Source organism: Vicia villosa, linkage group LG1 (genome assembly GCF_029867415.1).
Source record: "Vicia villosa cultivar HV-30 ecotype Madison, WI linkage group LG1, Vvil1.0, whole genome shotgun sequence".
NCBI lineage: Eukaryota > Viridiplantae > Streptophyta > Magnoliopsida > Fabales > Fabaceae > Vicia > Vicia villosa.
This window is the reverse complement of record NC_081180.1, coordinates 187,521,960-187,594,048: the sequence shown is the minus strand read 5'-3', so window position 1 is coordinate 187,594,048 and position 72,089 is coordinate 187,521,960. Positions and strand designations below refer to the sequence as shown.

The following is a 72,089-nucleotide window of genomic DNA, read 5'->3' as shown; positions in this document are numbered from 1 at the left end:
GTTTTAATATAAAAAAATCAAGAATTCAACAAAGGCAACCAAAGGCTTCTTGGCTTCAATTCTAAGCACAACATAGCTTATAAATAGCTTAGAGTACTTCACAAATGAAAAAACCACGAATTCAAAAGAGAATCTATGCTTGTAACCATACTTGTAATCACTTAAATTTTTCAAAGAAATTCCAAATTCGAATTTTGAATTCAATTCAGTTTCAATACAAACTAAACATTCAAACACCTTCCTCAAGTATCACTGAAACTATTCCAATCATTTCCCAGCCTTGAAACCCACTGAACTAAGCACTACAGGTCACGATTTATTCAAAATAAAACCAACTCGTATCTGATCATTCAGGCATCTTTAACAAGATGTAGACATATATTTGAACTTAGCTTAATGTCCTGATCATTTCTGGACATTTAATTAAGGGTTAAATAAGTTTTTGATCCCTATAAATATTGCAGTTTCATTTTTAGTCCCTCTTGGGTTTTGGCAACGGTTTTAGCTGGTTTTGGCAACGGTTTTTTTGTAAAAACCGTTGTCTAAACGCATGGAGGGACTAAAAATGAAAACTGCAATATTTATAGGGACCAAAAACTTATTTAACCCTTTAATTAAAGTTTGGGAGCCTGTACACGAAACTACCATTTTAGGGTTTCTTAGTTCAAATTTAGGGTTTTTCGTTAGAACCAAAAATAGGACAAATTAAGGGCATGGTTGAATTCAGTAGATTGAGACGAATCGAATGGGCATGTCGCGCCAAATTTATATTCATGTTTGACCCTATTCGCTATTTTGCAGGTTTAGAAGGTATCTATTACAACGCTTTTATTACAAAAACGTTATTAAAGATGCTGGCTGGAGGTTGAAGACGATGAGGTGTCCTCACCTCATTGGATAGAACGCGCGCGCCAGTGTTTTTGAATCCTGGGTTCCCATGTGCGCTTTACATCATCTTTCCATGTGACCTCAATATCTAGGCCGTCTGATCTCATTAAACTCTCAATCCAATGCATCAAAACACTCATCCTTACCATGGTCCTCATTTAAATACCGCACCTGATCATTCATCTTTTTATTTTCTATTTTATTTTAATTTCTTTGTTAAATTAATTAAAAATAGTTTTAAAAATCCAAAAAATACACAAAAAATATTTTTAGGCTTCTAAAATAATATTTTATTTTCTGATATAAAAATATTTTATTTTTCTTCATAATCTAAATATTTTGCATAATTAATTAGTTTATATTTATATATTTGCTTTTTAATTATTTCAACCAATCAAAAAATCATAAAAACTTTTGTTCTTTATATTAAATATAGTTTATATATTATAGGCTAATTTTGTACATATTTAGAATAATTTTCTCTTCAAGTTTTAATTATTTGTGTAATTATTTATATAATTATGTATTAATTAACTTAATAGATTTCAAATCAAATTTCAAAAAAAACAAAAAAAAATTAGTTTTGTTTTAAATTTAATTAACAAGCATTTTTGAACATATTTTGAACTTAATATTTAGGTTTGAAATTTATTTTCATCTTTTTTCCTCATTTTAATTTAATTAATCATGCATTAATTATAATTAAAATCAATCATAAAAATCCAAAAACATTTCTTTTATATTTCTTGCAATTTAAATTCCTAGATAAATGTATAGGTTGTCAAATTCATGTAAATAGCGTAGTTTACATTTCCCGCACAATCGATGTAATAGCGTAGATTTACTTTCCGCATTTTACATTTCCGCATTTTAAATTCCAGCACATATAAACTACGTACATGCCAAAGATAAAATTGAATCGTTAGATCACTTACTTCAAAGATAAAATATCTGAATCCAAACACAATCACACTTGCACCTCTTAGGGTAATCCCTTTCTCATTCTTTTCAAAATCAAAATCAAATTCTATTATTTCAAACGCAAAATCGAACTTTTGTTTATATCCGGTGAAAGGATAGATTTTTAAAGGAAATAGGATAAAGACCTTATAACTCAGGGTAGACCTCCTAATTTGCTTGCTCAAATCAAAACAAACAAATCTCTCATATATCATTGTTTTTTTTCAAAAATAAAACTTTCAAAAAGACAATACTTTGTATATATCCAAACAAGGATCATTATGAAGTTAACGCTCTTTTTTCCAAAGCATCTTTTGAAAAATAAAAACACTTTGTATACATCCGCACAAGGATCATTACAAATTCAATTTACAAAGGTATTTGAAACCACATACGAGCATTTAAAAGCAATTGAAAACAAGTGAGCTAAGCAAATTAAAGAGCCCATGGATAACCATGGCTACAAAGGGTGCTAACACCTTCCCTTTGTATAACCTACCCCCTTACCCAAAATTTCTTAAAGGTCTTTTTTCTGTTTCTTTTATAAACCTTTCCTTAATTGGATAAAATAAAAGGTCGGTGGCGACTCTCTGATTTTCAAACACAAAAGCAGAAACAAAAGAGTCAGTTCGCGTATCTCTCCGCGAGAGGTATGGCAAAAAACCGAGCGCGCGACAGAACTGGCGACTCTGCTGGGGATACTTTCTAAAAACAAAATGTTTTCAAAAGGGGTTACCTTTAGAGAATAGATCATTCCGATGTTTTCAATTGTTTGACTTGATTGCTCTATTTTTCAAAAGGTTGTTTGGGTATTTTGCTTGTGTGAAAGATTCTAACCCGAATCTCGAGATACCTTAAGTATGTGACAATAGACCAAGGAAACTGTACGGCATGTACCGATACGGTTGATCTGGTAGTCACCGTTAGTGCGATACTTTGGTTTATACTGATGTCCCTTGAAAACGATCAAGGAGTATATTAGGCTTCCGAAATGTCATTAAACACTAATTTGTCTTAGAACCTTTTAGTTGAACTTGACTTGTGGCCTATTAAGTGGCTAGCTTTGAAGTTGATCGAAGTTAGTTGTCCTCGAGGAATATTTTGATCGGCCGTCCGAGCGCCGTATTGAGATGTTACCTCCAAGGATCATAGAACCCGAATACTATTCTAGGACAGGTTTTAACCAACTCAACTTCAGTGGGGAGGGTATCACCCATGGACTTCATGCAAGCCTTTAAACTTAAGGCTATTGTTTGATTTGTTTTTGTGTGCCACATGTTTGACATCATAACATCATAAGCATCATAAGCATATCATTTTCTCACTAATCATTTCAAGGATCAAAGAGTTTACCTTTGTTTTGTTATTGCAGGTAATGGCTCCCGCCACCAGAGATTACATCCGAATCAACATCTCAACGGTGCCATCTGAACTGAAAAACTTAGTATCAGAATTCCCCAGGAATGTTCAATTCACCGAAAAGCACGGTCACCTTCTCCATTTGGTTACCTCAAAATTTGAAGAAGACATGATATGGGTCCTGTTCCAGTTCTTTGATCCCGAACATCATTGCTTCACCTTTTCTGATTACCAGTTAGTACCCACTTTGGAAGAGTTCTCTGAACTAATTGGATTACCTGTTCGAAATCAATTACCTTTCACTGGTTTAGAAAGGATTCCAAAACCTGAAACCATTGCTGCTGCTTTACATTTGCGAAAGTCAGAAATTGAGTCCAATTAGGAAACAAAGAGTGGAGTTAAGGGTTTGCTTGCTAAGTTCTTAATGGAAAAGGCTCGATTACTACTAGAAAACAAAAGTTACCCAGCTTTTGAGGAGGTTGTGGCTCTTTTGATCTATGGGTTGGTTTTATTCCCTAATCCCGACCAATTCATAAGTGTGCACGTCATCAACCTTTTCCTAACCCGTAACCCGGTACCAACATTGCTGGGAGACATTCTACATTCTCTACACACTCGTACCATGAAGAAACGAGGAATTCTTATGTGCTGTATACCACTACTGGCTAGGTGGTTTACATTTCATCTTCCTCGATCAGTGTTGAGAAATGAACAAAGAATGCAATGGTCTCGCAGGATTATGTCTTTGTCTCATTCAGATATCCGGTGGAACAACTTCTTTCAAAGAGACATTACTATCATTGATCATTGTGGAGAGTACCCTAATGTGCCACTACTTGGCATCAAAGGGGGCATCACTTACAATCCCTCTTTATCTTTACGCCAATTCGGATATGCACGGAGCAACGGTCCTCATGACATGATTATCCGTGGCATTGTGTTTGATTACGAGGATGATTCCCACAGACATCGACGAAGGTTCATACATGCGTGGGGAAGTGTCTATACAATAGAAAGCAAAACTTTGGGACAATGGAATTCTATTCCTATGGAACCTTACCTCAGATGGGTTTGGGCTCATGCTCAGAAACTCATCATGCCCTATCCCGCTATTCTACCTATGACTATTGAGCCAGAAGTCGAAGGAGACGAACCTCAAGTTATTCTACATCCGGATATGCCAACTGACCTGGAAGAGTTGCAAAAATCTTGGGTTCAATTAAAAGAGGAAAGAGATACCTTCAAAGCACACTGTCAAGATTATGAGAGAAGATTATTGGAGCTCACCGGACAACTCCAAGAAGAGCAGTAGATCAACACATTCCTGGGTGCAAAGAGAAAGCGTCCATGGGAGACCTGAGGGATCCTTCATTTTCTTTATTTATTTCTGTTTTGTAAGCCCGAATGAGGCAAAAAAGCAAAAAAGAAGAAAAAATAATAATAAATTGTTTGACTAACAAATGTTTGTTTTTCTTTTGTTTTAACAAATCTAAACTCTAAGATCCTTGAAAACATTGCATATACATTTCATTCATTGCATATACATTTCATTCATATACATTGCATAACAGGTTCACATGACGGATTTCTCATCTCCTTGCTGTTTATTTCAGTCAGAAGAGATGGAATCTGAAACAAGCATCAAGAATCTCGAAGCACAGAACGCCCAAGTTCAAGTGGCAATTCTGGAACTGGCAAAGGGGCAACAAGAACTGAAAGCCCTGATGATCAAGAAGAAAAAGAAGCCCAAAGGATCTGTAGGCTTGAGCCAACTGAAAAGAAAGATCAAAATCCCAGCCAAAAAGTTCAAAAAGCCACCGATCCCTGAAATAGTCGGTGATGGTGAACAAGGAGACAATCACAGCAACCAGGGTTCTGCCAAACCCTCTCTCTCTTCTAATGAAGAAGATTATCATTCTGGAGACGAACAGGATGATGACAAGTATCAGCAGTTGGAAGAACGCATGAAAGCTATGGAGATACAAAAAATACCTGGCTTAGATTTCAATGATCTGGGACTCATCTCAGATGTCGTTATCCCTCCAAAGTTCAAAGTTCCTATCTTTGCGAAATATGATGGAGTTTCTTGCCCAAAACTACATCTGAGGTCCTATGTAAGGAAGATACAACCTCATACAACAGATAACAAATTGTGGATTCACTTCTTCCAAGAAAGTCTGTCGGGTACACAACTCGAATGGTACTACTAGCTGGAAAGTACCAAAGTTCATACCTGGGAAGATTTAGCTGCTACTTTTTACAAACAGTATCAATACAATGCTGATCTTGCACCAACCCGTACTCAACTAAGGGGCATGTCCATGGCACCAAAAGAAAGTTTCAAAGGATATGCACAAAAATGGAGAGATATGGCTGGAAGGGTTCAACCACCCTTATCTGATCGCGAGCTGGTCGACATGTTCATGGGCACTTTAACTGGCCCTTTCTATAGTCATTTGTTGGGAAGCTCATCATCAGGTTTCACTGACCTGATATTAACTGGGGAACGTGTCGAAAGCGGCATTCAAAATGGAAAATTCAAATAGGCTCTTCCTCTGGTACTACAAAAAGGCCCATCAGTGGGAGAAATGAGGTCAACACAATGCACAGTCTGAAAGGTCGCAAAAGTGAGCAGCACCAATCTGTGGGGGCAGTTCTGATCTCCGCATCTGCACCTCAAAAAGATCAACAGCCAAAATATATGCGTCGACCAGATGCGCCAAGAAGAAATTTCACCAGAATCAATATGCCAATCTCTCAGGCATTGCAGCATTTGCTAAAAGCAGATCTGATCACATTAAAAGATCCTCCAAAGAATGTCAACACTTCCTCTCCGAGTTATCGCCCCGATGCAACGTGTGCGTATCACTCAAACTGTCCAGGACATGACGCAAATCACTGTTGGGCCCTGAAAAATAAAATACAAGACATGATAGATGTTGGGGAAATTGAGTTCGATCCTCCAGAAACTCCAAATGTCATCACGGCACCCATGCCGAAGCATGACAAAACTGTCAACGCTATCCTAGACACTGTTTACATCTATGATGTGACCGAATTGTCAACTCCACTCCTCGGAGTCAAAGGAAAGCTAATCCAAGCTGGTTACTTTCCAAGTTGTGACCCTGATTGCTTTTATTGCTCATACCTGCCCAATGGTTGTGAAAATCTGAGAATGGGAATTCAAAAATGGATGGATCGCCGTATCATTATGTTTGAGAGGCTCCCTTCTATGGACGTTTTATGCGAAATCTTTGCAAACGGGATGAGAATAGAGGATGTCTCAGTGATCTCCAGCTTACCATTCAAAATCTCTGCCAAGGCTCCTTTCAAAATTTCCGCTACACTCAAGGTGGCATCAGTAATCATTGCTAGTCCAACTCCATTTCCATACTCCTCAGACAAAGTTGTCCCGTGGGGTTACGACACTAATGTTTATGTCCATGGAGTTAAACAGGATACCTTGACCAAAGAGGCCCTGAATTTTACTGCTCCAACTGTGGATAATATTGTGGGTACCAGCAAGATCACGAGAAGTGGAAGGATCTTTTCACCAGAAATTTCTCCAAATGTTGCTACTGGTCCAGTCCAGGTCCCAGTTCCTAATCAAGATATCGACGCTCGAGGAAAAGAGCCACAAGTTGAGCCAGTTCAAATACCGGTGGAGGTCACTGTTGAAGATCCATCGAAACAAGAAATGGAGGAAATATTGAAAATCATCTGCAAGAGTGATTACAATATTGTCGAACAACTGGGGCACACTGCTTCAAAAATCTCAATGCTGTCTCTGTTAAAGTATTCAGAAGCTCATGCCAAAGCTCTGATGAAGTTCCTGAAAGCTGCGCATGTGCCTCAAGAGATTTCAGTCGATCAATTTGAAAATTGTGTTGCCAATCTAACAGTGACCAATGGCCTCAGTTTCTCTGATGTTGATCTAACCCCTGCTGGAAAGAATCACAATAAAGCCCTACATATCTCCATTGAATGTAATGGCACCACTCTATCTCATGTGCTGGTAGATAACGGTTCTTCTTTGAACGTGTTACCAAAAACAGTACTGGAAAAGCTTGACTTCGAAGGAGTTGTGTTACAACCAAGCGATGTTGTGGTAAGAGCCTTCGATGGGTCAACAAGAACAGTGTACGGAAAGGTGAATCTCCCAATCAGAGTGGGCTCTCAGATCTTTGATTCTACCTTTTACGTAATGGAAATTCACCCAACATATTCCTGTTTACTGGGACGCCCTTGGATACATGGGGCAAATGCTGTAACTTCTACCCTGCATCAGAAGTTGAAATATCCAATAAAAGGAAAGATTGTCACAGTTTATGGCGAAGAGGAATATGTGGTTAGTCACCTGAGCAATTCCAAGTATGTTGAGTTGGATGACGAATTCATCGAAACTCCCTGCCAATCTTTTGAGGTGGTCTCTCCAGATGTCTCTACTACCAAGCATATTTCTGCTACTCCAACTACAACTATGGCTTCTCTCAAAGATGCCAAAGCTGTGATCGAAAAAGGTGATTGCACAGTATGGGGACAGCTCCTTGATATACCTTATAAGTCTGACAAGCTAGGCCTGGGCTATGATAGTGGAAATCAAAAGAATGATCAAAGTCCTTGTTCTGGAGGATTAATGTCACATTTCATCAGCCAAGGAGTAAACGCCATTGAAGACGATGGAGTGTTCTTGAACCATATCATTCAGCCATATCCAGATGAAATTCCACCCATTTCCATGGGAATGTGGGATACTTTGGGAGATCCAAGCGGCGGATATAATTATCAATATACCGCACCTCAGAATTCTTTTATTGCTATGGAAGATATTACCCCAACTGGATGGGGTGATCAATTTGAAAATGACAAAAGTCTCACAAGTCCCAGCACTCAGCAATATCAAAATCCACCTAAAGAAGTTTGGGATACGCTAGGAGAGCCAAGTGGCAAATATGACTTTATGGTGAAATGTTCCGCTCCTCCGAGCTCACAAATCGCCATGGAAGACATTGTCCCAACTGGATGGGATGAACATTATGATGACAATTTTACTCCTGAAAACACCAGGGAAACACCAAATAACGAGGGTTACTTTCTGTCACAGTACACTACTCAGCAGACTGCACAGGTCTCCCTCAAAGACATCATCCCGACTGGATGGGACGGCCTTATCGAGTATCTCGCTCAGCCAACAGAGGTACCTCAACCTGGATCCTCATATCCAACAGATCATCCTACTTATCCTGAAAGATCACTGACTCATTTCCCCACCAATGAAATCAATGCTGTGGGAGATGAAGAAGACAACTGCAACTGGAACAGCTGGATACTCCCTGCTCACAACAATGGATTGAACAATTGGAAAACTGAGGATGTGATCTCCTTCGATCAGGAGTAAATGCAATTTCCTGTTTTCTTTGTGTATATTGTGCAAAGATAAAAATGGTTCCTGTACTATCGAACCATGAGCTTGAAAGCCGTGTGCCTTGCCCGAAGCACACTGGTCCTTTTATAAGGGTTTATCGTATCATGAGCATGTGCATTCAATAAAATCATGGGACGTTTGCATATTCAGTTTTTGTGATCCTTTTTCTTTCTTTTCTTTTCAAATAGCTATGTTTTCTTACACACACTCACATAAATAAATGCAGATTCACATTCACGTTGGATCCAGTCGATAACGATTCTGCTATTGCCCGTCATGACTTTGAAAATCCGATCTACCAAACTGAGGACGAAAGTGAGGAAGATTGTGAAGTACCAAGAGAACTTGCAAGGCTGCTAGAACAAGAAGAGAAGGCTATATAGCCTCATGAGGAACCAATTGAGGTTATCAACTTGGGCAGCAACGAAGAAAAGAAAGAAGTCAAAATAGGGGCTGATTTAGAACACAGTGTCAAGCAAAGACTGATTCAAATGTTGCAAGACTACGTCGAGATATTCGCCTGGTCCTATGAAGATATGCCAGGCCTTGACACGGACATTGTGGTTCATCGCCTGCCAATCAAAGAAGGTAGCACTCCAGTCAAGCAGAAACTACGAAGGAGTAGGCCTGATATGTCAAAAAAGATCAAAGACGAGGTTGAAAAGCAATTCAATGCCGGCTTCCTGAAAGTTGTAAGTTATCCTCCTTGGATAGCTAACATCGTACCGGTGCCCAAAAAAGACGGGAAAGTCAGAATGTGTGTAGACTACAGAGATCTGAACCGGGCAAGCCCCAAAGATGATTTCCCTTTACCTCACATCGATGTACTGGTTGATAATACCGCACAATGCAAGGTATTCTCCTTTATGGACGGATTCTCAGGGTACAATCAAATCAAGATGGCACCCGAAGACATGGAAAAAACAACCTTCACAACACCCTGGGGAACCTTTTGTTACAAAGTAATGCCCTTTGGTTTAAAGAACGCAGGAGCAACCTATCAACGTGCAATGGTAGCTCTATTTCATGATATGATTCATCAGGAGATAGAGGTGTATGTCGATGATATGATTGCAAAGTCCAACACCGAAGAAGAACATCTGGGTCATCTACACAAGCTGTTTGACAGACTCAAGAAATACAGGTTGCGACTGAATCCAAATAAGTGTACCTTTGGAGTAAGATCCGACAAACTCTTAGGTTTCATCGTCAGTAGCAAAGGTATTGAGGTTGATCCGGCCAAGGTCAAAGCCATTCAAGAAATGCCTATACCCCGTACCGAGAAACAAGTCAGAGGATTCTTGGGACGTCTGAATTACATCGCCAGATTTATTGCCCACATGACTACTACTTGTGTGCCGATCTTCAAACTGTTGAAGAAAGATCAAGTGGAAAGGTGGAATGACAAATGCCAGTTAGCCTTTGACAAAATCAAGTATCTCCAAAATCCGCCAATCTTGTTACCACCTGTGGAAGGAAGACCTCTGATAATGTACCTAACTGTGTTAGAAGATTCAATGGGGTGTGTACTGGGGCAACATGACGAGTCCGGCCGAAAGGAGCATGCAATCTACTATCTTAGCAAAAAGTTTACCGATTTTGAAACAAGATACTCACTACTCGAAAAAACTTGTTGTGCCTTAGCATGGGCGGCTCGCCGACTAAGATAGTATATGCTAAATCACACCACTTTCCTAATCTCCAAAATGGATCCTATCAAGTACGTGTTCGAAAAACCTGCTCTCTCTGGAAGAATAGCAAGATGGCAAATGATCCTAACAGAATATGACATTCAATACACTTCACAAAAAGCAATCAAAGGAAGTGTGGTAGCTGATCATCTGGCTCATCAAGCAGTGGATGATTATCAGGCATTGAACTTTGACTTCCCAGACGAGGACATTATGCTAGTCAATGACTACAAACAACCAGGACCAGAAGAAGGACCCGAGCCAGGATCCCGGTGGACTATGGTTTTTGACGGAGCTTCTAACGCACTTGGCAATGGCATCGGAGATGTGATCATTCCCCCTGCAGGAGGTTATACACCATTCACTGCCAGATTATGCTTCAACTGCACTAACAATATAGCTGAGTACGAAGCATGTATTCTGGGTCTCAAAGCTGCAATCGATCTCATAATCAAATTCCTGAAGGTCTACGGAGACTCGGCCTTGGTAATTTACCAAGTCAAAGAGGAATGGGACACGAAGCACCCGAATCTAATTCCTTACAAAGAATATGTGCTGAGTCTGATTCCTTATTTCGAAGAAATCACTTTTGAACACATCCCACGCGAGGAAAATCAACTAGCTGATGCCTTGGCTACCATGTCATCCATGTTCAAAGTCAGGTGGGACAATGAGGCGCCGACGATCACCATTTACAGACAAGATGAACCATCCTACTGCAATGAGATCAATGCCGAAGGAACGGGAGAAAAATCATGGTTCCGTGAAGTAAAAAGATATCTCGAAACTCAGGAGTACCCTGAAGGGGCGTCCATCAACGACAGAAAGTTTATAAGGAGGTTTGCCGCCAAATTCTTTCTAAGTAATGGAACCCTATACAAACGCAACCATGACTCGACTTTACTTCGTTGTGTAAACAAGAAGGAAGTAGAACATATTATGGAAGACATACACGATGGTGCCTTTGGTACTCATTCAAGTGGACATACAATGGCTAAAAAGATCCTCAGAGCAGGTTATTACTGGTCTACCATGGAGACGGACTGTCATCATCATTCCCGAACCTGTCACAAATGTCAGATATATGCAGACAAGGTACATGTACCTCGAGTCCCGTTAAACGTCCTGACAGCTCCTTGGCCTTTTGCAATGTGGGGTATTGATATGATTGGAGAAATCAAGCCCACTGCCTCCAACGGACATCGCTTTATCCTGGTCGCCATTGACTACTTCACAAAATGGGTAGAAGCAGCTTCATTTGCTTCTGTCACCAAGAATGTTATGGCCCAGTTTATCAAGCACAATCTCATTTGTCGGTATGGCATTCCCGAAAGGATCATCACGGACAATGGCACAAATCTAAACAACAGAATGATTACTGAACTCTGCACACAGTTCAAGATCAAACATCATAATTCTTCTCCATATCGACCAAAGATGAATGGCGCAGTGGAAGCTGCCAATAAAAACATCAAGAAAATCATACAAAAAATGACAGTAACCTACAAAGACTGGCATGAGATGTTACCTTTTGCTCTTCATGGTTATCGCACATCTGCGCGTACTTCAACAGGGGCAACTCCATTCTCCTTAGTCTATGGTATGGAGGCAGTTCTTCCAATTGAAATTCAAATCCCTTCCCTAAGGATTATGAAAGAAGCCGATCTAGACGAAAACGATTGGATTCAGACCCGGTTGGACCAGATAAACTTGATTGATGAGAAGAGGCTCGCAGCTATTTGTCATGGTCAGTTGTACCAAAAGCGTATGATCAAAGCCTTCAACAAGAAAGTCAAAAGTCAGGCATACCAAACCGGCAGCTTGGTTGTCAAACGCATCATCTTACCACAAGGTGATCCTAGAGGCAAGTGGACTCCCACTTATGAGGGACCATTTGTAATCAAGAAAATATTCTCCGGCGGTGCCATGTTGCTTACCACCATGGATGGCGAGGATTTCCCACACCCTGTGAATGCGGACATAGTCAAAAAATACTTCGCTTGAAAAGAAAAGCTCGCTAAGTTGAAAACCTGAAAGGGCAACTTAGGCAAAAAATGAGCGTCTCGGTGGATTGAAAACCCGAAAGGGCGGTCCAGGCAAAAATTAGAGACTAAATAATACTATCCCGGTAGGCTGAAAACCTGAAAAGGCAGCCTAGGCAAAAGTTAGGGAATAAAGCGTACAACTATGTTCAGTTCAGCTGCCTACTCACCATCAAGATTCAACATATCGAAGACGGCGATCAGTCCAATCACTTTCTTCCAACAAGCGAGGGATGAGATGTTCGAAAACAGATTGGCAATAGCAGAATTGAAACTTGACTAGATTGTTTTCACATAGCTATTTATCTTTATAAATATTTTCCAAAGCTTTATGACAATTTCCTACTACTAGGATTTTTGTTTCCTTGAACTAATCCGCCTATCATGGCTCTTTTTCAAAAATCAATGCAGCTTAGGCTGAAAATCAACATTTTCACTTTTTCTGTTTTGAATACGTAAACGTCCCAATGATAATTTTGAATGAACATGTGCATTTGAATATGATTGATGTTTACCAAAAAAAAAACAGGAACAGCATTCAGGTAATGTCTCAATCATTGGGACATCATCCCGAAATCAGCATTAGAAGAAAATCTCCAACAGAGATGCATTTCTCAGCAAATTCCTCGATAAGATTTTTCTCTCCAAACGAAGTGATTCGAGAAATCTTATCCCCCAGCAGGGCTGTTCCAGATTACTATCTCCAGAAGGTGTGGTCTCCACACCAGGACTTGGTCAAATAGTGCATCGGAGGATTATGCATCTTCCTCATTCCCACTCAAAAGATCATCAACAATCACAATACCTTCATCTCCAGATGACTGACTAGCTGGGATTTATTTTCCCAATCATACATCATACATCATACATCATACATCATACATCATACATCATACGTCATACGCATATTCATACACAGCATATAATATTTCATGACAAACGCATACATAACATGCATATTTCTCCTTTGGTTAGAGAATCTCATGCATTACATACATCATGCCATTGCATATCACTAACTTGATTTTTCAGGCAGACGGATGTCTTCAACAAAGATGTTCTCAATCACATACAGTGTTCCCCTTGAACTCTATTCAAATAAGCAGTCCTCTCAGATATAATCAAGCCAAGGATTCATTCTGAAGAGATCTCTCTTTTCAAATTACTTATCAACTCAAAAAAACAAGCAACGCAGATCTAAAGCTGATACCTCAGACGGTTCCAGAACGATCTACCATCGAAGATCTAAAGCTGATACCTCAGACGGTTCCAGAACGATCTACCATCGAAGATCTAAAGCTGATACCTCAGACGGTTCCAGAACGATCTACCATCGAAGATCTAAAGCTGATACCTCAGACGGTTCCACAACGATCAACTTTCAAAATCTAAAGCGGAAAAACTTTGGACAGTTCCATAACAATCATCCTCCTAGACTTAAAGCGGTAACCTTGGACGGTTCCGAAACAGTCAACACAAAGACTTTCAAATCCTTCATCAAGATATAATCAATGGATTCATTCTGATGAACAAACCATCAAACACATTTGCCAGGGGGCATCTGAAAGCCCATCCCATGTAATGTTTCAATCTTCCAACCACATTTCTCAGACAACATTCAAAGACAAATTCCAACATCACTCCCGATGGAGGTAAGTGCAAATTTTCAGGGCATCTAAAATATTCAATCATCTTCCGCCTTCAGATTTCACACAATCTCTTCAGGTTTAAGAAGATTGAATAGGGGCAACTGTTATACCCCAAAATTTGCCCGCATCTTTTTTCAAGAAAACTTCAATCTAAAAATTAAGAGTTTCATATAATCATGGATTTTCACATCCTGATTTATGAATACTTGATTTTTAGAATTCTTTCTTATACAGTATTTTGGCTTGCTGTTGAATTTATTCTTACGCAAACGCCAAGTACTGTTTATTGCTTCACACACGCTATTTATTTGATATTTTTTTACAGATAAATAGTACTGACACAATTGGTACAGAGTTAAATCTTTCGCAGGCGCAGAGTCCGGGATTCAGACTGTACTGGTAAACAAGTAAATTATTACTAATTTTTGTTTCCCACTAACTTTTGTACTATATTCCATTATTTTCAAAATCTCTTTTCAAATCTCTTTTTCAAAAATCAAATCTTAACTTTATTCTACACGTCTCTCTTTTTCCCAACACTATCATACACTTTCTTTCAAATCTTACTTCCACTCAAATTTTCCTTTTGTACGGAATCACTTCATTCCCCAACGTCTCTATCCTTCTTTTCATTCTATAAATAACTCTCATTTTTTTTCATAAAATCTCACATCAAATTCTAAATCATTTCTCAAATTTCTACTTCATATCCATTCTCTCTTCCTCCCCGGCAAAATGGCGAAGCGGATGGAAACGTGTTTTCTTATGGTCATCACCATTGCTACGGTGATCATGTCCTTCTTCTGTCTACATAGTCCTGAAAAATGTGGACCTGCGATGGTTACACTCCCGATCATCTATTTTCTGTTGGTCATAGCATGGGTTATTAATCGTCATTCTTAAAGTTTGTCGTATCTCTTATTTTCTTAAATGTACCGTTTATTCGTCGTACCGTTCATTATAGTATGTAATGTTTGTACTGTCAGTATTAAATGTTGTACTATTTGTCATATTGTTGCTTAATTATTCAGATAATATTTTGTGTGTTTTCTGCCAGTCAAATATTTATGTTTCTGTGCATTAAATGATTTTTAGGGTTATTATCGGTAATTTTGCTCGCGTACAGTAAATAATAATTATTTATTATGTCTGTGTTTTTTAACAAGTCATGTAAATAAACTTTCATCTTTCACATAAAACAAAAACAACAAAAAGAAAATTAACTTTGACTGTTGATTTTTCACTCTAACTGTTACATGCCTGAATAGTCAGTTGACAGTCAAGTTGCTGACAATACAATTCTCCGTGTTTTGTACCATCAATCAAATCAAACTTTTGCATTTCAAAATTCCAAGATTTTTGTCCTAGAAGTCTTCTGAATATCACATGATTAGCAGAGACTCAGCACTGCACAAAAATCAGGTACGCTTAACTGTCTCCTACACAAACAGTCCCTGATTAGGGTTTATTGTTTTTTCAGGAGAAACAAGTTTTTGAGACCTCAAATGGATTTCATGGACCTCCATACATCTCAAAGTACCATCATACAAATTTTCAAACTTCAATTCACTCAGACGCACCGTCAGCAGCTCAAACAGTCAACAGACGACCCGTTTGACCAAAAAAGTCAACAGACAGTCAAAAATGAAATTTTTTGTCAACATCCATATTTTTTCAAAGGATTCATCATTTGATCATTGGATGATCATAATTCATCAAGGAAAGATCAAAAATCAACAAAACCCTAAGATTCAAAATTAGGGTTTTCTCCTAAAAAGTCAACTGAACTTTGACTGGTCATAACTCTCTCATACTTCATCCAAAAAATTCAAACCAAAGCTCATTTTGAAGGAAATTCAATTATCTTTCAAATGCAATTGGTCCCATGGTCATTAGGTTCACCATTTGAAAAATATGAACCAAGACATTACAGGTCATTTTCAAAGTCAACAAAAAGACACTTTTTTCAAAAGGATACACAAGGAGCATCAAAAATCATTTTGACATGAGACCAAAGACATTGGTTAGATGACTCTTTGAGGTTTCCAAAAAGTGCAAGATCTCCTTCATATGACAAAAATTGAGGGATTTACACCTTGTTGAAGTTGGCTAAATTTTGGGAAAATGCATAAAACCAACATTGCTCAAAAATGTATTTTTTCCAAATGGGGCCAAGTTTTCATGGTTCAAACATGTTTGCCATGATATTATGGGCCTCCCACGACCAAGACAAAGCCCACACCATTTTTATCCATTTTTGGTTTAATTTTATCCTATTTTAAGATTAAATGAAAATGGAAAATGGAAGGATAAGGGATAGCTTAGTTTCTAAGCATGAGTCATCCAAGAATCTTTAATTTTCTGCAGAAGATTGAGGTACAAGGCAAGAGCATTGAAGAGAAGCAAGACTTGGTCAACAATTCAAAGGTTTTAATATAAAAAAATCAAGAATTCAACAAAGGCAACCAAAGGCTTCTTGGCTTCAATTCTAAGCACAACATAGCTTATAAATAGCTTAGAGTACTTCACAAATGAAAAAACCACGAATTCAGAAGAGAAACTATGCTTGTAACCATACTTGTAATCACTTAAATTTTTCAAAGAAATTCCAAATTCGAATTTTGAATTCAAGTCAGTTTCAATACAAACTAAACATTCAAACACCTTCCTCAAGTATCACTGAAACTATTCCAATCATTTCCCAGCCTTGAAACCCACTGAACTAAGCACTACAGGTCACGATTTATTCAAAATAAAACCAACTCGTATCTGATCATTCAGGCATGTTTAACAAGATGTAGACATATATTTGAACTTAGCTTAATGTCCTGATCATTTCTGGACATTTAATTAAAGTTTGGGAGCCTGTACACGAAACTACCATTTTAGGGTTTCTTAGTTCAAATTTAGGGTTTTTCGTTAGAACCAAAAATAGGACAAATTAAGGGCATGGTTGAATTCAGTAGATTGAGACGAATCGAATGGGCATGTCGCGCCAAATTTATATTCATGTTTGACCCTATTCGCTATTTTGCAGGTTTAGAAGGTATCTATTACAGCGCTTTTATTACAAAAACGTTATTAAAGGTGCTGGCTGGAGGTTGAAGACGATGAGGTGTCCTCACCTCATTGGATAGAACGCGCGCCAGTGTTTTTGAATCCTGGGTTCCCATGTGCGCTTTACATCATCTTTCCATGTGACCTCAATATCTGAGCCGTCTGATCTCATTAAACTCTCAATCGAACGCATCAAAACACTCATCCTTACCATGGTCCTCAGTTAAATACCGCACCTGATCATTCATCTTTTTATTTTCTATTTTATTTTAATTTCTTTGTTAAATTAATTAAAAATAGTTTTAAAAATCCAAAAAATACACAAAAAATATTTTTAGGCTTCTAAAATAATATTTTATTTTCTGATATAAAAATATTTTATTTTTCTTCATAATTTAAATATTTTGCATAATTAATTAGTTTATATTTATATATTTGCTTTTTAATTAATTCAACCAATCAAAAAATCATAAAAAAATTTGTTCTTTATATTAAATATAGTTTATATATTATAGGCTAATTTTGTACATATTTAGAATAATTTTCTCTTCAAGTTTTAATTATTTGTGTAATTATTTATATAATTATTTATTAATTAACTTAATAGATTTCAAATCAAATTTCAAAAAAAACAAAAAAAAATTAGTTTTGTTTTAAATTTAATTAACAAGCATTTTTGAACATATTTTGAACTTAATTTTTAGGTTTGAAATTTATTTTCATCTTTTTTCCTCATTTTAATTTAATTAATTATGCATTAACTATAATTAAAATCAATCATAAAAATCCAAAAACATTTCTTTTATATTTCTTGCAATTTAAATTCCTAGATAAATGTATAGGTTGTCAAATTCATGTAAATAGCGTAGTTTACATTTTCCGCACAATCGATGTAATAGCGTAGATTTACTTTCCGCATTTTACATTTCTGCATTTTAAATTCCAGCACATATAAACTGCGTACATGCCAAAGATAAAATTGAATCGTTAGATCACTAACTTCAAAGATAAAATATCTGAATCCAAACACAATCACACTTGCACCTCTTAGGGTAATCCCTTTCTCATTCTTTTCAAAATCAAAATCAAATTCTATTATTTCAAACGCAAAATCGAACTTTTGTTTATATCCGGTGAAAGGATAGATTTTTAAAGGAAATAGGATAAAGACCTTATAACTCAGGGTAGACCTCCTAATTTGCTTGCTCAAATCAAAACAAACAAATCTCTCATATATCATTGTTTTTTTTCAAAAATAAAACTTTCAAAAAGACAATACTTTGTATATATCCAAACAAGGATCATTATGAAGTTAACGCTCTTTTTTCCAAAGCATCTTTTGAAAAATAAAAACACTTTGTATACATCCGCTCAAGGATCATTACAAATTCAATTTACAAAGGTATTTGAAACCACATACGAGCATTTAAAAGCAATTGAAAACAAGTGAGCTAAGCAAATTAAAGAGCCCATGGATAACCATGGATACAAAGGGTGCTAACACCTTCCCTTTGTATAACTTACCCCCTTACCCAGAATTTCTTAAAGGTCTTTTTTCTGTTTCTTTTATAAACCTTTCCTTAATTGGATAAAATAAAAGGTCGGTGGCGACTCTCTGATTTTCAAACACAAAAGCAGAAACAAAAGAGTCAGTTCGCGTATCTCTCCGCGAGAGGTATGGCAAAAAACCGAGCGCGCGACAGTTTCCAATTAAGGATCAACGTATTCTACGTCTATTTTCATTCAAGGATCACCGTCTATTACCATGTGAACCCACAGTTTCACCGCTTCCACAATAAAGCCGACTATGCCATGAATGAATGTACAATTACCAACCAACTATGCAATTAAGATTATCTCATCAATCTTAACTTACCGCATACCAATAATAATTCAACTCTATGAATTATATATCAAATTGTACACAACATTCACAACGCATTGATATCAATCCACATAATAGAAACAATATTCAATTATGATTTACAAAATACAATTAACACTAGTAAGTCATACTATCTCGTGTTAATTCATATTGCCAACAAAATATAAGAATATACTTCCAAATCAAGTGTTAATTTATTAGAATTGGCCAAAAATACAATTACGGTCAAACTTTCCAAAATATCGTAAGTTACCGACAAACAAATAATCAATTCAATATCTATTATATTCCAATCAATTATACTTATTGAAATTAATGTAATTATTAAGTAAATCAACTAATTAATAATTACACTACATTAGCTCTAAGTTTCTAATTCATTTTTTATTCCAAAACCAATATTTAATATAAAAGATATTCAAATCCACACTATTTCGGTCGGTTCGTAAATATCACATTTTCAACAAAATAACATCACCATGTTAATCTACTAATTAAACTTAGCTACCACGTAAATTTTCATCAAATTCCGGACAATTAATTATACCGTTTAATTCCGCTATTCGGTCAACGGGACAGTTTTGCATTTTATTTTGTTTTCTAAATGCTACTGTTACACAATTTATTTACTACTATTTTCAACTTTATTTCATTTCATAACTATGCTCATTTCTATTACATTCTACTATTATAATATATATTAAATAATAGTATTGCAAAACAATAGAAATAAAACAAGGCACACAATAATAGCTATAGAAAACACAAATACTAGGCTTAATGAGGTTTTATTTGGTATGAAATATATATTATAATTAATAATATATGAAAACATGGAATAGAGCTGTATGAAGTAGAAACGAAACAAAATAACAGCACATACTGTAGCATGAAAAACGCAAATACCATGGCGAATTAGGTGTGCCAACCGCCGTAGCTACAAGTACCGAGGCAAGGTCTATTTGTTTCCAAATTCAATTTTTTATTCCGCACAGCATTTCAACATTATTTCCAAATTCAATTCTAATTTCTACACAACAACCTAATCATGTTAATCTACCCCTTTGACCCAATCATACTAACCCATAATAATTAGGATTCTCCCCCTTACCTCTTTGATTTCTTCAAACCCTAGCTCTCACTTTGTTCCTCTTTTGCTCTTCTTCTCCTCTTCTCTTCTCTTGAAAATGAGCAAATGATATGTTATGACTCACTTTACCCTCTCACACTCTTACTAACTTATTTGTCATATTGGGCTTAAGAAAACTAACACCCCCAATTTACTTCTAACTCTAATAAATAGGCCCAATTAAATATAATCTCTTAATATCTCTATTTAGTTCAATAAACTAAATAAACACCAATACACACAAAATTAATTAATTCAATTAATTATTATATCTCATAACAATTAAATAATTAATTAACATACCAAGTAAAATAAAATAAAATAATAAAATAAATACGGATAAAATCCTCTAATAACTCAATGTCTCATATTTCCGGTCTAATCTTAATTGCTCGAAAAATTCCCAAAACGCTAAATATTAACTCATTAATATTTCTAATACTAAAAATATTAAAATTTTCGATTAAATTTCGATCCGCTATCCCGAACTAATACCGACCAAATCGTCCCAAAAAGCGAAAAATTTCAATAAACATCAGAAATGACTAAATTAAACAAATAATTATTAAAAACACCAAATAATATAATTACTAATATAATTAATAAAAATATTAATAAAAATCGGGATGTTACAGTCGCCACCTTCCTTCACACACACAGGGGCGGTCGCCCCTTCAAAGTTTTTTTTCTTTCTTTTTCTTCTCAGTACTTCTTCGAGTCACCTTTTTCCTTCAAAATTACTCCTCAGGCCAACTCCCAGCAACAAGCAACAGAGCAACTACAATATATTAAATTCATGATAGTCCAACAATTTCCAGAAACACAACAATTTCACAGCACAGTGGTAAACAAATAGGAACTCAGAGGTTCGGTACAAATTGGAAACATAATCAAACACACAACAACAATTTCACCAGTTTCAGATTATTCACCACCTCAACAGCTACAATATTCAACAACTAATTCATCGACAATAATTAATTTTCAGGATCAACCACCACAATCAAACACAACTAGAAGCAATTTTACAAACCCAATCCCACATACTATCCATCATATACCCTATTATAGAATTAGAACCCCACACTTACCTTGGATTGGAGACGCTCTATTCCACCGGTTGAACCTAGCTATTGCCATAGCTTCCAACCTTTACCTCTTCTCTCTTTTCCTCCTCTGCAACTTTCCACGGCCAAACTCCGGAAACCCCTTCTTCTTTTCTCTTCTCCAAAACCCTTGTTCCTCTTTTACTGATAATACCTAATTTCTTTTATTCCACTTAACCAAATCATTCTATTATTCTTAATAATTTCATTGGGCTTAATTTTCACACCTCACCTTTTCTACCACCAACCATTAAATAAGCCCATAATAATTCTTACAACTATTCTCATAAATAATAGTCAATATTAATCAACCAATTAAATCAATTAACAACATGACAACTTAAATCAACATTTTCCAACAATTCACAACTTCGACAATTAATTCAAAAATATTTAATTAAATAATTAATTAAATACAGGGCGTTACACCATAGGTCAGACTCTGGCCTCTTAAATTTATCGTAGGTCAGGCCCAGACCTTCTAAAGCCTAGCCTATTTCCACCCCTAACTGTGAATGAGGATAGAAATAAATAGAGGGGCAACTAAAGTTTGAAGTTTGAATCCAAAAGGTTTTTGGTGTATTTCCAAGGTGTTTTTGGTGTATTTTCAAGACAATATTCGTGCAAAAGTAAAGAATCAATACGTTGGAATATCAACTGAAAATGCTGCTACACGTTGCTTTAGGATTATTTTTGCGTATTGGATAAACCATGTTCTTGCATTGGTAACAATAAAAAAATTTGAATTTATTTACACTATTAATTAGCATGTCATTAATAATGATTTTAGTAGATTTTTTTTAATTAAGTACATCTTTAATGTGAAATGACATTTAAGGGTATAAATTTGGGGTGTTAAATAAAATTAATTAGGGTAAGTAAGTATTTTTGATAGTACATTAATTTATTATATTAAATAATTAATAATAATAATAATAATAATAATAATAATCTTATTAAATTATTTATAAATTTTATTATAAATTATAAATTATTATTATATAAAATTTACCCGTGCGATCGCACGGGTGTACATTTAGTAATAATAATAGATTGTAGTGTTAGGAAATAATAGAAAAAAAAATTGAAAAATTTATTGGAATGACATGTCAACAATATTTAATGTAAAATTAATGAGCTTTAAGGAAAGCTTTTAATAATCTATTTTATCTATGAAATTAGAAAAAGTTACAAAATAAAATCAGAAGGGTAGACGTGTTTTTTCTAAATACTTTACATTTTATATATTTATAATAAATTTTAAAGATTAAAAAATTAATATGACTATCCATGTCACTTGAATAGCCAAATTTAAAATTAAAAAAATTAAGATTTTATTATTTTGTTGGTACATTGCATCAAAAGCAAATACCGTCCATAGCCGGTACATAGACTTTATGAAACTTTATAAAATGATTCATAAACTAAAATTATTCGTAAGGATTCCGGTATTTTTAAATTTAATTGGATACCATTATTCTCAACTAATCAAATATAATAATTCAATGTTATATCATTTTTTTATTTTATTATATTTTAAAATAAATTCAAATTTTAAGATAATTTAAACTAAAGACAGTGATATCCAATTTAAATTCATGGATACTAAAGAATTTTCAAAATTATTTATAATTGAACTTTTCAATTTTTCAATTTGTGAAAAGTATTTAATTATTCCTTAATAAACGAGTTTTTGAACTCTTAAATTATTTATAATTAGAATACTTCTTAACTTTTGATTATTTGAATTAGACTTATGGGTAAGAGTGGCAAAACAGGTCCGACCGATATGTGGGTATACCCGTTTTGCGCGCATTTTAGTACGGGACGGACTAAGGTTTTAGGCCCTCATCCTTTAATGTGATCGCTCCGTCCCGTTTTTTATGTGGGCTTTTGCGGGCACGTAAATTTACATAAATTTTGACATTTTTAGACTTAAAAGGTGTAGTGTCTGCGGGCTTAACCCGCCCCACCCTCACTTTTTTGCGGGCTTAACCCGCACCCTTAACTATGTCCGCTCTGTTTTTTTGCGGACTTTTGTGGGGCGGGCCTAAACGGGGCGGACATGCCCGTTAGTCACCCCTACCTTAGGGTGCGTTTGATTTGTAAAAGAACAACATATGACATTATAGAACACTACAAAAAAAATTTCGTACTATATTGTGTTTGATAATTGATGTACTAGACAATTTTTTTTAATCTATTTTATTTGATAAGTTTATATATTCAATACAATAATATAATTTTTTATATAATATTCATTATTGATTTATAAAATATGATATTTTAATAGTTTTTTTGATAATTTATGTTTGAGACAAAAAATTGTTCCATGGTTTGTTAAAGGACAAAAATTCATGTTTTTGTCCAGTCTCCTGAGACATGTTTTGTCCAGTCCTGAGACATGATTAATTTATGCATCAAAAGTTGTCATATCAAGTCTCTCATTTTTCAGCAAATCAAACAATTAATTTGAGTCCCTAATTTAATTTAGGTGACTAATTGAATTTATTTTAACTATATATAATTGGGATCTAATTTATAAACTTTAGTTTGAAAATCTAATCACAAATTACTAACAAAATTAAGAATCAAATTACAAACTGTTTAAGATCATAATCTGATTTAAAAATCTCAAAAAATAATTCACGGACATAAAGAGTAAATAAAACAAAAACAAAAAAGAAATGATACTTTTTCAAGAAAAGGACAAATGATTTGTTCAAAGAAGAAAAGGACAAATGCATACAAGAGTTGCATTTGTCAAAGACTCCATGTGATGCTGAAGAGAAGTTCCACATCATTTCGAATTCTTAATAGATTAACATTGACTTATAGTATGGGTGGCAAAACGGGTCCGGCCCGCGGGAAAAGCCCGTTTTACCCGAACTTTTTCGCGGGGCGTGGCAAGGTTTTAGGCCCGCTCTCTTTAATGTGCCCGCCCCGCCTGCCCCGTTTTTTTGTGGGCTTTTGTGGGCATTTGTTTTTTCATAGAATTTTACTATTTTTAGGCCTAAAAAGCCGAATGCCCGCGGGCTTTCCCCGCCCCGCCCTCACTTTTTTGCGGGGCGGGACAAGGTTTTAGACCCGCACTCTTAAAAAAGTCCGCCCCGTTTTTTTGCGGGCTTTTGCGTGGTGGGCCTAAACGGAGCGGACATGCCCGTTTGCCATCCCTAACTTATAGTAGATAAATTTATTGTTGATAATAGATGGTTTATAGCAAATAAATTAGCAGATTAAATTTTTAGTGTTTGATAAGATTAATAGTTAAATTAACTTAAAAATACTCCTTCTATGAATATCATTAACTATTTTAGACATTTACAAAATTTGGAAAAAAAATTTCTGTATAGTTTGTTTATTTCCGTATCCTGAAATTTGGAAGGGACAAAAAATATGGTAAATGTGGCCTTAGACTTTTGTAGTTTGTATATTGTTTCTTCTCTTCTGTTAATGCCGATTTTGATTCTGATTCTGATATCGATACTGTTTCATTAGAAGCTCGGCGTAGAGAATCTCATTCCATGTGTCAGGAATACCAGGCAGACACCAATGGCTGCAATCCTGATACATCAACGGCGATTTTCTTTCGTCCGGTGATAGGTTTTGCTTTCTATATATAGAAGGATGACCATCTTTTCGGAAATCTGTCATTTTGGTGACGTTCAAGTAGGTGACGCGAGTCTTCATATTCCTCAGTACTTTTTCCAAAACTCTCATCTTAGGAGGGTATTGTCTCAAGTAATTTTCATTTTTGATTGGCGCGATTTCACTGTTGCATTGTCCACCTGAATTCCATTGCCCACCACTACAATATGACAGAATCAGAAAAGATGCGTATGTGTTAGCATTCTTGATACATTGTCTCTATGATCATGGTTATCAAATTGAGATTCAAATCGCGAACCAAAAGACCTTTTTTCGAATCTTCTTACCTAAAATGCGAAGACGAATAGCCTCTAAAGAAAACCATAGACTTGGTTGCATTTATGTTGGCATCAACCCATCTGCTCCAAGTTGTTATCGCCTTTCGAAATGCCTCCAAAACATTCAATTCATTATACACATGACTACCTTCTTGGTAATAGTCCTTACTGAAAAAAATATCAATATGTTTACCCTTAAATCGTACTGCAATATTAGAATACAAAATCAGAATAACCAAGTGATTAATAAATAAGCTTTAGAAAAGATCGAATCGATCATGTTTATTTACCCTTTAGAAGTTTTATCATGAGTCCACCAATGGCCAGTGTTGAAGATGATTATATCTGCATCTTTATATTGATCAGATGATTTACCAACCAAATCGAGCCGAAGCGTTTCCTTTTTCGTTCCGTTCTTGACGAGATATTCCCACTCTTGAACTAAGAAGGGCGATACGAAAAGCTCGACCGAGAAGTTGTAATCCTACTACCAGACAAAGGAATCAATACTAAACATTGATACATCATGAAGATGAAATTTCACAAAACAAAAAAGGAAAAAATTGAAACTTACTTTGAATATGAATGAATAAGAGGTTTCTCCTTTAAAATGGACTTTTCCATTTGCTTCAAAAACTTTACTTTTGTCTTTCACAGAGTTTCTGAGAATACAAATAAGTGATTCCCACATATTCCTATTGATGGAATCACCAACAAAAACAAGTCTCTGGCCTCTCAACAAATCCAACATTCTGTGTCCATCCAACCTATTAGCAATTTTGCACAAATATTAATGACAGTGTAAAAATCATTTGCATTTTGTTGCATATCTACAAATTGGATTCCTAAGAAACATTCACAAAGCAATTTGAACATCATCGAAATTAATCTCAAACATGAAGTCCACAAAAACACCTACACCTCCGAAAAATGTGTTTACGTTTGTCGGTGTATGATGTCGGTGACAGAAACTGATGTCTGACACACATGATTACATTTAATTTATTCATTCTTTCACATTATTACCGATTTCATCGTGTCATTGTCACTGTCGTGTTTCCGGTGTCGTAATTATAAAACAAATTAATTGCACAATTTGAACAAAAGTCTCTAACCTTGGGAGGCTACACCCTTTAGGTTTCCACTTGAATTTCTGAAAATCTTGATCAGGTCTTCCATTGCTGATACAATTAAACTGTTGATCAATCAAGTTGCAAGAGCCAGGTTGATAAAGAGGATAAGAATCATCATCCTTAACCCATTCTCCATCAAAAAAATCACACTTTCTTAAAGACTCCATCATATGAATCTCTTGTTCCATATTTGCAGTTTGATTAATCATCTTCTGAGGTTTAGCTTGATCAGAAACATGAGAAGTGTTATTGGTAGATCTAGAAGTGTTGCTAAAAGGGGAAGATGGCAATGAAGAAGTGGTTGTTGTGTTGTGGTAAAAGAATGAGAAAATGGAAGAAGATGATGATAAAGTTTTGGTGGTGAAAAAGTTGGTGAACCAAGGAGAAGAGGGATTGGGAGAAGGAGAAAAGGCTAAGAAAAGAGTGAGAGAAAGAAAAGCAAGCATGAAAGCATAAGCAAAAGCAATGGTTTTTGAGGTTTTGAAGATGGAAAAGAGGGTTTTGATGTCTGAGTTAGGAACATGTTTGGTGGATTCAGCCATTGAAGATGTTTGAGACAGAAAAAGAAACAAGGAAGTTAAGACAGGTTTGTGTGAAAATGTTGTGTCGGTTTTCTTGGTTGAGTGGAAAAAGATGATTGATTGTTGGTGTGAATATGAATTATATGATATTCGATTTATAAATTGATTGGGATTTGATTGATTTAGAATAATGATGACTAATGAGAGTTTGACATGTTTTGTTTTCTGTTGAGCATCAAACATTTGAAATTGTTATTGTATGACACTGTTGGCTCCAAAGTCTTGTATAAGTGTAAGTGTGTAACAATTGAAATGATTATTGTATTGAAAATTGACCTAACACTGTTAATCTGTTCTTTATAATAATCCTAAGTTTTATCATATGGTCGTTTGGAAACACGTTTATCCCACTTATACATGTGTTTGGGAAAATTCCCGGTAATTTGCTGAAAAATGGGTCTGTTTGGAACACTTTTGGATTTTAGTTCTTAAAATTTGTTTTTCAAATTTATTTTAAATAATTGTTTTACAAAAGGGAATTAACAAAAGAAATTGTTTGATAAACTAATTTTTAAAAATTGTTTTAGAAATTAGTCAGAAACACGGGTCTCTGACTAATTTCTAAAAATATGAAATAAAGAAATTTGACCAAATTGAATTTATAAAATGGAAATTAATCATTTAAAAATTTATTTTAAAAATAAGATATTAGTAATATGTAAATAAGGTTCTAATTAAAATAATGATAAAAAAATAGGTTTTAAGTTAAAATAATAGACATTTGAAAATAAAAATTTTATTTTTAAATAAATGCAATAATTTGAAAGTGACCTGTGGAATAAAAAGTTAATTGTTTGAATAATTATTTAGTATTATTCAATATGATAAAGTGAAAATTGTAAAAGTCACTGTACCATTGCAATAGCTTTATTATATTCCTTCATAAAGGACTGTCCAACATGGATAAATGGTTGTCCAAACAAACTGCATTTAATGTTGATTTGACAATACAAATGATAAACTGCAAACATCCATAGTCGTGTCAACTTAGATTTCTAATCTGTAGCAGGAAAGAAGAGTTGTTAACCATAAATCCAGTTCCCAATATTAAGCATGTTATTTAATTGTCTCGATAATAGCATGTTATCTATAACCTAAAGCAGCTAAATATTGTTTAAATGATCAAAGCTATTGATAAATGTTACATCTTAAAAGGAGGTAATAATGATGTAGTACCTTTATTTTATAATTTACCTGTTTGATTTTTCAATTGGCCATTACTTGATAGCATTCCTCAACCTGAAGAATAAGGCATTTTATTTTAATTCTAAGAAGAATAAAATTCAAAACCAAAAATCAAAAGCATGACTGCTATAAACATATGCATATGCATATAAAAATACTAAGTACTACATTTTCTCAATAGTAGAGACAAGTAATGTGTTTGAAACAGACATCATATAAGTCGCAAATGCCACTTCGTATTTGAATTTGAAACACTTGCAATAGATATCATATAAGTCCCAAATGCGAATGCGTATTTGAATTTGAAACATGTTGAAGAAATGTTAGATGAATTAATATATTTTGTATGTTAATGTTAAGGCAGTGATCCTCATGCAAAATGTTACATTATTAATCATATATTATAAAATATTAATTGTGAACTAAAAATATAATATTACTAACATATAATATATTTTGAATTATATATACTAACATATAATATATTTTTTACATTTTATGTTAATCATATAATATTAATATATATTTTAAATTATATATTTTATAAAATGTTAATCGTGAACTAAAAATATATATGCTTTTGATATGTTACAAGACATTATTATCCATAGAACCAACAAAATGAAAATAAACATTGGTGTAAATTGTAAGCCCATTATTGTTCTTTCAATGAATAGGCCCAACTCCATTAAATAGAAACTCAAACCCTAAGACCATCTTCAATGGTGCAACCCATTTTTGAGTTTTTTATGGGTCCCACCAGCTATATCATCTCAAAATAATTTATTTAATTTTTATTTTATTGGTGTAATTCTAATGGGTCCCACAACTTTAGCTCATAAATTAATTTGATTGGGTACCACAATTTTTTACTAGTTGCATTGCAATGCAACTCTACTATGACATGGCAAATTGTTTCAATATTTAATTAATATATTGATGTCCACTTGGAGAACTCAAAGAAAAATACTACCATTGGAGATGCTCTAACAGGGAAGTTCTTCCTAGCCGCCACACTCATCATCTTCTCTTCATCCACTGATAACTCTCTTTATTTTTATTTTTTTGTCTTGAAGGACACAATCACTCTTGCTATATTTCTTCCTTTTCTTTTCTCTTTACATTCATATCTATGCAAATGAATTTTAATTTTTTGCTAAATACAATTACTCCTCTCTCTCCTCTTTGACAGACTCTTTCTTCTTCTTTATCTAACTTTCATTATTTTTGACAGACTCTTTGCTAAATACCATATCTTTCTTAGAAAAGAAACAAATTACAGTCAAAGTCACACATCTTTTCTTCCATTTTTTTGTTTGAGCGGTTATCAGACATCAATGGATCAGATTCAACAACTTAAGAAAAAGACCATTAGTATTCCTGCAAATATTTGATTCTACATAACAAAAAGAGAAAAAAGACCATTAGTAAACCTGCAAAATGAAGAAAGGTTAGGATTTTTCTGAAGAATATTTTAGGAATACGCTATTTGATTCTACATAATCAACAAAAGCCTTCATAAAACAGTTGTTAGGACAAAACTAATGAAAACGATAAAGCTGTCAGAGTTTGACTAAAACATTCAAAAACCTTAGCTTGCTTCTGTTGAAAAGCCTAATGAAAAGACTAATCAAAAGCCTCAACTTTGACAAATCAAAATTTATACAAAGTGTTTGAATCTGGTTGAAAAGCCAAAGATTTAAATTATTGAGCAGAGTGTTTGAAAGTAGTGAAAGTAGATTTCTACAAAGTGGTATGAAGCAACAAAACAACAACTTTAATAAATTTAACAAAACCCAGGTCGGGAAGTTGAAAGGGTGCAGCCCGAAAAACATGAAAAGCATAAAATGTCTACAAAGTTGTATCAAGCAAAAAACAACAACTTTAATAACATTAACATAAGGCAGGCCGGGAAGTTGAAAGATTACATCAGAAAAAATATTAAAATCAGAAGATGTTTCAAGCATAAAACTACAACTTTAACAAAATTGGTGGTGGAAGATGAAAGTATAACAGCAAGTTACCTGGTTGTCGGATGAAAATTGTTGTGTTGAGAAGATGTCTGGAATAGAAAGAGTTCATAAAGGGAGAGAAAGAGTATGGGAGAGAGACTGTTACACGTTTGGCCTCTTAGATATGTGTTTCATGTATTGGAATGTGTAAGGGTAATGTGGAGAAATTTATTTTGGTCCAATAAGAGTTAAACAGGTGTCATGTGCATAGAGCTAAGTGTTGTATTTGATGGGTGAATTTGTTAATTACGTAAATATCCAAATTCAAGTGCAAATTTATTTGGATGAAAGGGTATTTTAGAGAGTTTGGTCAATTGATTAGTAAATGATAGATAGTTGAGTTGATGTGAAAATGAAAAAAATTGTTATATAGTTTCAATACTATTTTTAAAAAGAGAATAAAAAACTACTTTAAAAACTATTTGGTTATTTAATTTTTAAAATCTATTTTATTATATTAAATTTTACAAATTAAAGAACACCAATTGATATTTGTTTACATACAAATAATTATTTTTAATTAATAATTAAACATTTTTTATTATGTATAAATGTTGTTCTGGTCTGAGACGAGCAGGCCCAATAGCAAGCGAGCATGATTCAGGGTCAAGCCCAATCGAGGACGCGCTCTCCAGTGACCGTTGGAGCTTCAGCCCCACGTGCTCCACGAAGAGCACGTGGTCACCCAGTAGCGGGAAATCCAGTCAACCTCCTCTGCGAACTCTACGGGCGGTTGAACCAGGACGTGAGTCACTTACGACGTGGCATCCTGGCAATTTCCCTCCGCGCTAGGGGATATAAATATCCTCTTTCATTAGAGGGTCATGTAACTCACACTCTCACCTAAGCTATGTACTTGCTCTCCTTTGCTCTCTTTTTCACTCTGTCATCGGAGTACCTTACAGGTACAACCTCCTATTCACTCGAAGTCCAGCAGTTAAAGGTCATCGACGATCCAATTTGATCCGATACGATTAAATGTAAATACATTCTAGTCACTATTTTTTTAACATATGATCTAAGCATATATGTCAAGTATAATTGAGTGTCGATGAAACAAATGTGATTGTTTAATTTAAGACATTAATTATTATGATTTAGTTTAATTTAAGAGATTAATTATTATTCACGATCGGTGTAATAAATTTTACAATAGCAATTCATCACTATCATTCATTTATAGACAATTAAAATTGAAGTTAAATTTCTTTCAACATTCAAGTGTAACATTCTTTTACACTGTTAATATATTTTAATTAAATTTTTAATTTAATATTAATTTATATTATTAATGAGATGTTATTTAGTTATAAGAGATTGACACGAAATTTCAAACGAAAAAATTTAAATCAATTTGATAATATTGGTAAAATAGTTATCAATACTATTTTTTTTATAAATAATAATTTTCTCTTTTTCAATTTTTTAAAAAAAATATAAACTATATTAAATATGGTTGAAAACTTTAATTATTTGTAGTAGTGGTTTAACCTCGAATTTTTACACTTCAGAACTTATCTTAAAATGTGGATAACTCCAAAAAAAAATCTTTTGGTAATTGTTGATTGTCGTTGTCTTCCGAAGAACAATGTCTCTACAACAACAACAAAGTTTTCAACGAAGATTAGAGCTACTATAAACTTGCAAATCATTACTTTGAATACTTCTGCTTTTCGTTGACGATGATGAAAGACACCCTTATGGAACCAAAATATTCGATTTAGGTTTCGTTTTAGAGATCTTTTTCCCACTTTTTGAATTAAAGTTTGTTTAAGGGTAAAGAATAAGAGAAGACGCAGTGAAGAAGAAAATGTTAAAGAAGCAATTCCAACTCAAATGCCATGTGTGCTATATTTGATGTCGTTTCAAATTTAACAAAAATGACTTGTGTAACTTTATTTGAGAAAATAAAGAATTAAATTGATTATTTTAAAAGAAAAAAAATCAAAATAGATCAAAAGTAGAGGTAAGGGAAAAAAATTTAACCTATTAATAATTAACTATATCAATTTATATTTAATTAATTGAATAGTTAATCTAAGTGTCTGCACATTTAATTATTTTGTTTGTTATGCATGTAGATTTAATTATTTTATTTGTGCGACTATCCCTTTTAATTATATGTATGCATCAATGTTTTAAAAATTAGATCAAATTGGTCGGTTTAATCTGTTAGACTGTGAACCGGAGATGAATTTGGTTAGGTCAACCTTTTAAAATTGCTAATGTGTCAAAACTGAATCGAAAAAACCGGATTGAACCGTCCAAATCCTTTCGAACCATAGAACCATAGTCGGTTTTATAAAATCGTCCGATTCAAAAAAATGCATCAAATCAACCATTTTTTTAAAAAAAAAAAATCTAATTTGTAAATATCAAAACTTAACTCACATTTTTCAATCACAAAAAAGAATTATGTGTTTTTATTACAAACATACAAATTTCTAAGTATCATTCCATTATAATTTTTCTTTCAACCACACTACATCATATGTTTGTCATAGTTCAACTCAAATTTATTTGTTATTGTTTAATTAAGTGTATTGTATAATTTATTTTTTGTATTCTATCTTTTAATTTAGGTATTCTATATTATTTGAACTTTATTTTAATTATTATGTTATATTATTTTAATTTTGGTTTGAATTAGTTTAATTTATTTTATTGTAATTGTTTAATTTGTTTAAATTATTCTTAAATGAAGGTTGAAATGAATTGTACAACTATGTTGTGTTATTATATGTAATATCAATATTATTGTATTAAGTTTATAATTGATTTTTTAAAATATTTATTTTTTTAAGTTGTAAATATATGATTATGTGTGACATATCTATCAAAAATTAGTTTCATATTATTAGTTTATTTAATAAACGGTTCGACCATAGATTTAACCGATTGAATGAATTAAACTTTAAATCAGAAACTTCACCCATTTGACTTCCAGTCTAATTTTTAAAACATTAATATGCGTGTGTATATATATATATATATATATATATATATATATATATATATATATATATATATATATATATATATATATATATATATATATAATTTAAAAAAAATTATATGTATACATACTAATAATCTTATATTTATCCTTATAAGGACTCGGTTGAAAACATGTCGCTCTCGTCATTTTTTTAATAAGAAAAAAGATGTAGTTTTATTTTGCTAAAAGAATATAAAATGAAAATAGCTAGAATCCAAATTTTGACCATTTAGTTTATATTTTATTTTTCTTTGGACCTAAACTCCTCCCACTTTCAAATTTCAATAGACTAAACATCAATCGGATTATTTTTATTTTTTTTCAAGATTTCTCACTAGATTTCATGGGTCTCTCACGCACCATTGAATTGACAAAAATGTTTTCGTGCTTCTGTAGATGTATCTTCAGAATCACTCATTTTTTTTGTTTAACTTTGTTTTGTTCCGTACAAAAGCGTTAAAACATGGAATTTTCTCAATTAATTTGTTGGAAATTTTTTTAATTAATTAACTAGATGGGTTAAAAGTTATAATATTGAATTTTTTCAATTAATTGGGAAAATCTCAAATTAATTTCTTAATTAATTAGAAAAATCCCAAATAAATTAACTAGATGCAATATGACACGGAAGCGTTAAAACATAGTGAAACTTGGATTTTTCCAATTAATGGGAAAAATTCCAAATTAATTTCTCAATTAATAGGGAAAATTCCAAATTAATTAACTAGATGCAACGGAAGCGTTAAAACATACTGAAACTTTGGATTTTCCCAATTAATTGGTAAAATCCCAAATTAATTTCCTAATTAATTGAGAAAATCCATAAGATAACAAAATATTCCGTAGGTACATTTACGAAATACTCTATTTTCAAACTCAACTTTCACTATGTTTTTAACGCTTCTGTAGATGCATCTACAGAAAGGAGACAATTTTTTTGCAAAATAAGAATGATTTTGGATGTGCATCTACGGAAGTAGGGATAAAATTGGAAATTTGCGCGGTGGCTAAGAGATCCATGGGGTGCATTGAGAAATTGTCTATTTTTTTAGTACGCAAAGTCAGTGGCTGTAATTTATATTAAAAAATCATTGTTTATTTTATTACTATTGAATAAGTTCAACTAAATAACGATATGTTTTGTAACTGATCCGTATTCAATTTTTAATTTGGCTAAATTACAGTTTTTGTCCCCTTATTTTGTCTGATTCACGAAATTAGTCCTCCTATTTTAAATTCAAACAGTTATAGTCCTCCTATTTTAAATTTAAACAGTTTTAGTCCCTCTTTCATGTTTTTTCAAAGAAAATCGATGAAATTTTTTATTTTTTAAGTTATATTTTAATCTGCATAGTTTAATAATAGGTTTATATACGCTGATTTGTCATGTTTTACAAGTAATTTATCTTTTAAAAAGTGAAAATATCATTAATTTTAAGTGCAAAATTATGAAATGGGGACTAAAACTGTTTAAATCTAAAATAGAATGACTAAAACTGTTTAAATTTAAAATAGGGGAACCAAATACGTGAATTAGGGAAAATAAGGGTGTAATTAAGCTTTTTAATTTTGCACTAGAGATAATAATAATTATGGTGTGTCATCGGTTCCATGTGACTCGGTACAGTCTGTTTTTCAAGGAAACATAATTTTAATATGTCATCGGTCGGGATTTTAGACACAGTTACCTTGGCAGCGCATTTAGACGGGCAGGATGAGATTTCCAGCTCCTTTGTTTTGGACAGTGCTAGCACACCTATGGTTCTGAGGGAGGATTTTGGTCACACGGCTGGTAGTTTGGATGATAAGGGGAAAGTGCAGTGAGGAGAGGTAATGCTGGCAGCGACAGAGTCAAATCCAAAGCAAGCATTCACGGTTCCTTCGACAAAGTTGTCACGGTTCTAAAGGAAAGGAAGAAACGCCGAAACAAGAAGATTATTTTCAAGAATCTGACGAAGTTTGCTGGATCGCTTCACAACACAGCTATACGGAAGGCTAACATAATTAAAGGGAGATGCATGTTGGTTGGAGGGAATAGGATTTCTTATCAAAGGCATGCGATATCCTTGAATGGCCATGGAGTTCCGTCATCTAAGGGCGGCACAAGTAGAATTTCTTCATTGAGGTCTGAACATGAACACTATTTTATCGACAGAGGTATTACTCACGGCAACAACAGTGACTGTAGCGAGATTGGGAGAAACAACCGTTGGCAATGGAATAACTTACATGGTGAAGAAAGTTCTGAGTTGTGGAAGGCGGTGGAGTCTTTGGGGATGAAGCATAAGGGGGAGGATACGAAGGTCGTTGAAAAGATTTAGGCAATGGAAATTCAAGCTTTATTGAGAAAGGGTTGTTTGAAGGGGTCTAAATCTAGTGTTCCATGATTATCGATACCATGAATATTAGAGGGGGAGGCAATGCTTTGAAAAGGAGGAGAATTAATTCTTTGATTTTAAAGAGCAACGCAGACGTTTTCATGATTCAAGAAACCAAAATATGTAATTTACAAGATTTTGTGGCGAAGAGATTTTGGAGTAGCAACGGTATCGGATATTCTTTTTCTAATTCTTCGGGAAGGTCGGGGGGCATTTTGACATTATGGAAGGAGCAAGTTTTGGAAGTTATTACTAGTTTCAAATGAGAGGGGTATCTTGGTGTTAAGTTTTGCAAGAATAATAATTTCTTTTATTTGTTAAATGTTTATTCGTCTTGTGAGATCTCGAAAAAAAAGAACTCTTTGGCGGAAGATTTTGGAGTTGAAAGAGGATTTTGATGATGGAGAGTGGATTATTGGCGGAGATTTCAATGCTATTAAGGTGAGGAGTAAGAGGAAGGGAAGATGGGCTGCATCCAATAACCAAGATATTATTGGCTTCGCGGAATTTATAGAGGAGACAAGATTGGTGTATGTGCCTTGTAAAGGTAAAAAAGTTTACTTGGTATAGCGGTGATGGTAGATCGATGAGTAGAATCGATAGGTTTCTTGTGTCGGAAAAAGTGGTGAATGATTGGGGAGTGGTAGGTCAAACGGTTGGGGAGAGAGATGTTTCGGATCATTGTCCCATTTGGTTGGAAGTGGATAAAAATAATTGGGGTCCTAAACCGTTTAAATTCAACAACGAATGGTTTTCGTGCAATTCTTTTTATGCGTTTGTGGAAAAGGAATGGAAAAGTATAAGGGTAGAAGGTAGAGGGGATTATGTTTTGAAACGAAAACTTAATTTACTCAAAGGGAGACTTAAATGGTGGAATAAAGAAGTTTTCGGTAGGATGAATTTGGAGATTCAAGAGGAAGTTAGAGACATTAATTATGGTGACGATTTGTTGGAAGTGGAAGAGGAGGAAATTCATCAGGAAACTTTGTTCAATAGAAAGGAAGCTACAAGCCGTTTTTGGACGAAATTGAGGATTAAAGAAAATATGTTAGTTCAAAAAGCTAATTTGAAGTGGATGAACGAAGGTGACTCTAATAGTGGTTTTTTCCACAAAGTTATGAAGGAGAAGAGAAGATATAATCACATTGGATCGATAAGCATTTCGGAAGGTATGGTAGAAACGGTTAAGGATATCAAAGATCTTGTTGTTCATCATTTTTCAAAGAAATTTGAAAAGGAGGAAGGAGTGGTACCAACGTTAGATGGGATACTTTTTTATAGAATTAACGAAGAGGATAAAATATGGCTAGAAAGACCTTTTCAAGAGGAAGAGATAAATGAGGCGTTAAAGTGTTGTGGAGGAGCTAAAAGTCCGGGGCCGGATAGATTTTCTTTTCTTTTCATTAGAAGATGTTGGTCTTTTTTAAGAGAAGACTTTATGAGGTACTTTGAGCATTTTTTGTGGGTGGGAAATTATGTAAGGCGGTAACCTCATTTTTTTTGGCTTTGATTCCGAAGTCTCCTAACCTATTATGCTTGGACGATTATAGACTGATTTTTTTGGTGGGTTGTATGTACAAAATAATGGCTAAGATTTTGGCGGGAAGATTGAAACAAGTGTTGAACTCCATTGTTTCCCATTGCAAAAGTGTTTTCGTTTCGGGCAGACAGTTGCTTGATGGTGTTTTGGTGGCTAATGAGGTGGTTGATTTTGCTAGGAAGGAAGGTATGCCTTGTTTCCTTTTTAAAGTTGATTTTGAAAAGGCTTACAACAAAGTTTCTTGGGAGTTCTTGCGTGGAATGTTGATCAAGATGGGGTTTGGAGATAAATGGAGAAAATGGATGGAATTATTGGTTTTTAAAAGTAACATGTCGATTGTGGTTAACGGGAGTCCTACCAACGAGTTCTTTGTTAAAAGAGGTTTAAGACAAGGAGATCCATTATCTCCTTTTCTTTTTGTTCTAGTGGCGGAGGCTCTTTCTAGGTTGTTAAGAAAATCAATTGAAATTGGAGAATATGAGAGTTTAGTGATAAAGTGGAGTTGTAGTGTTGACATTCTCCAATTTGCGGATGATACATTAATGGTAGGACAAGGGTCCTGGAAGCATATAAAGGCTTTAAAATTGTGTTGAGAGCTTTTGAGCTAGTCTCGGGTCTTGGCATTAATTTTCACAAAAGCAAGTTGATAGGGATTAATATTCCGCCTCAATTCTTTGAGGCCGCCTCTTTGTACCTCTCTTGCAAGATTGAAGATAACAACTTTATGTTTCTTGGTGTTCCCATTGGTTCCAATCCTAGGAAGGAAGCCACTTGGCTCCCTCTTTTGGAAAAGATGAGAAAGCGCTTAAATGGGTGGAAACACCGTTTCCTTAATCTTGGTGGTAGGATAACTCTTTTGAAGTCTATATTGAGTTCATTAACTATTTTTACCATGTCTTTTTATAAGATGCCAGTTAAAGTGGTTAAAGAATTTACCAAGTTACAAGCCAATTTTTTATGGGGGGGAGTGGTCGAAAAAAGGAACATTCATTGGGTTAGTTGGAAAGATGTGACCTTTCCATATTCTAAAGGAGGATTAGCCATCAAAGAAATTAAAGATTTCAATTCCGCTCTTTTGAACAAGTGGAGATGGAGGATAGCTTACGGAGGCGGATCATTGTGGCATGAGGTTTTGAAGGCTCATTATGGTGATGTGAGTATGCTTGTTTTTACCGGTGGAGATTCCTTCAAACTTTCTTCTTCATCTCTTTGGTGGCGGGATTTATTAAAGGTTGGTTTTTCTACTCCGTTGATTAAAGATCCTTTTATTTCGAATTGTTGTTTTAAAATGGGCAATGGTTTTATTACACCATTTTGGGAAGTTTGTTTGTTAAATAATTCAATTTTGACGGAGGATTTTCTGGAGCTTTTTGAGATTTCTTCTTTAAAAAAAGTGTCTGTTGCGGCTATGGGAGGATGGAGAGAGGAGGAATGGTTATGGGGAGATTTGGGAATTTCGGAGGTGGAGGTTGAGCAAGCGGGTTTGGTTTCTAAATTGGCGGTTTTACGGTCTCTTTTAGAGAATTTTAGGGGATTGAAGGAAGAAAAATATTCCGTGTGTTGGTTATTTGATTCGGAAAAGGCTTTTACGGTTGCTTCGTGTTATCACCGGTATGCTTCTTTGCGTACGCCTTTTGGTCCCATTAAAAGGAATGAGGAGGCTTTGGAAATTGTTTGGAAAATGGAGGTTCCATTTAAGATTAAAGCTTTTGCTTGGAGACTTTTTGTGAATAGGCTTCCCACTAAAGATCTTTTAGTGTATAGAGGTATTAACTTTCATACTTCTAACTTAAATTATGTTTTTTGTAATATGCATTTGGAGGAAAAAGACCATACTTTCTTTAAATGTGATATTATCAAGGTTGTTTGGAGGGAAATTGGTGCGTGGCTGGATTATCCGAGTCGGAAAGAGGAGGAATGCATGCCATCTTTTATGGAATGGTATTTAATTGGTCGGGTAAAAGGTATAAAATTTGGAAAATTGTGGGTGTTTTGGTTAGCCACTTTTTGGATTGTTTGGTTGACAAGAAACGACTATTGTTTTAGGAATGACATTTGGAATATTAACAATATTGTTTGGAACATCAAGATATTGATTTGGAGGTGGTATTCCTTTGGCGACATTGCTTATTCCAATTGCAACTTTTACGATTTTTGCAAAGACCTTTTGTCTTTTATGTCGTAATAGGAATTGGTTTGTAATATCGTTTTTTTGTCGGACTCGTTCCGCTCTTGTGTAACGAGGTTAGAGAAGCCTTAGTTCTCCCATATATGAAATTCTTGCTTACACAAAAAAAATATAGTGTGTTTGTTTCAAGGTTAGAAAAAATATTCGTAGGAATAGGACTATGGGAATTCAAGATTCCTATGTTTGATTCAAGTTTAAAAAAATTATTCCAAGGAACTTTTTATTCCAAGGAATCTTATCTACACATGATTCTTTTATTTTTATTCAAAGGCTTAAAGGATGAGAATATAACATTCTCATGGGAATAATTTCAACCACTTATAACTTCCCACTACTAATCACATTTATTTTTATTTTTAATTTTTTTTTGTAATTTTAAATTAAACAAATTTACAATTATTCCTAGGAAACCTTAATTTCTACCAAACACGTAAGTGGGAATAATAATCCTATGAATAATAATCCTGGAAATACTATTCCAACAAATATAATTTGAAACCTTGAAACAAACACACTCTTAGACTCTGCGTGGGTATTTTACAAAAATATCCATTATAATTGAAATAAAAATTCGTAAAATTGACATGAATATAGATAATTATTTACTAAAACAAATAGATATGGATATAAGGACGAATACTTTATTACTCATCTCATATCCGTATAATATATATTCACATATTTTAATTTATAGTGTTGGAGGATGATTTAGTCTTTGGTAAATTGCCTACTGATGATAAGCTCACAAATAGAGAAGTTCACATGTCCTCTAGACATTATACTATTAGGGGGTGTGTTTGATTTGCTAAAAAATGAGGTACTGGACAGGAAAACTTTTTTTGTACTCTGTTTGATGCAGAAACTAATCATGGCACTCGACAAAAAATATAGCAAGGTACTGGACAAAACGATAATTTATTGTCCCCCACTAAACCATGGGACAACTTTTTGTCCCAAGCACGAATTATCAAAAAATTATTTTTTTACTCTCTTTCTTATTATTTCATATTTTAATTCATAAATATAATATTAATATTTTATATATCAAAAAAATGTTATAATAAAAATTATACTGTTTTTATTCGGTTCATTGACATATCAAATAAAGTAGAGAAAAAATCTCAATTTCTTATTTTTCTTCTCTTCTCATTATTTAATATTTTGATTCAAAAATATTAATAAAAAATATTATATAAAAAATTATATTATTTTGTCTGCTGCATAAACATATTAAACAAAATAGAGTACAAAAACTATTTCTTCATCTTTTTTCCTCCTTATCATTTAATATTTTGATTCATAAATATTATATTTATATATCAATAAATAATATTATATTAGAAATTATATTATTTTGTCTGGTGCATAGACATATCAAGCAAAATCGAGAAAACACTTGTCCAGTCCAGTAACCATCAAACACAGTACAATACAAAAAGTTGTCTTGTACTGTTATGTCCAGTACTTTATATTTTGCAAATCAAACGCACCCTTAGATCAAGATAAATTAAATACTGGTGGCACCTCTCAGAGAATTCGCTAGAATTCAGCGTGTGGAGGCATTTTTGTTAGACGCTGGCCTGAGGATCTAGAGGGGGGGTGAATAGATCTCACAGAGTTTTTTGGAATTATTTCGAACTAAAGCGAAAGCGGTTCTGAATCGACTTGCGTCTATTCCGGACCGTTATTGCAAGGGTCGTATATGTGACAAAACCACAAGATAATTGAGATTAACGATGAAGTGATATGTTATCGAATCAATACGTTTCACAGCTGAAAATCAATTAACTTCTAAATTGACAAACTTTGGTTTGCAATGCAGTAATAATGGAATAAGCAAAAAGACATGTTAGAACAAGATTTGTTCTGATCAATTATCTTAGTTTTGATGATAACAATAATATGAATTTTGCTTAAGATAATATGGTACTCTAATCCAATGCAATTTCCCTTTCAGGAAATATATAAAGAGTACGCATAATTCAGCGCTCAGAAGCTTTGTCTCAAAGGGTTCAGCATGCAACATCAGAACATGGTCTGGCAAGACATCAGAAGATGGTCGAAGCAGAATCAGAACATGGGTCTATGGAAGCATCAGAAGAACAAGAGAACAGAAGCACTGAAGTTCTGATGGTATCACGCTCAGAAGCACTTCAAGGTCAGAAGATCAGAAGATGCTATGCACCAAGCTGTTTGACTCTGATGATATTCAAACGTTGTATTCACAAACATCAGATCAGAAGGAAGTACAAGTGGCAAGCTACGCTGACTGACAAAAGGAACGTTAAAAGCTATTAAAGGCTACGTCAGTAGACACAGCGTGAACAAGGCTCGAGGTAGTTGACAAAAGCGTATAACATTAAATGCGATGCTGTACGGAACACGCAAAGCATTAAATGCATTCAACGGTCATCTTCTCCAACGCCTATAAATATGAAGTTCTGATGAGAAGCAAGGTTAACGATCCTGAACAATATAATTCAAATTAACTTGCTGAAACTCTGTTCAAATCCAAAGCTCAGAATCTTCATCTTCATCAAAGCTCACTACATTGCTTTTGTAATATTTTAGTGAGATTAAGCTTAAACGATTAAGAGAAATATCACAGTTGTGATTATCGCTTTTAAGAAGCATTTGTAATACTCTTAGATTGATTACATTAAGTTGTAAGGAACTAGAGTGATCGTGTGGATCAGAATACTCTAGGAAGTCTTAGGAGTGAACTAAGCAAGTTGTAACTAGAGTGATCGTGTTGATCAGTATACTCTAGAAAAGTCTTAGAGGGTATCTAAGCAGTGTTCCTGGAGTGATCAGTGTGTGATCAGTAGACTCTGGAAGACTTAGTTGCTGACTAAGTGGAAAACCATTGTAATCCGTGCGATTAGTGGATTAAATCCTCAGTTGAGGTAAATCATCTCTGCGGGGGTGGACTGGAGTAGTTTAGTTAACAACGAACCAGGATAAAAATAACTGTGCAATTTATTTTTATCTGTCAAGTTTTTAAAGCTACACTTATTCAAACCCCCCCTTTCTAAGTGTTTTTCTATCCTTCAATTGGCATCAGAGCGCCGGTTCTAAGGTGCAAGCACTTAACCGTGTTTAGAAAAGATTCAGGAAGAGAAAAACGCTTCAGTAAAAGATGGTTGATGAAAGTGAAAAGTCTACACCTACACCTGCATCTACATCTGGCTCTGCTGAGCAATACAACGGTAACAATGGTTATACTAGACCGCCGGTATTTGATGGTGAAAACTTTGAATACTGGAAAGATAAACTGGAAAGTTACTTTCTGGGTCTAGATGGTGATCTATGGGATCTTCTGATGGATGGTTACAAACATCCCGTAAATGCCAGAGGCGTAAAGCTGACAAGACAAGAAATGGATGATGATCAGAAAAAGCTTTTCAGGAATCATCATAAATGCAGAACTGTTTTGCTGAATGCTATCTCTCATGCTGAGTATGAGAAGATATCTAACAGGGAAACGGCCTATGACATATATGAGTCCTTGAAAATGACTCATGAAGGAAATGCTCAAGTCAAGGAGACTAAAGCTCTAGCTTTAATCCAGAAGTATGAAGCCTTCAAGATGGAGGATGATGAAGACATTGAAAAGATGTTTTCAAGATTTCAAACTCTTACTGCTGGATTGAGAGTTCTTGACAAGGGATACACCAAGGCTGATCACGTAAAGAAGATCATCAGAAGCTTACCCAGAAGATGGGGTCCTATGGTGACTGCATTCAAGATTGCAAAGAATCTGAATGAAGTTTCTCTGGAAGAGCTCATCAGTGCCTTGAGAAGTCATGAACTAGAGCTGGACGCAAATGAGCCTCAAAAGAAAGGTAAGTCTATTGCATTAAAATCAAATATCAAGAAATGCACTAACGCTTTTCAGGCTAGAGAAGAAGATCCTGAAGAATCAGAATCTGAAGAAGAAGATGAACTGTCCTTAATCTCCAGAAGGCTAAATCAACTCTGGAAGACCAAGCAAAGGAAGTTCAGAGGCTTCAGAAGTTCAAAGAAATTTGAACGTGGAGAATCTTCTGATGACAGAAGATTTGACAAGAAGAAGGTCATGTGCTATGAATGCAATGAGCCTGGACACTACAAGAATGAATGTCCAAATCTTCAGAAGGAAAATCCCAAGAAGAAGTTTCATAAGAAAAAAAGTCTTATGGCAACCTGGGATGAGTCAGAAGATGATTCAGACTCTGAAGATGAGCAGGCCAACTGTGCGCTGATGGCGACAGAAGATGACGGATCAGAATCTACATCAGAATCAGATTCTGAAGAGGTATTTTCTGAACTTACTAGAGATGAGTTAGTTTCCGGTCTAACTGAACTTCTGGAACTCAAGTCTCAGATTAGTCTCAAATACAAAAAGCTGAAAAAGCTATTTGAATTTGAAACAAAGAAGCTTGAGTTGGAGAATTCTGAATTAAAAGAAAAACTTTTAAAATTATCCAATAATGTGGGATCTCCTTCTGATTCAGAAAAATCCATTCCTAGTCTAAACCATATTCTGAAAGAATATGATTTAAGTTTCAGGAAGTTCTTATCTAGAAGTATTGGCAGAAGTCAGCTAGCTTCTATGATATATGCTGTGTCTGGAAACAAAAGAGTTGGCATTGGTTTTGAGGGTGAAACCCCATACAAACTTGAACCTGTTGATGAAATGAAACTCACATACAAGCCATTGTATGATCAGTTCAAGTATGGCCACTCTCATGATATTAGGCACACTTCACATGCTCAAAGTTTTCACATAACACACACCAAAAAGCATGTGACACAACCTAGGAAATATCATGAAACTCACATTAAGAATTATCATGCTGTTCCTCCTATTGCTTACAATGTTAAACCCAAGTTCAATCAGAACTTGAGGAGAACTAACAAGAAAGGACCCAAGAAAATGTGGGTACCTAAGGATAAGATTATTCCTATTGCAGATATCCTTGACTGCAAAAAGGACAAAGCACAACATGTCATGGTACCTGGACTCTGGATGCTCACGACACATGACAGGAAGAAGGTCTATGTTCCAAGACCTGGTGCTTAAGTCTGGAGGAGAAGTCAAGTTTGGAGGAGATCAGAAGGGCAAGATAATTGGCTCTGGAACTATAAAGTCTGGTAACTCTCCTTCCATTTTTAATGTACTTCTTGTAGAAGGATTAACACATAACCTCTTATCTATCAGTCAATTGAGTGACAATGGTTATGATATAATCTTTAATCAAGAGTCTTGCAAGGCTGTAAATCAGAAGGATGGCTCAATCCTATTTACAGGCAAGAGGAAGAACAACATTTATAAGACAGATCTGCAAGATCTTATGAGTCAGAAGGTGACTTGTCTTATGTCTGTTTCTGAAGAGCAGTGGGTCTGGCACAGAAGATTAGGTCATGCTAGTTTGAGAAAGATTTCTCAGATTAACAAACTGAATCTGGTCAGAGGACTCCCTAATCTGAAATTCAAATCAGATGCTCTTTGTGAAGCATGTCAAAAGGGCAAGTTCTCCAAACCTGCATTCAAGTCCAAGAATGTTGTTTCTACCTCAAGGCCATTAGAACTCTTGCACATTGATCTGTTTGGCCCAGTCAAAACAGCATCTGTCAGAGGGAAGAAATATGGATTAGTCATCGTAGATGATTATAGCCGCTGGACATGGGTAAAATTCTTGAAACACAAGGATGAGACTCATTCAGTGTTCTTTGATTTCTGCATTCAGATTCAATCTGAAAAAGAGTGTAAAATCATAAAGGTCAGAAGTGATCATGGTGGTGAATTTGAGAACAGATCCTTTGAAGAATTCTTCAAAGAAAATGGTATTGCCCATGATTTCTCTTGTCCTAGAACTCCACAGCAAAATGGAGTTGTAGAACGAAAGAATAGGACTCTGCAAGAAATGGCCAGAACCATGATCAATGAAACCAATATGGCTAAGCATTTCTGGGCAGAAGCAATAAACACTGCATGCTATATTCAGAATAGAATCTCTATCAGACCTATTCTAAATAAGACTCCCTATGAATTGTGGAAGAATAGAAAGCCCAACATTTCATATTTCCATCCTTTTGGATGTGTATGCTTTATTCTGAACACTAAAGATCATCTTGGTAAGTTTGATTCCAAAGCACAAAAATGTTTCCTTCTTGGATATTCTGAACGCTCAAAAGGCTACAGAGTATACAATACTGAAACATTGATTGTAGAAGAATCAATCAATATCAGGTTTGATGATAAGCTTGGTTCTGAAAAACCAAAGCAGTTTGATAATTTTGCAGATTGTGATATTGATATATCAGAAGTTGTTGAGCCAAGAAGCAACGCATCAGAAGCAGAGCTTCTCAGAAGCAAAGAATCTGAAGATCAAGTATCAGCTTCTCTGGAGGATCTAAGCATTTCTGAAGAACCATCTGCCAGAAGATCATCCAGACTCATCTCTGGTCATTCAGAAGATGTCATTCTTGGAAAGAACGATGATCCAATCAGAACAAGAGCATTCCTTAAGAACAATGCAGACTGTCAATTAGGTCTTGTATCTTTGATCGAGCCAACTTCTGTTGATCATGCTCTAGAAGATCCAGACTGGATAATTGCTATGCAAGAAGAACTGAATCAGTTTACAAGGAATGATGTTTGGGATCTTGTTCCTAGACCAGATGGATTCAATATAATCGGCACAAAATGGGTCTTCAGAAACAAGCTCAGAATGAGAAGATGAGAAATTCTTACGTATGAGTATCCTTTGAAATGAAATTTTTTTTAAGTTCTGATAGAAATCAATTAGAAATTGTGATTCAGTTATTACTAACGTTTCAGTGTCTAAGTTGATTCAGAATCTCTATAAAAGCAAAACAGCTGTAACTGGCTATCCAGATGGTAAACACGTGTTCACTATTCCTGGACAAGCATGCGTGCAGTTGAGGGGACGTCTACTTAGGTAACTATGCAAATCACGTCTTTTGTCATTATTATCTCTCCTCATGTCACGTAACATTAAATGCTTTTCATCATTTACTCTCTTTCAGTTTTCTTTTTATACTCTTCAAACGTTTCTTTTCCCTCTCATATTTCTCTCTCTCTGCATTCAGTTTCTTTTTCGTCTCTCTCTCTTTTCATATCATAAACCCTAGCAGTTTCCAATATCTGCAAATTCATCATGAATCCATCGTCAAGCTCTGGGAATCAAGACAATGATAGGAAACAAAAGAGAAAGGCAACTGCTGAACCAGAAACCAAACCTAAAAGAGTAAGGATCTCCTATGACCCTCTCAAAGTGTATCAACCCATTGACGGTTCCCCTCAATCACCTTCCTCTTCAAAGACCTCCACCACCTCTTCCTCCTCATTCATCCTCTCGGAACCACCTTCTTCACCATCTGATATCTCCTCTCCTTCAACCCTTCCATCAGATATTTCTTCATCTCTCTCATACCCTTTTCCCACCAGAACACCCAATCCCTATAGTGTTGTTCTTCCCGACTCAAGGTTCACTGTCAACCCTCCAACCCCTACCACTCAAACATATCTGGAGTTTTTACATGCTGATGTAAATGGCTGGTTGGAGATTCTAGGTGCTGCTCACCTTAATCATCTGGATGAGTATGCTACAAACAACCTTTGGAATACCTTTCGTCAGGATTTTCTGGATAAGGCTACAGACACTCAGAGAAGGATTATGTCTGAAGCTCCTGGTGTTCGTGGTCTCCGGTTGGAAGTTGGTGAGAGCAGCCATCACCATCTCATCAGGAACAGAAGTGTTCTTGAAAGGAAGATACCAGCAGATGAGTTGGAAGAAGAAAATCTCTGCAGAGACATCGTGGTGTGGAGACCATGGTTTCCTGTGCTGACTGGAGATTTTCAGTGGCTGTTCAACTGGTTCAGAATGAACCCTTCTGAAAAAGCACCTCACATGGTCTTTCCAGTAGTGGTTTATCGTGCTGAAGTTGCTGGTCCTACTCCTCCAACAAACCTAGCAGCTATTCTTCAAGCAGTGGAAGATGGAACTTCTGAGCTGCCTGAACCAGAATATGCTAAGGCTACTTCTGAGTCAGACTCAGATGAGGAAATGGAAGATGCACAAGCTGTAGATCTCCCAGAAGATCACCCTGCTGAGATTGCTGTCCCTCTTGGCAGAAATTCTGGTGCCTCTTCTTCTGGTGAAACCTCAGCTCTGATGGAGACCTTGGAAACTCTTCATCAGAATCAAGCTATGCTGGCTTCTCGTTTGGACGCGCAAGAAGCAGCCAATGCTGAGTTTCGCTCCTTCATGACAAGGCAAGCTACAAGCACTGACGGGATTCATGATGTTCTGGCGCGGATTTTGCGTAGGCTAGGATCTTAGTCTTTTGGTCTTTGTAGTTTCCTCTCCTTGTTGCATCTGTTTTCCTGCATCCATTTCTTGCAATCCTTTTTTGATTATCAATGAAAAATTTCCGTGTTTTACATTCCAGTAATTTTATTTGTCGTTTTATGCATCTGAATCTTTTGAAATATTCTTTTTGATGTTATGACAAAAAGGGGGAGAAGATAAATGATAAATGATTTGATTAAGTCTATCAGTTGCTGGGTAAAGCTCCCACACATTTACTAACAAGAACTGCAAGTTCTATATGGTTTAAGTGTTTTGCAGGTATAAAGAAGTGAAGAAAATCTTCAAAGCAAACACAAGAAGCAAAACCATGGAAACTGAAGCAAGCTGAGTGCTGTCAAGCTTCAGAAATCAGAAGCAAGAAAGAAGAATGAATCAGAAGCACTGATAATAGAATTTGATCTATATTTGTCTATTTACTTTGACAAAATTCTATTTGCTCTGATACATTATTTCAGCCTATATGGCTCTGATACATATAATGTTATGGCTCTGATACATATAATGTGTTCAAACATATTTTATGTTCTAACTCGTTCATGCTGACTTTTGTCGTTTAGTTTTTGTTCTGTAACATTTCAGGATGTAGAGATGCTCTGATGATGCTCTGGTACATTCAACAATGTTCTGATACAAATCTAGCATGAAGTGATGTTGGTAGAAATTCAAGCTCTGAAGCTATCCGAGGGAAGCAGAAATTCAAAGCTGTGAATGTTCTAAAGATCCAGAAAACTCAAGTTCTGAAGCTGTCCTAAATGGAAGCAGAAATCAGAAGCTGTGAATGTTCAGAAGATCAAAGAAATTCAAGTTCTGAAGCTGTCCTGAATGGAAGCAGAAATCAGAAGCTGTGAATGTTCAGAAGATCAAAGAAATTCAAGTTCTGAAGCTGTCCTAGATGGAAGCAGGAATCAGAAGCTGTGAGTGTTCTAGGGATCTAAGGAAATTCTAGTTCTGAAGCTGTCCTATGGAAGCAGAAGTCAGAAGCTATGAATTCTCTAAAGACAGAAGCTTATATGATCGTCTCTACCGAAATAATCAGGGAAGTCTTTTATTAAAGTTCTTCGAGTATTTATTTCAGGGGGAGATTATTTATCTCAGGGGGAGATTGTTAATCTCAGGGGGAGACATATTCATATGCTTATGCTATAGCTGTGTAATTTGTCTTTTGCCGTCTGTTCTTTCTGATCGCAAATTCATATCATTTATATATGTTTTTGTCATCATCAAAAAGGGGGAGATTGTTAGAACAAGATTTGTTCTGATCAATTATCTTAGTTTTGATGATAACAATAATATGAATTTTGCTTAAGATAATATGGTACTCTAATCCAATGCAATTTCCCTTTCAGGAAATATATAAAGAGTACGCATAATTCAGCGCTCAGAAGCTTTGTCTCAAAGGGTTCAGCATGCAACATCAGAACATGGTCTGGCAAGACATCAGAAGATGGTCGAAGCAGAATCAGAACATGGGTCTATGGAAGCATCAGAAGAACAAGAGAACAGAAGCACTGAAGTTCTGATGGTATCACGCTCAGAAGCACTTCAAGGTCAGAAGATCAGAAGATGCTATGCACCAAGCTGTTTGACTCTGATGATATTCAAACGTTGTATTCACAAACATCAGATCAGAAGGAAGTACAAGTGGCAAGCTACGCTGACTGACAAAAGGAACGTTAAAAGCTATTAAAGGCTACGTCAGTAGACACAGCGTGAACAAGGCTCGAGGTAGTTGACAAAAGCGTATAACATTAAATGCGATGCTGTACGGAACACGCAAAGCATTAAATGCATTCAACGGTCATCTTCTCCAACGCCTATAAATATGAAGTTCTGATGAGAAGCAAGGTTAACGATCCTGAACAATATAATTCAAATTAACTTGCTGAAACTCTGTTCAAATCCAAAGCTCAGAATCTTCATCTTCATCAAAGCTCACTACATTGCTTTTGTAATATTTTAGTGAGATTAAGCTTAAACGATTAAGAGAAATATCACAGTTGTGATTATCGCTTTTAAGAAGTATTTGTAATACTCTTAGATTGATTACATTAAGTTGTAAGGAACTAGAGTGATCGTGTGGATCAGAATACTCTAGGAAGTCTTAGGAGTGAACTAAGCAAGTTGTAACTAGAGTGATCGTGTTGATCAGTATACTCTAGAAAAGTCTTAGAGGGTATCTAAGCAGTGTTCCTGGAGTGATCAGTGTGTGATCAGTAGACTCTGGAAGACTTAGTTGCTGACTAAGTGGAAAACCATTGTAATCCGTGCGATTAGTGGATTAAATCCTCAGTTGAGGTAAATCATCTCTGCGGGGGTGGACTGGAGTAGTTTAGTTAACAACGAACCAGGATAAAAATAACTGTGCAATTTATTTTTATCTGTCAAGTTTTTAAAGCTACACTTATTCAAACCCCCCCTTTCTAAGTGTTTTTCTATCCTTCAAGACAAACACTTGGTGATAATGTTCAAATTGATGATGATTCAAGATGTGGTGAATTGTGATGTTTATGCAGAACCTTAATTCACAATTTTAACCCTTGAATCGTTAATCAATTTAGCAATTATGACCAAATATGAATAGAACGTAAATGAAAAGATAAAAGCGACAAGAACACGATATTTGTTCAGGCAGTTCGTCGATCGTCCTCGCTACGACTACGTCTGCCCCCAATTCCAAATTGAAATTGGGAAATCTTCCATTAATGTTGAAAGTAGTATATACAAAGAAGAAAACAAAGCGATAAACAATAAACCGAATTTGTCGATCCTTTGAATCTTCTTCCCCCTTAATCTTGAGTCAGATCAAGGTGATCCAAGAGCTTCACTTGATCCCTTTTCTGCAGTGTCTTGAATTGCCTTGAACCCTTGTTCTTCAATCTTCACACTCAGATGGATCCTCGATGAAGCCTCTTGATAAAAACCCCCAAGAAACACCTATCTTGGAGGACAAAACCCTCGGATTTTATTCACCAAAAACCCCACAAATCTTCACCCACTAGGAATCTTCAATTCCGTTCCATGGACGTTATCGAACTCGATCACTAACCCTCAACGCAAGAATGATTATGTGTAATTGTGTTGGAGATGACGAAGAACGAAGATGAGAAGCCTTTGTGTATCTTTCAGTCTTTGGTGTTGTATGCAATAATTGAACCTTGGATAATATATATGAGAGCTTTTCAGTTGATGCAGAGAAAACCAGAAATTTTGACAGTTTTGATCAGATAGGTCGACCTAATTTAGGGCTGGGTCGACCTAACAGAGCTGCATATCCTTTGGATGTCAGTTTTGATCAGATAGGTCGACCTAATTTAGGGCTGGGTCGACCTAACAGAGCTGCATATTCTTTGGATGTCATTTGTTCCCAGTTAGGTCGACCTGTCAAAGAAGTAGGTCGACCAGAATCCACTCAGATACGTTTTAGGGATATTTTCTCAGATTAGGTCGACCTAGTTGTTGTGTAGGTCGACCTAGCAGAATGATATGTAAATTTCTTCATTTTAGGTCGACCTGTGTTGGGAGTAGGTCGACCTAACTGCTGATTTTCTGAGTTCCTCTTATTTTGCTTGTGTTGAGTCGACCTGTATGCATAGTAGGTCGACCTGCTCTGTTATGAGTGACCAAAGCTTGCTTTTCTTTGAGTTCTTCTGCTTGTACCTTGTTGCTTGTATGCTTGTTGAGTTTGCCATGAATCAAAAACATCTTTGTGAGTGTGATCTTGTATTCACATACTCCCCCTTTTTGATGATGGCAAACCGGTAGTAGAAGCTTTGGCAATAAGTGGTAAAAGCTCCCCCGTACACTCAGCATCTATTTACTCAGCTGAGCTCCCCCGTACACTCAGCATCTATCTCCCCCTTTGACAACATCAAAAGAGATACAAGAAAAACAAAAGAGGAGAGTAACGAGAGAAACATAGATAAAACGCTAGCATTCATAGTATAGTAGATAAAAGGTAGATAGTGATAGCATGAGAGCCAAATATGTTTAAAGGTGTATTAAAGATGAGACACATATATGAGCAAGAGAGATATATGTATGAAGTCACTATAAGCATGTTAATTGATAGCATATTATAGTATCAATAATATTTTTGGAAGTGAACAACAATTACGTTACCGCTTTCTCAATATGTAGGTGTCAACTTTAGTGGCAGCCTTTAGTCAATGTGGAATGACGCCTGCTTTATGATGAACTACCTTTACGCTAAGAGAAATGTTAGCAGAAAAATATATATATAAAGTAAAGGAATAATATTAAGAGAGAACAAACGTAATTAGCCCAAATTAGAGATATCGAGTATCCCTAATTCCCTACGAATGTTGAAGTATTGCTCCGTTGCTAGAGGTTTGGTGAAGATGTCGGCTAGTTGCTTCTTGCTTTCTACATGTTCAAATGTAACGTCTCCTTTCTCTACATGATCTCGTAGGAAGTGATGTCTTATTTCAATATGCTTGGTACGTGAGTGTAAGACAGGATTTTTACTCAAGTTTATGGCACTTGTGTTGTCGCACATGATAGGTATGCGATCAAGCTTAATACCAAAGTCAAGAAGTTGTTGCTTGAGCCATAATATTTGTGCACAGCAGCTTCCAGCAGCTACATATTCTGCCTCAGCAGTAGATAATGCAACCGATACTTGTTTCTTGCTATGCCAACTTATCAATGAATTTGAGAATAGATGACATGTTCCACTTGTGCTTTTTCTATCGGATTTGCAGCCAGCAAAATCTGAATCGGAGAATCCTACCAAATGGCACTCATTTCCCTTTGGATACCATAGGCCATATGTAGTAGTTCCACGTAAGTATCGCAGAATTCTTTTGACAGCTTTTAAGTGAGATTCTTTTGGACAAGATTGATATCTTGCACACATACACACACTAAACATAATGTCTGGTCTTGAGGCAGTAAGATACAATAGTGAACCTATCATACCTCGGTACAATTTCACGTCAACCTCTTTACCTTTCTCATCTTTGTCTAGATTAGTATTTGTTGCCATAGGTGTGTCAATTTCCTTCGCTTCACTCATTCCAAATCTTTTGAGCAGCTCCGTACAGTATTTAGTTTGATTCACAAACGTTCCATGACTGAGTTGCTTGATTTGTAGGCCAAGGAAGAAATTTAGCTCACCCATGAGACTCATCTCAAATTCACTCTGCATAAGCTTAGAAATTTTTTTGACAAGTTTTGCATTAGTCGACCCAAATATAATATCATCTACATAAACTTGGACTAAGAGAACATCTTTATCTTTTCTTTTAATAAAGAGAGTAGTGTCAACTTTACCCCTAGAGTACCCTTGACTAAGAAGAAATTTGCTCAAACGTTCGTACCAAGCCCGAGGGGCTTGTTTAAGACCGTATAGAGCACGTTTCAGCTTATAAACATGAGTTGGGTACATGTAATTTTCAAAGCCGGGAGGCTGAGCAACATAGACTTCTTCATTTATATAGCCATTTAGAAAAGCACTTTTAACATCCATTTGGAATAGTTTAAAGTCTTTAGAACACGCATAAGCAAGTAAGAGACGAATAGCTTCGAGACGTGCTACAGGAGTGTATGTCTCTTCATAATCAATACCTTCCTCTTGATTATAACCTTGGGCAACTAATCTAGCTTTGTTTCTAGTAATAACGCCGTTTTCATCAAGTTTGTTACGAAAAACCCATCTAGTGCCTATTACTTGATGATCTCCCGGATGAGGGACTAAGTCCCAAACATCATTCCGTTTAAATTGGTTTAATTCTTCTTGCATGACCATTAGCCAATGCTCATCAAGTAATGCATCCTTAGCGTTTTTCGGCTCAACTTGTGAAACAAAAGCAAAATGATGACAGAAGTTACTTATCTTTGAGCGTGTTGTAACGCCCCTTGAGATGTCTCCTATTATATTGTCAATTGGATGGTCTTTCACATTTGTCCAGGCCTTAGGAAGTTCTTCATTGTTTGAGATGCTTTCTTTTTCATTTTCATCATGAGACTCATCTTTCTCTCTCTCAGCATCTTTCTTTACAATACTTTCATTCTCGTCTTCCTTATCCTTGACAATGTCTTCAGTGGATGGACACTTCCCTTACCAAGTATGGCTCCCCGATTGTTATCTCCATAGGTGACATACCCCTTTTTCTTTGCTTGAAACTCAACGAAAAGAGATAGGTCTCCCGTCACGTGTCTTGAACATCCGCTATCAAGGAACCACAACCTTTCGGCAATGTCAAGACACTTTTCCTGCAAGATTAATTTAGAGAGGGAGGTCCCCAATTTTCATTGGGTCCTTGGTAGTGAGTACACATTTTGTTGCACTTAGGCAACCATTGAAATACTCCTTTAGGAACTAAAATTCTCCTAAATTTGCATTTTTCAATGGTATGTCCCTTTTTGCAACAATAATGACAGGTAATATGATGAGAATATGCTGTTTTGCTAGTTGATACTTTTGGTACAAAAGTGTATTTACTATATAAAGGAGTATACGATCTTTTGAACTTATTTGGATCAACCGCAAAAGTCACTTTTGGTTGTAGAGCCTTGTCTAACTTGGCTTTTAGATCTCTTACTTCTTTTTGCCAAATGTGACATGTCTCACAACCAAACCATGATGTAGGATCTATTTCAACTTTATCCTTTTGAATGTCTAGCATAGATTGTTTTAAAGCTTCCATATCCTTTTCGGTTTTCTCAACTTTTGATTCAAGATATGAAAAGATTTTCTTATTTGAGGCCAAAAGTTTGAAAGCTTCAATTGCATCTCTATTTAATTCTTCAAAAGCAAGTTTTAGTTGAGAATGAGATACCTTATCTATGAGTTCAGGTTTAAGATGACTTACAGCTTTCTTTTTCTTGTGTTGATGAGCCATAAGGCATAAGTTTGCTGATTCTTCTTCATCGCTTGATGAGCTTTCACTAGATGAATCACTTTCCCATGCTATGTAGGCTCTCTTAGATTTGTTATGACCTTTGCTTTGGTTCTTCTCTTTTTCTTTCTTAAGGTATGGACAATCCGGTTTATAGTGATCGGCTTTCCCACAATTAAAGCAAGGGCCTTTGATTTTTCCTTTGTTGTCGTCATCTTGTTTGAACTTGTTTGATTGCTTTCTATAGTTGATCAATCCTTTGTCAGAATGTTTTGCTCCATTTTTCTTTAGATATTTGTTGTATCTTCGCACAAACAGTCCCATTTCCTCATCATCGGAGTCTTCGTCATCACTTGTATCACTATCCTCTAGCTCTTGTCTTGAGGTCTTGGAGCTTGAAGCTTTTAGAGCTATTGACTTCTTCTCTACCTCTTTCTCCATGTTCTTTTCTTTCTTTGCCCTTTTCTCATGCATGTCAAGGCATTTAAGGTGTTGTTCATGTTCCTCTAGTTTACCAAAGAGAGTGGTAATGTCTAAGGTGTTTAGATCATTTGCTTCCTTTATTGCTGTAACCTTGGGTTGCCATTCCCTGTTCAAGCATCTTAAGATTTTGTTAGTAGCAACTGCATTGGAAACAGGTCTATCAAGAGAATTTAACCGATTTTTCAGGTGAACGAATCTCTTCTGCATGTTTTCGATGGATTCACCATCTTCCATGTGGAAGAGTTCGAACTCTTGAGTTAACGTATTGATCCTAGCTAGTTTGACATCATCCGTTTCCTCGTGGGCAACTTGCAATGTGTCCCACATAGCTTTAGCGGATCTACAATGGGAAACGCGATAGTATTCATCAACTCCTAGAGCTGAGATTAGAATGTTTCTCGCTTTCCAATCGTATGCATATCTCTTTTCATCTTCAGCATCCCGAGTATTTTCTGGTTTTGGAACAACTGCACCAGCTGCATTTGTCATGGTGATCTGAAAGGGACCATTGACAATAGCTGTCCAGATGTTCCTATCAATTGCATTGATGTGGACACACATACAATCCTTCCAATAGCCATAGTTTTCACCGTTGAAAACTGGAGCTCTATTGTGAGCCCCTTTAGGTCCGGAAGCCATCTTTCCAATAAGTGTTTCACGTAGCACGGAATAAACCAGAGCTCTTGATGCCACTTGTTAGACGCTGGCCTGAGGATCTAGAGGGGGGGTGAATAGATCTCACAGAGTTTTTTGGAATTATTTCGAACTAAAGCGAAAGCGGTTCTGAATCGACTTGCGTCTATTCCGGACCGTTATTGCAAGGGTCGTATATGTGACAAAACCACAAGATAATTGAGATTAACGATGAAGTGATATGTTATCGAATCAATACGTTTCACAGCTGAAAATCAATTAACTTCTAAATTGACAAACTTTGGTTTGCAATGCAGTAATAATGGAATAAGCAAAAAGACAAACACTTGGTGATAATGTTCAAATTGATGATGATTCAAGATGTGGTGAATTGTGATGTTTATGCAGAACCTTAATTCACAATTTTAACCCTTGAATCGTTAATCAATTTAGCAATTATGACCAAATATGAACAGAACGTAAATGAAAAGATAAAAGCGACAAGAACACGATATTTGTTCAGGCAGTTCGTCGATCGTCCTCACTACGACTACGTCTGCCCCCAATTCCAAATTGAAATTGGGAAATCTTCCATTAATGTTGAAAGTAGTATATACAAAGAAGAAAACAAAGCGATAAACAATAAACCGAATTTGTCGATCCTTTGAATCTTCTTCCCCCTTAATCTTGAGTCAGATCAAGGTGATCCAAGAGCTTCACTTGATCCCTTTTCTGCAGTGTCTTGAATTGCCTTGAACCCTTGTTCTTCAATCTTCACACTCAGATGGATCCTCGATGAAGCCTCTTGATAAAAACCCCCAAGAAACACCTATCTTGGAGGACAAAACCCTCGGATTTTATTCACCAAAAACCCCACAAATCTTCACCCACTAGGAATCTTCAATTCCGTTCCATGGACGTTATCGAACTCGATCACTAACCCTCAACGCAAGAATGATTATGTGTAATTGTGTTGGAGATGACGAAGAACGAAGATGAGAAGCCTTTGTGTATCTTTCAGTCTTTGGTGTTGTATGCAATAATTGAACCTTGGATAATATATATGAGAGCTTTTCAGTTGATGCAGAGAAAACCAGAAATTTTGACAGTTTTGATCAGATAGGTCGACCTAATTTAGGGCTGGGTCGACCTAACAGAGCTGCATATCCTTTGGATGTCAGTTTTGATCAGATAGGTCGACCTAATTTAGGGCTGGGTCGACCTAACAGAGCTGCATATTCTTTGGATGTCATTTGTTCCCAGTTAGGTCGACCTGTCAAAGAAGTAGGTCGACCAGAATCCACTTCAAATGCGTTTTGGGGATATTTTCTCAGATTAGGTCGACCTAGTTGTTGTGTAGGTCGACCTAGCAGAATGATATGTAAATTTCTTCATTTTAGGTCGACCTGTGTTGGGAGTAGGTCGACCTAACTGCTGATTTTCTGAGTTCCTCTTATTTTGCTTGTGTTGAGTCGACCTGTATGCATAGTAGGTCGACCTGCTCTGTTATGAGTAACCAAAGCTTGCTTTTCTTTGAGTTCTTCTGCTTGTACCTTGTTGCTTGTATGCTTGTTGAGTTTGCCATGAATCAAAAACATCTTTGTGAGTGTGATCTTGTATTCACAATTTTTAGGGACCGTAATGTTATTCACTTATGTAGTTTTTCATGTAACGAGGGACCAAGTGATTTTTTTTAGCAAAATTAATGGGAGCAATTTTAGAAACGGAGCATGCCATAACAATGAAGCGTGTGTTTGACATTTTACAGTATCGCGTTTATACCGCACGTTACAACAAAGCTAACACTTAGAGATTCCAAAAATTGCGGTGAAATATCGTTTAAACGCGGGGTAGCGGTGTGCTACCGTATAACTAAACACACAAGAAATGGCCTAAATTTTGGCTGAAAACTGATTCCAGTTTAGTGGTGTAGGGTTGTGAAAATCATTTTAATGTCATGTGACATATAAGAAATAGATGTGAAAATTGTTGAGTAGATGTGGAAATTCCTTATTACTTTTATCCATCATATTAAAAAGAATAAGAATTAATGGTCAAAATATGGATAAGTTATAATAATTTATATATATATATATATATATATATATATATATATATATATATATATATATATATATATATATATATATATATATATATATATATAAAGGTCATGATCAAATGACATTAAGGTGTCAAACTTAATAACATGACACCTTAAATAACTTTTTACCGCATATTCGTATAACAACGAAGCGTGTGTTTGACATTTTACAGTATCGCGTTTACACTGCACGTTACCATGAAGCTAACACTTGGAGCTTTCAAAAATTACGGTGGAATAGCGTTTACACGCGAGGTAGCGGCGTGCTACCGTATAACCAAACACACAAGAAATGACCTAAATTCTGGCTAAAAACTGATTCCAGTTTAGTGGTGTAGGGTTGTGAAAATCATTCTCATATCATGTGAGGTATAAGAAATAGATACGAAAATTGTTGAATAGACATGAAAATTCCTTATTACTTTTATCCATCATATTGAAAAGAATGAATGGTCAAAATGTGGATAAGTTATAATAATTTATTTTTGGAGTAAGAATATCTCTTTTATATAACAACTTTGTAAACTGATCAACCAAACCAAACCAAACTCAACCAAACAGATAAGGTTGGTTCGGTTCCATTTTTAAAAAAGGTTAAAAATCGAACCAAACCAAACCAATGGAGATATCATCGGTTCAGACTTTTTTTTACCAAAAACCGGTCCAAACCGATCTGATTACACCCCTACTTGTTACAAAATAGTTTTTATGCGTGTTTGAGGTGTGAAACATGCTAATTTATGTGTGTTTTGTTGTGTTCTATTTTTTAAGCTTTGAAATCTCTTTCCAACATTCTGATGTCAAGTGTTAACTTCTATATTTGATAGTGGACTTATTTCATGATGCAATGTAAATCATGTCTCTCTTTTGTATGAATTAAGAGCAACTTCTAATTTGTTTGAAAAAATAGAGCATGAAATAAATGACATGAAATGTATTATTTTAAAAAATAATAGCATAAAATACACCAAAAAACCGATCATCCAAACCAAACCAAACCGTTTAGTTTGGTTTGGTTCCATTTTGGAAAAATGTTGAAAATCAAATCAAACCAAACCGATGGAAATATCATCGGTTCGAACTTTTTTTTTACCAAAAACCGGTCCAAATCGATTCGATTACACCTATACCCTGCTCCGTTTTTCATGCGGACTTTGACGGACACAAGAATTAACATAATTTTTTCATTTTTAGACTTAAAAGTGTAGTGTTTTTTGCGGGACGGGTCAAAGTTTTAGGTCTGCACTCTCAACTATGACCGTCCCGTCCACCCCATTTTTTTTCTTCGAGATTTTACAGAGCAAGACAAAATAGGGCGGACATGCCCGTTTACCACCCCTACTCAATGCATAACCATTAAACTCTTGGTAGTAATTTTTTTTGCAAACAATTAAATTAATCAATCTCTTTTTAAGAGAATATTCAAAGTAGACACAAAACACTAGTGGTGTGAGACGGTGAAAGAATTTGAAGTACTGTAGCACCAACATTTGAATTCTTCGTGGCCCTAATTCGCTGCATAGCGCGGGAAGTTTTTTAGCAAAGCAGACGCTGGACACATTCTTCGATTTTCCACCAACACTTGCTTAATCATCAGAGTCGAATCAAACAAACAAAAACCACTTTCTTCATTCTCTCACATTTTCATTTATCGTTTAACATCATCATGGATAGAATACACGTCACCGTCCGTGCAAGACCTCTCTCGCCGGATGACGCCAAAACCAGCCTATGGAGAATCTCCGGCAACTCCATTTTCATTCCCAACCACTCTTCCATGTTCGAATTTGGTACTCACTGTTTAACTCCATTTTCATCTCCATTTCCCTTTTATTTTTCATTAATTTCTTTTAATTTCAATTTATGCTTTGTAGATCAAGTATTCGATGAAAATAGTAAAACCTCTGAAGTCTATGAAACTCGTACCAAAGATATAGTTGCTGCCGCAGTCAGTGGATTCAACGGTGAGTATGGTTAACTTAGTGTTTTTGAACTTAGGGTTTTTGAATTGTTAATTTAGGGTTTTTGAACTTGAAATGATGAAAATGAAGGTACTGTTTTCGCTTATGGACAAACGAATAGTGGGAAGACTCACACGATGCGGGGATCTAAAGCCGAGCCTGGAGTCATTCCTCGCGCGGTGCAGGATTTATTTCACATTCTTCAACAAGTAATCACTATTTCTCAGTTTTTCTGTTTTCTTATGATCTGATTATACACTTTAGTTTAAGGTGTAAGCTTAATTAAAAATGGTTTTATATTGAACATTTCTCTTCACTCATCTCATGAGTACTTTGGATTGGAATTGATGTGTTGACAGTGCACATGATTGTCTTACATTGTGCTGCAATTCAACTCAGCTTTGGGGGATGGGTCATTTTGGCTCATTGTTATTGTTCTAGTCCTCTATTTGGATGGATGTGACACTTTAAAAGTTAAGGGATTAACTTAATAAAAAAAAAACTTTGAAGGGCTAGTATGGTGACATTGTTATCATTGTAAGGCCAATTTAGAGGTTGTTTCTTTCTAGAGCAAGTCTGGTATTTGGTATTATTCCTATACATGAGATTCCACATTATCTACATTGGCCGGAGATAAGTAGATTATTGGTTCGCAACATGTATAAAATCTAGATTTCTTATCAAATTACTCCATCCGTTTCACAATGAATGTCGTTTTAACAAATAAAATTTGTTTCAAATTGAATGTCATTCTCACTTTTCAATGTAGCAATGATTGCTATTTTTTCAATTGTGCCCTTTAAGTATTACTTTGTACACTAGTTCCAATACTTTATAAGGTTAATTTAGTAAAATTTTAATGTTTTATGACAATATTATTACATTTCTTAAACCGCGTACAGAAATCTTAAACGAAATTCATTTTGAAACGGAGGGAGTACTTGTTTGTCTCTGTTCTTCAATAACAGATTACCTGTTCGATCAATAACCAATTGATACAAATTAACTATTAAATCACCCATAATTAACTAGTGTACAGAAGATGAAGAATAAATATTTTCCTTTCCAAATCCTGTATAGCTAGATGGGTAGATAAAAGATGATATTAATGATATTTTAGTTCAGCGTCGAAGGACTATTTTCCATAGAAAAAGCATTTCTCAACACCAATTTAAATTTCATAATTAAATCCATTATGTTTCATATCTTTTATTGGTGAGCTTAAACATGAAATGTGCCAAATTTTTTGATTATGTATAATCATTCTCATGGACTTGGTGAATATCTCATATCAACTACATGTTCATTACTCGGAGATAACTGAGCTCTACTTTCATTCATGAATGATTTAAGAACAACTTAAGTAAATTTTCATTTGATGAAGTGGTTACTTGTTGATTTGGTACTAGTAGCAACAACCTTTGTTGTTGCAATGTGAGAAATCCTAGGGGATGAGAAGGTGCAGAGTGATGGGTTTCATTGTTGCTTGGCAAAGCTTCACTTTGCCTTGTAATCACAATTTTATTTTATTTGGCCCAATTAAGTATCCCAATTCTTCATGATTACACTGTTTTTCAATGTTGAACAAGATTTTTTGAGAGCTTTATTGCCGGAATAGATTTCAGTTGCTTGAATTAGAGTTGATCTAGAATCTTCCTAAACCAAATAGCTTGACTTGCATAAGAAGCTACTACATAGCTACTAGCCCTGTTTCTCTTGTTGATAAAGTAACAATTCTTTTCTTCTTAGAAGACTATCAAATATTTAGAAGTGAGTTTTAATTTGGAAGGTTCAAGAAATAATTCTATAAATACTCTTATACTTGTCATTTTGAATCTAGTAAATAACAGGTTCTCTCATAGAAATACTTCCTCTAACAAAGTGGTATTAGCATGGTTGTGTGTGAGAGTTGAGAGATGCCGTGACTACACTATTTTCCATTTTCCTATTCTTACAAAGCGAATAGGGTCGATGCGAATCTACCTTGACTTGCAACTACTAATTGTTACTCTTGAGAACTACTAGCTGTGATAACTGTTTTACTCAATGAGGTTTTATCCTTTGGGCATATATAGATGATCTTAAAGTTTGAAAATCTAGTCTGTTCTATCATGATATCATCATGGCATTGTTAAAATTTTCCAAATTTTTAATATCTCCATTCAATATTGACTCTCATGATGGATGATATTTTTTATTTTTTTAATTTTAGGATGTTGATCGAGAGTTTCTTCTTAGAATGTCATACATGGAGATTTACAATGAAGAGATAAATGATTTATTGGTTCCCGAACATCGAAAACTGCAGATTCATGAAAATATAGAGGTTAATAATTTTTTTCCCTTCTTTTTCAGGTTTATATTTGCTTATTTATGGAGTTATATTGTAATCTTTATTATTTTATAGCTTTTTTCTTTGAATTCTCAGCGGGGAATATATGTTGCGGGGCTACGAGAAGAAATTGTTACCTCTTCTGAGCAAGTGCTCAATCTCATGGAGTTTGGAGAATGTAATTTTAATTTTTGCATTTTTCTAGTGTTACTTTTATCTCCTTTTATCTGTTTCTGTGTTGCTTAAATTTCCATTCATGTATGTTTGATATATTTTATGCTACTGATTCCTGACAATTAATTTTTCTTTTCATTCTTTGAATTTGTATCAGCTCATAGACATATCGGAGAGACAAATATGAATTTGTACAGTAGTAGATCCCATACTATTTTTCGCATGGTAAACAATATTCTTTCAGGTTTTACACTTTTCTCTAAAAAAGTTTGTTGATGCTTTCCCCTCCAATAATTAAAGTCTTGTGTTTAGTAGATAATTGAAAGCAGAGATAGAAATGAAGATGAAAGCACTAGTAGCTCTTGTGATGCTGTTCGTGTATCAGTGTTGGTATGTCAATGTTTCAATTAGAAATTTGTCTCTTATTGAAAAGTTTTTACTTATTGCGTGTAGGTATTTAACCATTCACCTATGAGTATGACACATGCATTTTTCTCTCTCATTTTGTTAAAATGAAAATTTGCATAAATTTGCATATTTTTTAATCATTATCTTAATTTTTTGATAGAATTTGGTGGATCTTGCTGGTTCAGAGCGTGCTGCAAAAACTGGAGCAGAAGGTGTACGTCTCAAAGAGGGTTCACACATAAACAAAAGTTTAATGACTTTGGGAACTGTGATTAAAAAATTGAGTGAAGGCGTTGAGAGTCAAGGGTAAGTTTAACTCATTATATTTTAGCCTTTTGTGTTTCAATGCGAAAAATTGAAAATATAAAAATCGATGCAGTGGTCATGTTCCATATCGAGATAGCAAGCTTACAAGAATTTTGCAACCTGCGTTAGGGGGAAATGCTAACACAGCTATAATTTGTAATATCACACTTGCTCAGGTCAGATATCCCTTCATTGTTTCTTACACTTCATTCACACCATTTTATCAGATATCTACAAGTTTAACTCTTTTTCTGTCCATTGTAAACCATTTCTTTCCAAATTTCTTAACATAAAGCACCGTCAATATTTCTCTACTATGGGCTTTTATATCACTGCAATTACTAAAACATGTACATTTATGTTTGTCCTCCATAGATGACATGTATTAAGTTTTGTTACAAATATCCTCTTTTCCTACTCCCAAACAATTAGCTGTTTGCTACATGTCAAACGTTTTGAATTACAACTCATCTTTATTATATGTGGCAGATACATACAGATGAAACTAAAAGCAGTCTACAATTTGCAAGCCGAGCTTTGCGTGTTACAAATTGTGCTAAAATCAATGAGGTTTCTCCTAATCCATTCCCCTCATTTAAAGTGCTCTTTTATTTTGATCTTGTTCTCTTTATTTTGGTATCATACAACATTTTGTTGTACTTTTCTATTTGTTGTGTCTTATTATCCGTGGTTATGCTTTGTACTGAAGTGGTATAATGTTTTTCCTCTTTGTTTACGTTCCAGATTATGACAGATGCTGCTTTATTAAAGCGCCAAAAGAAGGAAATTGAAGAGCTTCGTGCCAAATTGACGGTTGATCTAATTTTATGTTACCATTTTTTTATTTAATCTTTTATAACCATTTATGTATGATTGTAAATATACACAATTTGGTTTTCTTAAATATTGCTAAAATTATAATTGGTCTTTTCTTTAGGGTTTTCGTTCAGAACATTTGGAAGAGGAGATTTTGAGCCTTAGAAATACATTGTTACAGGTGCATGAATTTTCCTTCTTAGTTAATCATTACAAAATTCTTGTTTATTCATTATGTTATGAACTTGCAATACTTTTTTTTTCCAGTCTGAACTAGAAAGGGAACGCATAGCTTTGGAATTAGAAGAGAAAAAGAAAACACAAGGTGAATGGGAAAAGAGAGTGCACGAGCAAGCCAAGAGAATTGAAAACTTGAGTTCAATGGTTTTGTTTTCAAATAGGGATGAGAGCGTCAAATATACTAAAAAGGTACTATTACTTATGCATGTGCAAATATATTTGGTATTGAAATAAATTTACAAATATATTAAAAAGGTATTACTAATGCATTTAGCTTGGTTTGTAATAGGCTCTTTGTACAGCATGTGCTTCATTTTGGGTATTAGGCTCTTAATGGAGTAGTTGAATAACTGCTTCTAAAGCAGTCTTCACTGACTAGCTACCTTGCACCAACAACTGGTTTTTCTGATTTCCTTTTGCATGTTTATTTTTCCAGTCCCCTTGATGCAATGATTGCCTACATAAGCATGTTTGTTAATTTTTCTTTTGGCTAGTACTAACTCCTTACAAGTTACAACTAATATGCTTTTTCCTGATCTTTTTGTATTTCTTGCATCCTCCTCTCTTTACTACCATTGGTTAATCGAGTTTTTTCGCACATGCTCTGCAGGAGAAGAGGCGGGAAACATGGTGTCCTGGAAATATTTCACAGACGCATCTAAAAGATGTATTACTTTCTTTCTAAAAATTCATTATTAGTTCTAATGGGTTTTATATGAATTATGATTTGGTGTTTGTTTGTGATACTAGTTAAGTTATTTTTATTATTGTAATCATATCATTTATTTTGTTTTTCTTCACTTCAGGTGCATTCTAGCATCCACACCGATGTTTCTACCACAGAACCTATTCGACCTAAGCTAGAAATGGGACCACTTGTTCCTTTCAACAAACTCCTAGATGCAGATTTCAATGTGGACGATTCCTGTAAGAAAGAAGAGGACGATAAAGGTGATGCAAATGTCAACCACAATCTACCAAACCCTCGTGCTTTATTGCTTGTAACAAACAGGAAAAGAGATTCATCACGGAAGAAAAGATTATCTATGGTTTGTCATATCATATGGCTTATTAGTATTTCCTATTCTTCAATTCTCAATATTTTGTATTCTAACATGTTACAATTATAGCAAGAAGACAACAAATATCTACAACAGCAAGCAGAATATGACAGTCTTAGAGAAACAGAGGCTATTCTTGTTATCAAGAGACTTCAAGAGCAGGTTTTTTTTATCATGCTTATTCTTTCTTAGTTCCAAAAGTTTATTTGTTTTTTATTTGTAATAACTGTTTTCTGCTTTGTGCTGCATGAAATGTGTTTAAGGAAAATGGGAATGAACAAAAGAATTAGAATTGTTATGGTTTAATGCAAAAAGATTACTTTTGTCGTCCTTGTTTAGCTTTTTAATCCATATTCTATAATGGAATTGATCCTTATAATATGTGTATTATATTGATCTTACTCCTTTGAAGAACTATATAGGGATTAGTACTAATATGAACAAATACTTTAGAAGCTAGATCTGTCATGTATTAAATTTGTCTTTCTCAATTCTGAAATTTTTTCATTGTAGAACTTCTGTACAAATTATCTTGGGTAATTGACTTTGTTTTCTTCTCTTTTCTTTAGTAATTAAGCCAGCTTGAACCTGAAACTTTTCAGTAGTGTCCTTGAAATTTTGGGGATGTTACAATCAAGCCTAAAACATTCTTCAATATATTTTAATAAAATGCATTTTTGTGATTTCTAGACGCGTCTTGCTTATATTTTTTGTCCTTGTATCTTGAAGATTAATGTTTTGGAAATGGAAAAGCTATCAAGCCAACAGAACCTGGATACTGTTTATGATTTGGCAACCGAGCAGAATGTGAGTGCCAGGGAGAAAATTGAAGAGGTAGTCATTGTTGATCCATAATTGCACAATATTTTATGTATTTTTTTATTTAATTACTGGAAAATGCTCATTGTTTATCTAAATATGGCTCCCACAAATATTTATGTTGACTATACTTTTTGCAGACACAAATATGAAGCTGCTTGGTTGTGTAAAAAATGTCATTTTTTCCCTTATTCACATTTCTAATTCCTGAATTTTGTTTCATCTACTTAGCTTAATAATGAGCTTATAAAAGCACAGGAGGCAGCTCGATTGGCTAATGAACAACTTATTTCCAGTAAAACTGTGAACAACATTGATGTATGTATTTTATGCTTTGTATGAACTTTTAGATTCTTGCTTAATTATGATTTCATGGTTATATAACATTTCCTATAAAATGTATTTTTGATGTTTCATGTAGGATGAGAATGTTGACTTTATAGCCAGTGTTTCCATGGAAATCGAAGATGTAATGTCTGAAGTACAAAATTCGAAAGAAGCTGTTCAAAGTGTTATTTTGATGATTGATGATGCGACTAAAAGTTTCTCTACTCTCTGTCATATATTCCTTGTAAGTATTATTCCGACGCTATATTGGATCAATGTAATAAAAATATAATTGCTTAGTGTTTATTTCATAGTGTCTTGAGCAGCTATTTTCTATTTTCTAACTAATTATTGTATCTACGTAAATATTTAGACTCGTCAATTTTGGTTTCATTTTATGATTTGATGCAGGATTTCAAAACCTCAATATCTCAGGATTCTGCAGGACAAAAATTAATCTTTAATAATTGTCAGAAGTTGAATTCTAGCTTAACTCAAACAATATCCGAGCTTGAGAATCAGAAGGTAAAAGTGCCTTTCTATTATGATATATTTCTAGTCATATCTGGGTTCTCTGGTAGGTCTAATATTTGGGTTGCAGATTCTTCTGGACAGCCAGTTATCGAATATTCAAAAGCTTCTTGAGGAATCAAAACTAGATGCTCAGAGCTCTCATAATTCTTTGCAGGTAGGCCTTTATTTGGTGACATGTTATCTGTACTTTCTCTTGTTTTGCCTGATTGCATAATGCACCATCTCGGGCATGCTAAACTTTAAGTTATTATTATAGGAACGGTTTGAACAACAAGAATTGGAAAATCAAGAGCTGATTTCTTATATCCAAACTCTTGAAAAAGAGATAGTGTGTTTAACATCATCTTCAGTGGCCAAGGAAAAGGAAACTCTAAGAAAAGATTTTGAGAAGGCAAAAACCAAGATGAAAGAAACTGAGTCGAAGCTTAAGATCGCTATGCAAGAGAAAACAAAACTTGAGGTTTTTTTGCTATACTCAGGTTTTTTGGTTTCATTGTAACATATTGACTTGTTGAACGCATATAATTTTATTGCCCGACATATTTGTAGGGTGAGAAAGCCTATGCTGAACGAGAGATCAAACGGTTGCATGGTCAGAACTCACGTCTTGAACGCGATATCAGTAAACATGATTCACTTGCTGGAAAGAGTTCAAAGATGTTTGATACTCAAAGACCAAAGGATCTTGCATTTTCTCTGGTATAAGACCATGTGGTTATTACTTATTATTTAAGCAAGCCTTTAATTCCTTTTGTAGACAACTGATTGTAGCAAGAAATAAGTACTATGTTTTAATTGAGTTTTTGTTATCATTATTTGGTTTGCACATTTGTAACAATGATAATTCGGCTAATGCACTGCATTATTTTTCATGCATGATCATTTGTCTTTAAGTTTTTAAAAATTTCCAAGTAGGATAACTGATTTTTAAATATCTATGCATCGGTGATCAGGAAGAGTACAAAGAGCTGGAAGTTTTTGCATTTGAATCGGAAACAAGAATCACTTCGTTGGAAGAAGAAATATCCGCCGTGCTTAAAGAGAAAGAAGAGGTGATTTCTATTAACGAAGCTTTGAAATCAGAATTGGAAGATTTGACTGACAAACTGGTGACATCAGCCTCTGAAATATATGATTTGAAGGAGGAGATTTCAGCTGTTGTAAGTTGTTCTGCAAAATTCTTTTTGATTTCTCCGTTCAACTTCAACTCTTATGTTAAACTATCGATAAAATGATGCCAAAGAACTGAGAACAAAATTTAGTCATTGAAAGAAAATTTAGAGAGGGAAAGATTCTGAATTTGAATGCTGAAATTGACTATTGATACCTGTTAAGATCTTACAAGCTCAAATCTGACATCTTATTCATGTGCATCTAGAAACAAAGATTGGGAGAATCTGACGTCAACCAGGAAAAATTGAAAAGCTCGATCAAAGAATTGGTGGAAGAAAAGAAGGAGTTGTCAATGGTAGTGCAATTGCAACTATCTTTTTCTTTTGATTGTTATTCTTCCCTTTTTAAGGTAATTTCTTGTTATAAATGTAAAATTGTTTCAACGCGTCTCCTTGATCTTGCAGCAACTTACAAATGCCTTATTGGAAATAGAGGAGGAAAGGGCAATTTGGTCTGCCAAGGAGAAAGCTGCACTTCTAGCCATAGAAGAACAAGCAAGGTCAAACACTGAGAAAATTACATCATTATCAACAGAATTGTCAGAGGTAAGAATGAGTTAGTTTGGATAACATTTTCAGCAAACACTTGTAAAAGAAAAGTTGAAATGATTTTGCAATGATTATCAATCTTCTAAAAAACAGCTTTTCATACATGGGATCCTTGAAGCTCTATTATTTGTTCAGTTTGCAAAAGTCCATTATGTAACTTGGAACTAAGGGATAAAGATGCATGTGCGATAATCTGCACAGTATTAGTTTTAGTAATCATCTTAGGTGTGACCTTGCAGAATCTCAAGATCAAACTTTCCACTGTCACAGAAGAAAGGGACAAATTGATGATCGAGATGGAAGATCAACAGAAACATGTTACGGAAGTGGAACTCCTACTAAAACATTGCCAAGATGAGGTAAACTAAGGATTGTCTTATGATCCTTATCTTGTTGTGTTTCTAATCAAATTTTTTTTTTTTGCAGTTGTCAAGGGAAAAGGACCATATGAAGGAGCTCAGTGATAAAATTTCCAGCATGGAAGTCAAAATGCATGCTGTAAGTGAATCATATTTGTTATCTTGTTCAGATGTTTGTCTTTGTACAAACTCCGAAATGTTCCTCCATGTTAAGCTAAATACTAGTTTCATTAGTGAACATTTAAGGGTTCATCATATTTTCAGATATATATGCTGTTTTATTATGAACAGGATAAAGTTACAAACATCAATGAAACAGCTCAGTTTAGAATGATGCTCCGTGGAACACAAGCAAAGCTAGATGCTCATCGTTTGCGATATAAAGAAGCAATTGAAGAATCAGATGCATCAAAAATAAAGTACAGAGAAGCTTCAGAGAAGCTGAAGGACATGCTGCGTTCGCAGGGACTAGAGTTGATGGACCTAAAGAAACAGCTAGCTGCTGCCAAATGACAATAGGAACTGTGTATTATGTAACCTGACCTTTCATGTAGTAATATATGAAGCACTTCAACTCAGACACAACATACAATTAGGACTCTACAAGATATTAATCCGGCTCAAACCACAGTTGACTCAAACTGCAGTTGGTATACATAGATTCAGTTCCATCCATTTTTCTTGTATAGATTGGGCAGGTTACAGATCACACAGGACACGGGTTTGCAGATGGGTTCATGCTGTTTTGATAGGAATATGTTTATAGGTTCTTTGTAACGATGTCGTGCTTATTAGTGGTCACATAATTTTTTGTGCGTGTGCACATGCATTGTTGTCAAAATTGCATGTTAACTTTTTAAAACCGTATGATTTTACGTGTTTTGGTGTGAAATTTGTGTGTCACTGACTGTAACATTGATAAAGTGAAATTTGAACGAGTTAATTCATCATAAAATCAGTGAAATCGCTTAAAATAGAGCCAACTATTGAAGCATTAACGGCTAGGATTAGTTTTAATCCATTTCAGTTCATGTGTCATTGATGTATAAATAGCTCATTGGTTATACTTTGTAGCTTATCCAAAATGAATAGAGTTCTGTTATGATCCTCAAAATTGTTATCCTTTTTCATTTTCTGTTACATACTTCTTCTCCATCTACTTCATTATGGTATCATTGAGCCTTTGACTCCATGGATCCTCCGCGCGCCACCACCGATCCTATGGCTGATCCGACAAGTCCCTATTATGTACATCCCATCAACGGTCCTTCATTTGTATCCATCACACAAGTTCTCATTGGTTCGAACTATCACAGCTGGGCGCGATCAATGCGTAGAGCTTTTGGCGGTAAGATGAAGTTTGATTTTGTCGACGACATAATTCCGGTTCCAACAGATACTTTTGATCCATCTTTCCGTGCTTGGACTCGCTGCAACATGTTGGTTCATTCTTGGATTATGCGCTCTGTGTCAGATTCTATTGGTCAATCGATAGTTTTCATGGAAAACGCCATTGATGTTTGGAATGATTTGAGAGAGCGATTTGCACAAGGAGATTTGGTCCGCATCTCCGAATTACAACAAGAAATCTATTCTTTAAAGCAAGATAATCAAACGGTAACAAATTTTTTTCTCAACTCAAGATTCTTTGGGAAGAACTTGAAATGTACATGCCTATTCCTCATTGCAGTTGTAGAATTCGTTGTTCATGTGAAACTATGCGTAGTGCTAGGTCAAATCACAATTTGTTATATGTCATACGATTCTTGACTGGTTTGAATGAAGATTTCAATGTTGTCAAATCCCAAATTCTATTCCTTGATCCTTTACCAACACTGAACAAATTTTTTCCATGGTGATTCAGCATGAGCGCCAGACCACACCCATTCCTGCTCCCGTTGATGAAGAATCGAAGGTTTTGATCAATACTGCTGATCAGAGAAAACCTCCTTTCAAGAAATATAGGCAAAAAGTTTGCACTTTTTATGGCAAATTAGGTCACACAGTTGACACTTCCTATCGCAAACATGGTGTACCTCCTCACTTGCAGCGCAATTCCAACTCCAATGCTCACAACGCTAGTACTGAGAATCCTGATAATCTCAGTCCTGACACACCTTGTGACCCTAATACACAACCTTTACCTCAACTTACTACAGAACAATACCAAACACTCATTTCTCTTCTTCAGAATTCCAATGTTAACAAACAGCCTAGTGCTTCGAATCAGGTGAGGACTTTCCATTCTGCAGCCAATACAGGTAACATATTCCCTTCTTTGTGTTTCCATAATTATTCTCTTAGTTCTTGGATCATAGATTCAGGAGCAAGTGACCATATTTGTGGCTCTGTTCATTGGTTGCGGTCTTTGCAAGATATACTCATGTTAATATTAGGTTACCTAATGGCAATTTTGTCATAGCTAAACAAATAGGAACTATTAATTTCACACCTGATTTTACTATTCATAATGTCTTGTATGTCCCACAATTATCCTTGAATTTAGTTTCAGTCTCTAAACTATGTTTTGAGTTGCCTTGTATAGTCCAATTCACCAATTCTCACTGTTTGATTCACGAACCTCAATTACTGAAGATGATTGGTTCAACCGAATACATTGAAGGCTTGTACCATAGGAATCTGTCCAATATGAAGTTGGCTAATGCTATTGGTGTTCCTACTGCTAATGCTATCTGTCGCTACCGCGAAAATTAACAGAGTTGCCACTAACATATTTATCCTGAAAGGAAGGGAATGCCAGCAAACCACAAAACAAAACAACGGTCTCACGACTAGAGAAAAGGGTAAGGGAGTCGGTTACGCGAGGGGAAGGTGTTAGCACCCCTCGCGCCCATCGTACTCGATGGTATCCACGCTTGTGTCTAAAACTATGGGTGTGTAACAAAGCTACGCTAATCTGGACTAAAATGAATGCAGAATGTAGGGAAAAGAAAGGATTGCGCTCGCACGGGCCCTACCCCGCTGCCTACGTATCTGTTTTGCAGAATCAGAGCTACCGTAGTTCGGCTAACTAGTTTCTGTTTGTTTTGTGTTTTTTAGGTGAACGAGTTACATTCACACTCCGCTGCTCGACCTTTGGAGACTTATGCTTGGGAATGGAGCAGAGATAACAAGCTCTTAAGAAAAGAAAATCAAAGAGTGTGGTTTGTGTTTTAAAGAATGCATGAGGAAAACCTAAACTAAGGGGGAAAGCTTGCTACCTAATGTTATCATACAAAGGGTACAAGTCTAAGCTAAACTAGCAACCTACGAGGAAAAGGGAAGGCAAACAAATATATCACACAAACGAGCTCCGCTCGCAAAGCAAACAAACCAACGACACTGGCCGAATGGTAGAAAAGTGGTCCCGCCATAGCCAAGGGGAGCGAATCACCCGAGTCAACCAAGCATTAGACCTCGCGAAAATGATCGGGCCAT

General features: G+C 35.1%; 2 protein-coding genes and 1 long non-coding RNA gene across 5 annotated transcripts; 1 reads left to right on the top strand and 2 right to left on the bottom strand.

The window, feature by feature from the left end:
* Nucleotides 1-24,463: 24,463 nt before the first annotated feature.
* Nucleotides 24,464-27,320, bottom strand: LOC131644744 (protein trichome birefringence-like 1). The gene is made up of 5 exons (XM_058915326.1): nucleotides 26,233-27,320; nucleotides 25,692-25,884; nucleotides 25,408-25,601; nucleotides 25,127-25,285; nucleotides 24,464-24,999 (listed from the first exon to the last, which is right to left on the bottom strand). Exons 1-5 carry the CDS (start codon nucleotides 27,012-27,014, stop codon nucleotides 24,642-24,644), a joined length of 1,686 nt encoding a protein of 561 aa, XP_058771309.1. The 5' UTR covers nucleotides 27,015-27,320; the 3' UTR covers nucleotides 24,464-24,641.
* A 286-nt stretch (nucleotides 27,321-27,606) lies between these two features.
* On the bottom strand, nucleotides 27,607-30,150 carry LOC131621318 (uncharacterized). Of its 3 annotated transcripts, XR_009289551.1 has the most exons (4): nucleotides 30,041-30,143; nucleotides 28,990-29,412; nucleotides 28,026-28,070; nucleotides 27,607-27,831 (listed from the first exon to the last, which is right to left on the bottom strand). It is a non-coding gene; the product is annotated as an uncharacterized LOC131621318 (long non-coding RNA). The 3 variants fall into 3 exon arrangements; XR_009289550.1 differs by having other exon boundaries at nucleotides 27,607-28,070; nucleotides 28,990-29,449; nucleotides 30,041-30,150; XR_009289549.1 differs by having other exon boundaries at nucleotides 27,607-28,070.
* A 28,873-nt stretch (nucleotides 30,151-59,023) lies between these two features.
* LOC131621309 (kinesin-like protein KIN-7O) lies at nucleotides 59,024-69,840 on the top strand. The gene is made up of 29 exons (XM_058892358.1): nucleotides 59,024-59,383; nucleotides 59,468-59,557; nucleotides 59,645-59,763; nucleotides 61,767-61,880; nucleotides 61,983-62,064; nucleotides 62,218-62,285; nucleotides 62,376-62,450; nucleotides 62,629-62,774; nucleotides 62,848-62,950; nucleotides 63,264-63,344; nucleotides 63,519-63,587; nucleotides 63,712-63,771; nucleotides 63,858-64,019; nucleotides 64,441-64,497; nucleotides 64,637-64,879; nucleotides 64,961-65,053; nucleotides 65,621-65,725; nucleotides 65,942-66,028; nucleotides 66,132-66,281; nucleotides 66,449-66,562; nucleotides 66,639-66,725; nucleotides 66,828-67,031; nucleotides 67,121-67,270; nucleotides 67,525-67,731; nucleotides 67,950-68,039; nucleotides 68,149-68,289; nucleotides 68,532-68,651; nucleotides 68,719-68,790; nucleotides 68,943-69,840. Exons 1-29 carry the CDS (start codon nucleotides 59,260-59,262, stop codon nucleotides 69,162-69,164), a joined length of 3,435 nt encoding a protein of 1,144 aa, XP_058748341.1. The 5' UTR covers nucleotides 59,024-59,259; the 3' UTR covers nucleotides 69,165-69,840.
* The last annotated feature ends 2,249 nt before the right edge of the window (nucleotides 69,841-72,089 follow it).

Bases quoted from the DNA above. Each gene is read 5' to 3' on its own strand.
- LOC131621309 (XM_058892358.1), top strand. From the start codon at position 59,260: ATGGATAGAATACACGTCACCGTCCGTGCAAGACCTCTCTCGCCGGAT. The intron at 63,772-63,857 runs GTGCATGAATTT...TTTTTTTTCCAG, and splicing joins TTAGAAATACATTGTTACAG to TCTGAACTAGAAAGGGAACG. The intron at 68,290-68,531 runs GTAAGAATGAGT...GTGACCTTGCAG, and splicing joins TATCAACAGAATTGTCAGAG to AATCTCAAGATCAAACTTTC.
- LOC131644744 (XM_058915326.1), bottom strand. From the start codon at position 27,014: ATGTTTGATGCTCAACAGAAAACAAAACATGTCAAACTCTCATTAGTC. The intron at 25,286-25,407 runs GTAAATAAACAT...TATTTTTTTCAG, and splicing joins CATGATAAAACTTCTAAAGG to TAAGGACTATTACCAAGAAG. The intron at 25,000-25,126 runs GTAAGAAGATTC...GTCATATTGTAG, and splicing joins TATTCGTCTTCGCATTTTAG to TGGTGGGCAATGGAATTCAG.